This window comes from Paroedura picta, chromosome 16 (assembly GCF_049243985.1).
Source record: "Paroedura picta isolate Pp20150507F chromosome 16, Ppicta_v3.0, whole genome shotgun sequence".
NCBI lineage: Eukaryota > Metazoa > Chordata > Lepidosauria > Squamata > Gekkonidae > Paroedura > Paroedura picta.
In genome coordinates, this window is record NC_135384.1 from 14,447,209 (window position 1) to 14,518,461 (window position 71,253).

At 42.6% G+C, this 71,253-nt stretch overlaps 5 protein-coding genes across 5 annotated transcripts in view; all 5 read right to left on the reverse strand.

The window, feature by feature from the left end:
* Positions 1 to 14,374: 14,374 nt before the first annotated feature.
* LOC143825418 (vomeronasal type-2 receptor 26-like) lies at positions 14,375 to 22,479 on the reverse strand. Its single transcript, XM_077313449.1, has 7 exons — positions 22,313 to 22,479; positions 20,786 to 21,077; positions 20,000 to 20,697; positions 19,846 to 19,897; positions 19,400 to 19,627; positions 17,160 to 17,286; positions 14,375 to 15,460 (listed from the first exon to the last, which is right to left on the reverse strand). Exons 1-7 carry the CDS (start codon positions 22,477 to 22,479, stop codon positions 14,562 to 14,564), a joined length of 2,463 nt encoding a protein of 820 aa, XP_077169564.1. The 3' UTR covers positions 14,375 to 14,561.
* Positions 22,480 to 27,012: 4,533 nt separating this feature from the next.
* LOC143825419 (vomeronasal type-2 receptor 26-like) lies at positions 27,013 to 34,006 on the reverse strand. Its single transcript, XM_077313450.1, has 6 exons — positions 33,867 to 34,006; positions 33,292 to 33,583; positions 32,787 to 33,140; positions 31,915 to 32,142; positions 29,945 to 30,071; positions 27,013 to 27,902 (listed from the first exon to the last, which is right to left on the reverse strand). The coding sequence occupies exons 1-6, from the start codon at positions 34,004 to 34,006 to the stop codon at positions 27,013 to 27,015; spliced, it is 2,031 nt and encodes a 676-aa protein (XP_077169565.1).
* Positions 34,007 to 39,902: 5,896 nt separating this feature from the next.
* Positions 39,903 to 49,076, reverse strand: LOC143825420 (vomeronasal type-2 receptor 26-like). The gene is made up of 7 exons (XM_077313451.1): positions 49,067 to 49,076; positions 48,873 to 48,960; positions 46,604 to 46,895; positions 45,929 to 46,498; positions 45,227 to 45,454; positions 42,433 to 42,559; positions 39,903 to 40,801 (listed from the first exon to the last, which is right to left on the reverse strand). The coding sequence occupies exons 1-7, from the start codon at positions 49,074 to 49,076 to the stop codon at positions 39,903 to 39,905; spliced, it is 2,214 nt and encodes a 737-aa protein (XP_077169566.1).
* A 7,206-nt stretch (positions 49,077 to 56,282) lies between these two features.
* LOC143825421 (vomeronasal type-2 receptor 26-like) lies at positions 56,283 to 61,608 on the reverse strand. The gene is made up of 6 exons (XM_077313452.1): positions 61,538 to 61,608; positions 61,106 to 61,397; positions 60,147 to 60,998; positions 59,729 to 59,956; positions 58,080 to 58,206; positions 56,283 to 57,181 (listed from the first exon to the last, which is right to left on the reverse strand). The coding sequence occupies exons 1-6, from the start codon at positions 61,606 to 61,608 to the stop codon at positions 56,283 to 56,285; spliced, it is 2,469 nt and encodes an 822-aa protein (XP_077169567.1).
* A 4,823-nt stretch (positions 61,609 to 66,431) lies between these two features.
* The window catches only part of LOC143825422 (vomeronasal type-2 receptor 26-like), an 8,727-nt gene continuing 3,905 nt past the window's right edge, over positions 66,432 to 71,253 (reverse strand). The window contains exons 4-6 of the mRNA XM_077313453.1: positions 70,769 to 70,996; positions 68,836 to 68,962; positions 66,432 to 67,330 (exon numbers count right to left, since the gene is read on the reverse strand). Coding sequence (XP_077169568.1) covers positions 66,432 to 67,330; positions 68,836 to 68,962; positions 70,769 to 70,996 — 1,254 coding nt within the window. The remainder of the gene's footprint in view (positions 67,331 to 68,835; positions 68,963 to 70,768; positions 70,997 to 71,253) is intronic.

A 71,253-nucleotide genomic window follows, 5' to 3' on the forward strand; every position in this document is an offset into this window, starting at 1 on the left:
GATCTTCTGAAATCTCCCCGCCATGACTGCTGATGGGAGAATGTTAAACCTAGCAAGCATAAAAGCCCTGCGTTGTTGGGGAATAACAAGATGGGAAAAATAGAATGCTAATTTATCAGGTGCTGGAGAGATACCCAAGAAAAGTGGGGAGCACGTTTTTCTAGCTGCTTCATTCAGTGTTTGAAATTCGACATCTAATATTCTGCGTTTTATAGTTTTATATATTGATGTTGCAGGTGCTAGGGCCAGTGAATCCAAAGAGATGCCAAGCATTTGGATTTTCCGCTCAATATAATTAAACTACATGATTAGAAAGATACAAGTAAGCTACAGAAAGATAACATTAAGTAGCCAAAATAGTATACTGGTAAATATCCTAGAAATCCTAATTTGAATTTTCATTGTACCCTGAAAGCTTTATATGTAATGTTGGATACCTTGTCAGCATAGCCTCCCACACAGTTTTTTGGATAAAAAGGAAGAGAGAACAGCAATGCAAGCCACTTTGGGTATCCATTGGGGAGAAAGGGGGTGTCTCAGAAGTAAATAAAATGAAAATTCATTCTATGATTGCTTAACTACTGACTAAACAGAGTGATCAGATTAAGTCAAAGAAAAAAAAATCCAAATCCTTACCCAGGATCATCAACCAGCATACTTGCCGGGTGTTCTAGGAAAGATGGAGGGTTATTGTCGTGGTTCGGTCCTTGGTGGCTTGGGAACCGGACCGAACCCCGCCATCAGAGGCGCCCGCGATCACGGAGGTAGGGCATGGTGATCATAGGCAAGCCGGCAGCTGGGCGCCCCACCCGATCGTTGAGGTGGCAATGGCCGCTAAAGAACCTCAATGTCCCCCTCCACCTTTTGACAAGGGCCCGGAGATGGCCCTTTGTTCCAGGAAAATGGGCCATCAGGAACCCCGGAAAACCTCGCATATGTGCATGAGTCATGATTGTATCAGCATGTTCCCTCCGCAAGTACTGGGTGGGGCAATACAGCCTAAGGAGGTGGGTTTTGTATAAAAGGGAGCTTCCACCTGGAGTTCGGTGGAAGCTCTTACTCCATACCAGCGGACTCCACGTTGCTGAAATAAAGCTTGTTCCTGTTGTATCGTTCACCAGGCCTGGCGTGACGTTTTCTTCAAAAGGGGCACCCTGTTTTTTCAGTTAGCAAGCGGGTCCCCGACATCGTAAGAGCTTCCCACCGAACTCCAGGGTCGGCATCGCATCCGAGCGCTTATCGGGACGGATCCAGAGATGGCGTTTTCAAGCAACGGGGCGGTCTCGACCCCCACGAACCCCGGGAACATGAGTTTAATGTCCCCGGGAGATTTCCTCCGAAAATCGGGGGGCCAGGAGCAGCTGTCCGGGACCCCGAGACCCTCGGCAGCGGCGGCCAAGGGAAGGCGCCGGGCCATGGGGTTCCCAAGCACGGCGGGGAGCGCGCCGAGGTCTGGGGGGTTGGCCCCAACCTGGGACACCCAGCTGAGGCAGGCGCTTCGCCCGGTAGGACCTGAGGAATCCCTAGAGGACCTGCGGCGGGCCATGGCGGACTTGGCCAGGCGCTTGCAGGCAGCTGAAGCCCGTGAGCAAGCTCGGGCCGGGCCCGGAGGGACTGGTAATACAACGGCGGAGGGGATCGCGTCGAGTGAGGACGTCTCCAGCGACGAGGACGAGCCCGGCACTGGTGAGCGGGCCCCGGACCCCGACCCGGAGCAGTTTTCAGTCCCGAGTAGGCGAGACGGCCAGCGGAGAGGCGAGACAGCAGAGGATCTCGGGGGAGCGGGTGAGCCGACGGGGCGGCGAGAGCCGGACCAACGCAGGAGCGACGTGCAAGGCAGGGAGCGGCACGGCGTCGTTGGGCAAGTTGGTAGCCGGTGGAGCGGAGCAGGACGAGACGGCGGACGCCGAGAATCCCGGATCCGGAGGGGGTCGGACTACTCTCCAAAACGTTCCCCCCCCAGAGCTTAAGGCGCGTTTCGACGGGACGCCGGACGACCTCCCGCAGTTCCTCCTCCACGCGCTGACGCATGCCCGGAGGTATGGAGACCGGTATGAGGACTCCGAGGACTTGGTCTGGGGGGTGGCCTCGTGTCTCCAGGGCAAGGCGGGACAGTGGTACCTAGGGTTGGCCGAGCGCGGCGACCCGGCAACTCGGGACCTGCAGGACTTCGTGGTCGCGCTCCGCCGACGATTCCAGGACCCCCAGGCTGAGGACAAGGCAAAGAGTCGGATCAAGGGACTTCGACAGGGTACTAGGGGGGTTATGGACTATATAGACATTTTCCGGAGGGAAGCAGGCAAGGTGTTCTCCTGGAACGAGGAGACCCAAATCGAGTACTTCCGGGAGGGCCTTAACCCGAAGCTCAGGGAATGGGCCGTGATCAAGGGGACGGAAGAAGATCTGTCTACACTGGAGGGGTGGTGTTTTGTGGTCGCCAAGCTGGAAGCCAGCCTGGGTTGGGCCGCCGCACCCCCCCGGGAGGCCAAAGGCGGGTCAGCCGAGGCGCCGAGACCGGGCCCCGACAACTCTCGCCCCAAACGACCCCCGAACCCCGAGCGGGAAAGGAGACGCCGGGAAGGTCTGTGCCTGAAATGCGGGGGGTCAGGACATTTCGCAGCAGCGTGCCAACGGCAAGGGGGGGAGGACCGCGGGCTCTCCCAGGGGGGAGGTGCGACACGCCCCCAGCAGGCACGCCGGGCGGAGGACCTCCGCAACGAACCGGGAAGCGCCCAGGCGACGGGAAACGGCCAGGACCTGCTGTAGACGGCGCCGGGCAGCAGGTCCCGCGGTGCGAGGGAAAACCCCTACAGCATGAGGCGCGACCTCCGAACGTGGTAATTTTAGAGCTCCGGAACCCGGAGAACGGACTAAGTTGGGTGGGGGAGGCTCTTTTGGACTCTGGATGCGACCACAGCATGGTCCACCCCCAGATAGCCCGGGCTTTGGGGCTACCGAAGCGCATTCGGAAGGTTCCCCTGGTTTTCGTCCAGATGGACGGCAGCCCGATTCAGGGGGGACCTTTCGGGGAGGAGGTGGGTCCTATCGCCATCCACATAGGGGACCACCAAGAGCTGCGGTGGCTGATCCAGGTCCCCGTAGCGGGATATCGGGCGGTGTTGGGCCTGGATTGGCTGAAGGAACACAACCCCGTGGTGGACTGGCGGGCGGGGACCCTGAAGTTCGACTTGACGGTGGGTGCACGGCATCGGGTCCCCCACGAGAATTCCAGCCACAAGAGGACGGCGGCGCGTCCCAGGGGAGCGGCGGCGGCGCAGCAGGAGATACCAGAGCCCGAGGTCCCGCCAGAGTACCGAGACCTCGCAGCCGTTTTCAGCGAGCGGGAAGCGGACGAGCTACCCCCACACCGCCGCACGGACTGCGCTATCAACATCCCAGAGGGGGCGGTACTACCCAAAGGGCGCATCTACAAGATGAGTGAGGGTGAGCTCAAGGACCTCCGGGAGTTTTTGGGTAAAAATCTGGCCCGAGGTTTCATCCGGCCCGCTTCCAGTCCCATGGGAGCTCCAGTCTTGTTCGTCCGGAAAAAGGATGGGTCCCGACGGCTGTGCCAGGACTACCGGGGCCTCAACGCCATCGCAGCGGGGAACGCTTACCCCCTCCCGCTGATCCCGGATTTGCTGGCCCGGCTGGGCAAAGGGACTCTGTTCACTAAGCTGGACCTAAGGGAGGCGTACTACCGGGTACGCATCCGGGAGGGGGATGAGTGGAAAACAGCGTTTAACTGTCAATTGGGACAATTCGAATTTAAAGTGATGCCGTTCGGTTTAAGCGGGGCACCTGGGGTTTTCATGAGTCTAATTAATGAGGTGTTGCAGGACCTTCTGTTTCAGGGGGTGGTTGTTTATTTGGATGACGTCCTGATCTACAGCCAAGATCCCCAAGAGCACGTGACCCTGGTGAGGGAGGTGTTAAAGCGCCTGCTGGCAAACCACCTATACGTGAAGCTGGCTAAGTGCGAATTCCACCGTCCCTCCCTGGACTATTTGGGCTACCGCATCTCAGCCCAGGGCATAGCTATGGACCCCGAGAAGGTGCAGGCGGTGCTGGCCTGGGAAAGGCCCCGCACCCGGAAACAGCTACAAAGCTTCCTGGGGTTTGCTAACTTTTTTAGAGGCTTCATCCCCAGATACTCCTCCGTAGTGGCTCCCCTCACGGACTTGCTAGGTACCAAGGGGAGAGGTCCTCGCGCCACGCGGCCCAGCGCAGCGCTCGGCTGGAATGAGAAATCGGAGGCAGCGTTCCTGGCCCTCAAGCAAGCTTTCGCGTCTGAGCCCACGCTACTGCACGTCGACCCAACCCAGCCGATGGTGGTACAAGTCGACGCCAGCGACGCAGCAGCCGGGGCGGTTCTCCTGCAGCGAGACAAGGCGGGACAGCTGAGGCCGGCGGCCTACCTCTCACGAAAATTCGCCGAAACGGAGCGGAACTGGTCTACCTGGGAGAAGGAGGCGTTTGCGATTAAGTTCGCCCTCACCGAATGGCGGCATTGGCTGGAGGAAACAGAGGAGCCGTTCGAGGTCTGGACAGATCACAAGAATCTGGAGGCGCTCCGGCAACCGCGATCCCTGAACGCCAAGCAGATGAGGTGGGCGGAGTTCTTTTCGCGGTACAATTTCAAGCTTGGTCACATCCCCGGCAAAGAGAATTTCCTCGCGGACGCCCTCTCCCGTCTGCCGCATTATGGGGAGGGGTACGCTCCCTGCACCAGGTCCGTGTTTGGTGAGGAGCAGCTGGGACGGGGGGTCGTCACTAGGCGTCGGGCCAGGGAGGAATGGGAGCCCGACCCGGCGACCGCCCCGCTCCGAGACCGCCTAGTGGCAGCCTACGGGACAGACGAGGAGCTGGCTGAGCTCCGGGACTCTTTGATTTTGGACTCCGGTCTCTGGCGGAGGGGGGAGGCTGTCTACGTCCCGGAAGGGCTACGACGGGAAGCCCTCAGCCTCTGCCACGATGCTAAGACCGCCGGGCACTTCGGTTTCGTAAAATCCTGGAAGTTGGCCCGGCGGCGGTTTTGGTGGCCCAGTCTGCGGCGGGACACAAAAGCTTACGTCAGTGGTTGTCCTGTCTGCCTGACCTGCAAGCCGGGGGTTGGCAAGCCGAAAGGTCTGCTGCACCCGCTCGAGGTCCCGACCCGGCCGTGGTCAGTGATCTCCATGGACTTTATAACAGACTTGCCTCCCAGCAAGGGGAAAACGGTGATCTGGGTGGTGGTAGATCTATTTTCCAAACAGGCCCATTTCATTCCTTGCGCCAGTGTCCCCAGTGCTTCACAGTTGGCTCGGATGTTCCTGGATCACGTGTTCCGACTGCACGGGCTGCCGGACAAGGTGATTTCCGATCGGGGCTCACAATTCGTGTCCCGGTTCTGGCAAGCTTTCCTGCGCCTGTTAGACATCGAGCAAGGGCTGAGCTCCGCTTACCACCCCCAGACGGACGGGCAGACCGAGCGGGTTAATCAAGTACTGGAGCAGTACTTGCGGTGTTTCGGTTCCTATCATCAAGACACCTGGGTGCCCCTGCTCCCCCTGGCCGAGTTCGCGTACAACAACGCAGACCACAGCAGCACGGAGATGTCGCCTTTTGCCGTCGTCTACGGGACAGACCTGAGACACTTCCCGGAGCTTGGAGAGGTCCCCGCCCGGGAATCGGCCGACCTTCGCGAGTGGGGGAAGCGTGCCGGGAGCTGCTGGAAGTCGCTGCAGGAGCAGCTCCACAAAGTCAAGGCAGCGCAGAAAGAGGACGCCGACCGGAAGAGACGACCAGCTGAGGAGATCCGACCGGGGGATCGAGTTTACCTTTCCACCCGGAACCTACGGTTGAATTTGCCCAGCAAGAAGCTAGGCCCTCGGTTTTTGGGGCCTTTCGAGGTCTTGGCCCCGATCAACGAAGTTTCGGTCAAGCTCAAGCTCCCCAAGAACCTCCGGCACATCCATCCCGTCTTTCACGTGAGCCTTCTAAAAAAAACTCCGGACGGTGACGTTTGGCACCCCGTGTTTTCCCCGCCAGCGCCCGAGGTCCTGCCGGGGGGGGAGCACCACGAGGTGGCGGATATCCTGGACTCTAGACTCCACAGGGGGAAGTTGCAGTACCTCGTGGAATGGAAGGACTTCGCTTTGGGGGACCGGGAATGGGTCTGGGCAGCGGACGTCCTTGCGCCCCGACTCACTGAACGTTTCCACAAGCGGTATCCTGGCCGTCCCGGGGGGTTGGAGAATGGACCTTTGGGGGGGCAGAATGTCGTGGTTCGGTCCTTGGTGGCTTGGGAACCGGACCGAACCCCGCCATCAGAGGCGCCCGCGATCACGGAGGTAGGGCATGGTGATCATAGGCAAGCCGGCAGCTGGGCGCCCCACCCGATCGTTGAGGTGGCAATGGCCGCTAAAGAACCTCAATGTCCCCCTCCACCTTTTGACAAGGGCCCGGAGATGGCCCTTTGTTCCAGGAAAATGGGCCATCAGGAACCCCGGAAAACCTCGCATATGTGCATGAGTCATGATTGTATCAGCATGTTCCCTCCGCAAGTACTGGGTGGGTCAATACAGCCTAAGGAGGTGGGTTTTGTATAAAAGGGAGCTTCCACCTGGAGTTCGGTGGAAGCTCTTACTCCATACCAGCGGACTCCACGTTGCTGAAATAAAGCTTGTTCCTGTTGTATCGTTCACCAGGCCTGGCGTGACGTTTTCTTCAAAAGGGGCACCCTGTTTTTTCAGTTAGCAAGCGGGTCCCCGACAGTTATTTAAGAAAGCAACTTGAGCAGAAATCCCGCCTATAAGAAGGTCCCCTGGCTGATAAAAGTTGTGAGGGATTGGGAAGGGGTCATCATATATGGAGCAATTAATGGAAGACGTCCTGCACACTATACAACATGGCATCACCAGCAGCACCAATATTAGTAGCAGCAGAATCTCAATAACAAAACCTCCCTTCTGGCTGTATGATATCACTTTTCCATCCATCATATTTTATCACATCAGTTTTGCTGCATCATTCCTCAGGTTTCTAATCAATGTTTTGGTTCACCCGTTAAAATCCAAATGACCCCCCCAAGAAGATTAAAGGAATGCCTCTCTATAAAATATCATTTCCCAGTTGTGAAAAATAGATCAATATATGATAACACATATAAAGAGGTTTCGTTCATTTTATCATTTGAAATAAAAATGGAGTATTCTATCTTATAAAAGGAGACTATATAATAGTTTCATTTAATTTAAAAGCAGCATTATTATTCCACTAAATGTGGGTCTTTGCAAACAAATTTTTCCATTGTGAGATTTTTTCTGATTTTTTTTTAAACCCAGATCTAATGATGCGCTTGTTTGAAGAGGAAGAATAGGATACAATATGTTAGATAAAAGTGATTTTTAAATCAACGAGGAACAATATCTGAGGGAAGGAGATGAAGGAAACCTACATGAAACAGAAGGGAAAAGGGGAATACAATAGATCACCTGAGCCCTGTTTCTATCTAGATGCAGTTCTAATGGAAAAGTCTTGATTTTGTACTACTTAAATGAAGGTCGTATTATTTGCTTGTGCCTTCAGGAAATCCACTTCAAACAAGGAAGACACCAGTTGTTTTGACACTTTGGCTGGAGATAATTGCCCCCCACTGAGGACTGCTTCAGGGCCCCACACCAGCTGCACTGTGAACTAGACATGTAGGCAGAAGGTTTTGTTGTTTCCAAAGTTTCCATACAGGCCAGCTGATTCCTTTGTGGTTCGGAAATCATCAATAAGTGTCTGTGCAATAAAGATTTTTAGAAGGTGGGGGCCTAAGTGACTGATTTCTTCCACCTACAAAACTGTCAATTATTTTACCTTTCCTGTGGCCTTTGCTTTGCTTTGTGATGTAGTGTGTGCAAGGGCATCCGAATGACAATTGACTGCTGTGAGCAACCACATCCTCTTCAGCTGGTGGTAAACCAACACAGTTCCCTTCTCCTAAAGTACCAGGGCTAAGATGTATCAGATGAAACCAATGCCTAAAATGTATCAGCTGACACCAATATCTTACATGCTGCTGCAGTTAAACCCTGTTTCAATCTTGTCACAGGAGAGCATGTGCATGGTGCATGTCAGAGTTCCCTGATAGTTTTCAGCCTGCAGCTGCATTTAGAAGAAGATTTGCTCTTTATATGCCACTTTTACCTATCAGAAGGAGTCACAAAGCAGTTTACAATCACCTTCCCTTTCCTCTCTCCACAAGAGACACCCTATGAGGCAGGTGAGGCTGAGAGTGCCCAGATATCATTGCTCAGTCAGAACAGCTTCATCAGTGCTATTGTGAGCTGGCTGCATGTGGTGTAACTTGGAATCAAACCCAGCTTGCAAGTTTAGAAGTCTGCAGTCCTAACCTTTACACCTAGCTGGCTCTCTGGTATTTAGAATATTGGCTCAGGATGGTGGACCTAAATACAAATGTGCTGCCACAGGTGGAGGATCCAACTATGCAATGTCAGGGAGTAGGGTTATGCGTAATGCTGAAAGTAGGTCTTGGGCAGTTAGGCAGAGCCTCTATGTGACTAGATCCTATAAATATCTACCCTAACTTTGTAGATATCTATCGAACTTCTGCAGAAAGGAAATGACAGTGTTAACACCTTATGACTGGGAAGGTCCAATGAATTTCCAAATAATTGCATTTCCAGTTAATTGTATATTATTTCTTATAAATATTAGTAGATAACTTGTTGAACTGGCCAAAGGCTGTCACAATGAAGTAAAACATGAATAAAAGAAAAAAGAAAGTATATAAAAGATGCTTTAGGATGCTTGAGGCTGGTCTTAGGATACTTCTCCCCCCCCCCCCATTGTTCTTTATGGCTCTAATATTCCTGGCTGCAAGAGCATAAAGAGCCATTCTACTGGATATATATGTATCAATTTCAGATAATAAACTTTGTCATGCTCAGACATTGCTGGAGCATCCAGAATTAACCTTAAAATGATGTTCCTTGGCTCATCATGGAGTGGGCATATTAAGATGTTTCCAGATATAGGCCCATTATGCATGGCCGCTGAAACGGCGATTTCGGGTCACATAGAAAACGTGGAGGGAGAGGAAGCGAAACAAACCGCTCATGCACGGGATGGTACGCAATGGGGGCAAAACCCAGAGTAACCGATTATGCACATGGCGACCCCAGCACTGCTTCTGGTTGCACCCCGGTCACCCGGAAGCTGTGCTTTCTTCTGCGTTTCGCTAACATGGCTTTTTCGGCGGCATGCACCGAATCTGTGGCAGGTTGCATGTTATCGTGCGTTATCGGTGATTTTAGTCGCCACCATTCCACCCCAAATGCGCGCTATCCCCCCGTGCATAATGGGCCATATAGAGACATTGAGACCTTGGGGCACTTGAGAATTGGCTATATCACGGGGTCTAAGCATAGCTTGGAATCTTATGTAAGTAAAAGCCATCTGTAATGGCATGGGAGTAATGTTAGCCTAATAAGGTGTTCTTTTTTGGTCTTTCTAAAAGGCTTTAAATCATTGTACTGTCTCTGACTGGGATATTTTAAAGCTCTCAATTGCAGCAGACACATTATAAATCCAGTCACAGAGACAGTGTCCAGTCCTTCATCTCTCAAGAGCCATCTGATACTGAATATCATAAATGAATAATATTGATCTAAATCCCTCCAGGTCGATCAGTGGAAAGAGGCCCTCCTGGCTATTGGAGTCAGTATTCATAGTTATATTTTGTCTTGTATTATTTAGCTTTCTCAATTTTTTATTACTGCAACACAGAGTTCTTGGGTATAAAAAAGGCCTCAGTTTTATTATCATCCCGTGAGTGGTTTGACAGAGCATGGGAGAAGGAGCCTGAACCCCATAGGGAGGCCCTGAACCCCAGGAAGTCCAATCACCCTCCAGACTCCCTGACAACAAGCTCAATCTAATGTGAAACTCGCAGCTGTAACGAAATATTAACCATCTAGCATCCACCTCAGATGTAGTCATACAGCTGTTTACATATCACATAGGGCAGGGGGGAGGGAAGCTGCTCTGCAGCATGTTGAGTGAAGAGGATGGGAACCACATGCATGGCACCCTTATACACACATTGAGTCCCACCTGCATGTACTATGCTGTGGGGGGCGGGAGCTGGTGATTCTCGGTGTATTGGGCAAAAATATATGGAAATAAGCTAATTCTAACATAGATATTTCCCCCACAAACCAGAGGGCTGTCCAACCAAATCCCCTGAGAGCCATGTCTCTTCTGAGTGAGCTCAGCACATTGCATTTATGTTTAGATTTTACGCTCCCTATTTCCAATAAATTCACCCGAACCCTCTGGCTGTCTGTGGCTGTTAGAGTTAGTGTTAAAAATGAGGTAAGGATAAAAAGGAAGATTAAAGAGCAAGCCACTTAGGGTTCCCATTGGGGGATGTCCCAGAAACAAATAATGTGGAATAGAATGAAAACACAATTTATGGTTACTTACTCACTGACTGAACACAGTGAGCAGATTTAGTGAGAGAGAAAAATCCAAACCCTTACCCAGGTTCATCAACCACCATCCGTGCCGGGTGTTCTAGGAAAGATGGTGGGTTACTTAAGAAAACAACCTGAGCGGCGATCCCACCAATAAGAAGGTCCCCTGGCTGATAAAAGTTATGAGAAATTGGAAAGGGGTCATCGTATATGAAGCAATTAATGGAACACGTCCTAAGCACAATACAGCATGGCACCATCACCACCAGGATCAGTAACAGCAGCATCTCGATGACAAGACTTCCCTTCCAGCTGCTGAATATCACTTTGTCATACTGCATTTTTATCATATCAGTTTTGCTGCATCATTGCTCATGTTTACAATGAATTTTTTGGTTTGCTGCTTAAAATCCGAATGACACCAACCCCGAACATTAAAGGAATGCCTCTCCATAAAAAGCATTTTCCAGACGTGCAAGATAGATCTAAATATGATAAAACATCTAAATAGGTTTTGTTCATTCCATGATTTGAGAATCAAAATGATATATCCTATCTTCTATGAAGGAAAATTCATAATTTTTTAAATTCTAAAAGCAGCATCTGGATGGCACTGAGTGTGGATCTTAGCAAACAGATTTCTCATTTGGGAGATTTTCTACAGATTTGTTTTAAGCCAGAAATATTGAAGGGCTTGGATGAAGTGAAATAATAAAATACAATATTACGTAGGATAGAAGTGATATTAAAATTAATGAGAAACAAAATCCGGGGGAAGGTCACAAAATAAACCTACATGAAACAGAACGGGAAAGGGGAATACAATGGATCACCTGAGACCTGTTTCTATCTAGATGCAGCTTTGATGAAAAAGCCTTGATTTTGTACGACTTAAAGGAATGTCTTTTTGTTTCCTCATGCCTTTAGGAAGTCCACTGCAAACAACCAAGGCACCAGTTGTTTTGACACTTTGGCTGGAGATAATTGCCCCCCACTGAGGACTGCTTCAGGGCCCCACACCAGCTGCACTGTAAACTAGACATGTAGGTAGAAGGTTTTGTTGTCTCCAAAGTTCTTACAGGCCAGCTGATACCTTTGTGGTTTGGAAATCGTCAATAAGTCTCTGGGCAATACAGATTTAGAAAAGGCGGTGGCCTAAGTGACTGAAGTCTTCCACCTAGAAGACTTATAGGTGGTTTATGTTACCATTGGCTTTTACTTTTCTTTGTGAATGATAATGACTTGATATGAGCAACCACATCTTCTTCAGCTGGTAGTAACCCAACATAGTTGCATTCTTCTAAGTATCAGGCCTAAGATGTATGAGCTGAAACCAATGCCTAAAATATATCACCTGACACCAGCTACTGCAGTTAATCCCTGTTTCAATCTTGTCACAGCAGAGCCTGTATGTCAAGCATGTCAGCAGTCCCTGAAATTTTTCAGCTTGCAGATACATTTAGAAGAAGAATTGTTTCTTATATGCCATATTTCTCTACCAGAAGGAGTCACAAAGCAGCTTACAATCACCTTCCCTTTCTTCTCCCCACAACACACAACCTATAAGGTAGGTGAGGCAGAGGGAACCCAGGTATGCTGCCATGGGGGGAGGAGTCAGCTATATAATGTCAGGCAGTAGGGTTATTCGTAATACTGAAAGCTATTCAGGCAGAGCCTTTTTAAGATTAGATCCTATCAATATCTGCCTTAATTTTGTAGACGTCTAACAAAATTTTAGAGAATGAGGTGGCTGGATGGAATCACTGAAGCAATAGGTGCAAACTTAAATGGACTCCGGGGAATGGTAGAGGAGAGGAAGGCCTGGAGGATCATTGTCCATGGGGTTGCGATGGGTCGGACACGACGTCGCACCGAACAACAACAACAACAAAATTTTGCCAAAAGAAAGGACGAAAAACCCGGAAGATGCTCAGAAGTTAATGTATTGTTATTATTATTAACTTCCAGTTTTAACACTTTATGACTCAGAAGATCTGATTAACTGAGTAGAATTTTCAGGTAATTGCATATCCCGTTAATTGTATATTATTCCTAATATATAGTAGTAGATAACTTCCAAACGCCCTCACAATGAAGTACAAATGTATAAAAAGAAATATATATATATATAATTCAACTAAAAAGATCTTAACAGATAAAATTCCATTAAAAGTTTAAGTACAGTAATTAGGTTATAACAGACTTAGGATACAATTCTCCTCTCTCCCCTATTGCACCTTAGGTAAAGGTAAAAGGTATCCCTGTGCAAGCACCGAGTCATGTCTGACCTTTGGGGTGATGCCCTCCAGCGTTTTCATGGCAGACTCAATACAGGGTGGTTTGCCAGTGCCTTCCCCAGTCATTACCGTTTACCCCCCAGCAAGCTGGGTACTCATTTTACCGACCTCAGGAAGGATGGAAGGCTGAGTCAACCTTGAGTCGGCTGCTGGGATCGAACTCCCAACCTCATGGGCAGACAGCTCCAGACAGCATATCGCTGCCTTACCACTCTGCGCCACAAGAGGCTTTTCCTGGATGCAAAGGCATAAAGAGCCATTCTACTGGAAACATATGTATCAATTTCATAAGATATATCACTTTGTTATGCTCAGTCAGTCTCTGGGTTATACAGATTTAGGGGGCCTTAAATGACTGATTTCTTCCATATAAAAAAATGTCAAACAGTTTACCTTTCCTGTGCCCATCTTGTGAGAGCCCCTGGTCTCCCAACCATGCAAGCCATGCTCATTTATATGCCACATATGGAGGCCAGAAACCCCAGGGAGTCCAATCACCCACCAGACTCCCTGCCAACAGGCTCAATCCCATGCAATATGAAACCTCAGACACAGTCACAAAGCTGTTAAACATCACATAGGGCGGGTGGGTGGGAAGCTGCTCTATGAAATACTGAGCGAAAAGGATGGGACCCACTTGTACTGCACCCTTATATAAACCGTGGGGTCCCGCCTGCCTCTTCTATGCTGAGCTCCATGTGTAAGCCCAGCATGCAAACTGCAAGAGCCAATGTGGCTCTCACGTCTACCGGCTGCATCAACGGTCGCTCTGCTTATTCCTTGCCACACCTGAAAATTGGGAAACTGATGACTCGGCATAGATTTGTCAAAAAACACCTTAAGCAATTAAAAGGAACCTCTTGTGGCGCAGAGTGGTAAGGCAGCAGACATGCAGTCTGAAGCTCTGCCCATGAGGCTGGGAGTTCAATCCCAGCAGCCGGCTTAAGGTTGACTCAGCCTTCCATCCTTCCAAGGTCAGTAAAATGAGAATCCAGCTTGCATGCTGGGGGGTAAAACAGTAATGACTGAGGAAGGCACTGGCAAACTACCCTGTACTGAGTCTGCCATGAAAATGCTAGAGGGTGTCACCCCAAGGGTCAGACATGACCCGGTGCTTGCACAGGGGATATCTTTAACTTTAAGCAATTAAAATGTGTAGCCCAGTAGAGTTCAGTGAGAATTATCAAGTCTCATGGTCTTATCTGAATAGAAATTTACTGTCTGTACAAGTTTATTTACTGAATTACTTTGAAGAGCAATTGGTTAGAGTGAATGCGGAGAGAGCATTTAGCCAGAGTGTAGAAAAAAACTATTTGAATGAAAGATCCAGAAAGAGTAAGAAAATGTGTAATTTTTCTTGTTGTTGTTTAGAGTTCATCGTTCCACTCAATACAACACAGAGCTGGAGGACTCTTTTGCTGTGAGAACATATCTTTTCACAGAAACAAAATTATATGAAGTAGAACTTCTCTGCTGTGTTGAGTTAGGTTATTCATCATACTGACCGTTTATGCACTGGAGGATTCATGCTGGGCTACAGGCTGGAGTTTTAGTCATGGCAGGTTGCCCCACCTCTTCCTGCACCCACATGGGCGAGTATTTGGCCCAGTGCACTTCATCTGCCCCCGATCTGTGCTCCTGCATGGGAGCTGGTGCAGTAAAGTTCCCAGTGCATAAACGGTCACTGAGATACCTCATGACATTAGATTACTTTCCCCCCATAAGAGTCCTGTTTTATTCTTCAATTCCATTTCCACTGATACCAGATTTGGTATAAAGAAATCTATTGCTGATATCCTCACATGATTCTAATTATTTGTTCCCGAATATTCATTTCTGGCCTCAGCAAAAGGATGTAGCATTTTGGGGAAAAGATGCAAACCAGTAAGCCAGCAGCAGAGGACAAGATAGAGAAGATCTCCACAGCCACCATGGATTTCCCTTTAGAGCTCAAGTAAGATGGAATAAAGGAAAACCAAACACTGCAAAACACCAACATACTGAAAGTGATGAATTTGGCTTCATTGAAACTGCCAGGTAACTTCCTGGCAAGAAAAGCCACTGTGAAGCTGACACTGGCCAGAAAGCCCAGATAGCCAAGGACAGAGTAAAACATCATAGCAGAGCCCTCATTACATTCCAGGATGATTTCCCTGGGTTGTGCATGAATATTCATTTGTGGGAAGGGAGGGGAAATACAAACCCAAACAACACAAATCACTGCATGAATTAAGGAGCCAGAAAGGACAATGGAATAGGCCAGTTTTTTACCCACCCATCTCCTCATGTGGGTCCCTGGTTTGGTGGCCATGAAGGCCAGGATCACAGTGATAGTTTTGGCTAAGACACTGGAAAGAGCCACACAGAAGATGAGGCTGAAAGTTATTTGGCGCAGAAGGCAGGTCACCTTCCCTGGCTTTCCAATGAACATCAAGGAGCTGAGGAAACAAAGCAGGAGGGAGAGGAGGAGAATGTAGGTTAGGCTTCGATTGTTGGCTTTCACAATGGGAGTGTTCTTGTATTTCATGAAAGTCCCAAGGACTAATGATGTGACCAGAGAGAAAGATACAGCCAAGATGACAAAAATGATCCCTATAGTCTCTTTGTATGAAAGGTAGCTTGGGACCTTGAGAAGGCATTCCTGATGGCTTTCACTGGGAAATTGATGATCTGGACATTTGACACAGGCATCCATATCTGAAGGAATCAAAAGAGCGGTTTCAGTATTTCAAGGTTGTGTGTGGTATTTAAGAGACACTAATAAAAATGTGGTATAAATTAATGTCCCTCCCTTCCTTTTCCCCTTCCGCTCCCCCTTTCTACATACACGTCAATATTTTGGGACAATGGTATAGGTTTTGGTGACTAACCAAGTATGCAGCCTGTTGGACAATCAACATTTAAATTGGTCTCTCTTGTTCTTTTCTGCTTCTCCTGAGGTCTACATTTTGAAAACGGATATAGATCCTGCCATACCAAAATATAGAGAAATATAGAGAATAGAGTGTCAAAGCCCATTGTATCCAGGAATACAATGGGCGCTAGAGCTTGTCAGTGGGAAGAGGAAGGGGAGGAGTTGTCTAGACCAGTGATCCCCAACCTTTCTGAGGGTGGGGACCGGCAGGGCATCGGTCCGCGCCCGTGCGGCCACGCCCACGCATCGGGCAGTGCCCGCACATCGGGCCGCATGGGCGCGGCCCGGCCCTGATTCCCTCTCCCCGCCCTCCCGCAGTAAGAAGCTTCCTGGGCCGTTTTTTACTGCGGGGGGAGGGGAGAGGGAGCCGCGGGTTCCGCAGGTTGGGGACCACTGGTCTAGACTGTAAGTTGTCCAGTCTTTATCTCACACCTACAGATTGGGACTTACCCGCCTGGCTAGAACTCTTGTCTGTCCTGGTGAGAGCCCAACCGGAAGGCGCTAGTGCCTTCTGATTGGACCCCCCCCCCGGGACTGGACCCACCAACTCTTGCCCAATTAGCACTTAACCAAATATGTATACTGCTCTTTGAGTGGTTTAAAGATTGTCTGAAATGCCTGCATTATAAGTTTATCATTTTGAAGATGCAATGATTCAGAAAGGAACATCAAGGTCTAAGGGAAAATAGGATTGTTATTAGTGACTAAATGATAATTGTCCACATAAGCTAGACAACGATTCCACCTTCTTCTGCATCCTGCTTATTTATATATGGGTGACCAGTTGGACAGCTTAACAAAAATCTAATGTATAGTCTCCAAGTGTCCACCTTTCTCCATGGCTCCCTTTACACTTCATAAGAGCATTAATCAAAGGTTATATTATTGCACTAGGTCATAGGACATGGCAGGTTCAGACAACAATAAAGTTGTTCAATATTAGCTTATCTTACTGCACTATAACATTATCTGGGAAAGATGGAGAGAGGCAATTTCTTGTGGTACTCAAGTTTCCAGTGACACCTTACAGACTTTTCCTGATTGCACTAATTGACAACTATTCACAAGTCATACCAAGTGCTTTAATCCAATCTCCAATATACTTTTCCCTTTGCTACTTTTGGACTTGGGCTCTAACAAGCCCATCCTGGTAAATAAGCCTCCGTTCTCTCTATATATATTTGTGGAAATCTGTTTCAATGTATCTGAATAAGTGTGCATGCAGAGAAAATAGCTTATACCCAATATCAAACTTGTTGATCTTAAAGGTGCAACTAGGGTGGTGACTTTTGGGTTACGATATATACACAACTAGAAAAAAGTTGTCACATCTTTATTAGCTACATTTGAATAGCAGAAGTGTTGATGTTTCATCCTATGTCATGGAAAGCTGCATGTCCTTATTTCCAAATGATAGAGTAACTTAACATCTTCTGTTATTTCTGTCCGTTCAACAAAAATGTTTTACAACATGTCTCTTACCCTTTTTCTCAGAGATCATCCCTTCTGGACAGGGAGTACAATCATAGCAGCAAAATTTCTCTCCCTCCTTCTTTGACTTGCTGAAGCCAGGCTGGCAGGGGTCATTGCACACAGAAATAGGAAGCACCTGTCCATAAACAGAAAGGGAGGGAAGCCTTGAATCATTGTCTTTTGACAATGGATGGCTTGACATTTTTTTTCTGGGTAAGTACATATGATGTCAGAGGAAACAAATGAGCACTTGGTATTAAGCTGCAGCCTTCCTGTTAGGTCTCCCAATTTTTTTGTAAACCATGAGGTACCTGAAGACAATTTTTTGTCAACCATGAGGTACCTGAATTTCCACAGAGGTGGAAATTAAGAGAACGCTCAACTTCTATCACAACAAAGAATTTGGAATATTGAAATGAATGATTCAGTTGTTGAACCTCTGATGGATATCATATAATTTACAGTTCATTTTTCTTAGAACTTATATGAGCATCTGCTTGTTACACCAACCAATACACTGTTTTGCAGCTGAGACACTGCTTAATGCAGTGATATGGTCAAGGTGAACTTCACCAGGGTATTTTCTCACGGTAGCTTGGTTGGTTCCAGTAAACAACTAAGAGGAATGGGAAGGCGACTGCAAGCCGCTTTGAGCCTCCTTCGGGTAGGGAAAAGCGGCATATAAGAACCAACTCTTCTTCTTCTTGTTCTTCAAATATATAAAATGTTGTTAAAACATGAGACAGAAATGCAGGTTAAATCAAGCATGATTAAATAGATGCAAAATATTGAGGTGAATTTGATACTTGAACAATGGGAGTATATATTGTCCAGAATCCCTAAGTTAACTAACAGCCAAATTCTTAGAGAAAACTGGTACATAATGTAACATAATTTTATTGGTGGTGTGTAACACCGAAAGTGATTGCCAGAATTGCAAAAAATTGTAATAACAAATGCTGGAAATGTTTAGATAAAATGGGTACTTTTTATCATATGTGGTGGAAATGTGATAGAGTACATAAAGACTGGACTAAAGTCCATACTATCATGCAGAAAATATGAGTCTTAATTTTGCAATGAAACCAGAGTATATGTTATTAAGTCTACAACCACAGTGTGACGATGGCAAACAGATTAGTCATGGCTAGAAAATGGAAACTACAAGAATTAACATTGATAGAAGATGGGTTGACCAAGTTGGCAGATATGGCCAAGATGGCAAAATTGACATTGATGGTCAACAGGTAAACTGACAAAGTCTTTCAAGAACAATAGGGACCCTATTTAAAAAGATAACAAAAGCTGAACTAGAAGGAGGTTACTTTTAATACATTGTCAGTACACAATGTATAACAATTCTATTTCCTTCTTTTAATTTTTGAAAAAAAAATTTTGATGAATAAAAAAGGAATGGATTTCAAACTCACATATATTATAAGGCATTTACTAAATGTGAGAATTCTGCTAACCCATCTATGCTCTTCATAGCACTATTACCTTCTACATAACACTGAACAAGAAGGACAAAAACAACTATTAAAAACATAGTAATGAAAAGTGGTAGGATGATCTTTACCAAATATTTAGACAAAGATTTTGAAAAATTCTATTTTCATTACCTATATTGTAAGAGCCTTATGAGCCTCTTGTGGCGCAGAGTGGTAAGGCAGCAGACATGCAGTCTGAAGCTCTGCCCATGGGGCTGGGAGTTCGATACCAGCAGCCAGCTCAAGGTTGACTCAGCCTCCCATCTTTCCGAGTTCGGTCAAATGAGTACCCAGCTTGTTGGGGGGTAAAACGGTCATGACGGGGGAGGGGAATGGCAAACCACCCTGTATTGAGTCTGCCATGAAAACGCTAGAGGGCATCACCCCAAGGGTCAGACATGACTTGGTGCTTGCACAGGGGATACCTTTACCTTTACCTTTATATTGTAAGAATATCTTCTATATACATTTTATATTTATCTTCAATATGAGCCTTGTACTATGGCAGCTGACAGGTATCGTAATTCTTGGGGAAATGGAAACAGTATGTGTTCAATAGATTTGGCAGAATGTAGTAGGAGAATGCTTCAAGAGGAATTTAAACTGGAATGATTAATGTAACCTTCCAGAAAATAATGGGAAGAGGCACATGAAGAAAATGCGGTTGAGTTAATCTCCCTCCCCCCAACATTTCATCACTGTTTTAAAAGTATTTTTCTTGATTGCAAAAGAAGGAATTGAGTGGAGGAAATCAGACACCTGGTTAAAGCTTCTATGCCACACAATTTGATCATCTTCAAGAGTCAGCTCATTCTCTGATGGGGCCTGAGGATTCAATTGTCCAAGTTTCAACCTTGCAAATGACCCATTTGAGAAGATAATCCAATTGGTAAAATCAAAAACTGTAACTAATTCTCCATCTTGATCAAACTGTATGTGTTCTCCGACTGAATTGTTGAACAAAGTTTTCCTTAAAAACTTGTGTAACTAGAATGAAAAAGAAACCAAACAAGAAAGCTAGTTACACTACTGAAAACATTGAAGCCAAGTATTAAAAAAGTCAAACTACACACAAACAAATCAAACACACAAACATAATTATATTTGAATCATTAAGTTGGTGGGAGAATTGAACATGCAAAGTGGAAGTAGAAAGAGAAGTCTTCCATTAATGATACATAGACCGGTATGAATAATTTCAGTACCTGCCATGGCTCTATATTATGAAAATCCATCCTCCCACCTTCTGAACGTTTTCTGCGTTTGGATTCATGTATGTGGATATTGTGTAAAGCATGGGCCACAGCATAGACAGCATTGTAGACATTATAGCTATGGCCAGTCATCTGCATTTCAAACAAAGGTCCAGGAACGCTCTCCAGTTTCTCCTCTCCACTGCAGATTTTCTTCATATCCCCTTGCTTGTATTTCAGTGCACAGCTAAATGCTTGTTCCCAAAAGATCTGAATGAAACCATCTCCTCCAGCCGACAATGGTCTTATGGTCCGCTGAAATTCTTGAAACCCTGGAGGCTGATTGGAATGGACTGCAAAGGACAGGGCACCATTGAGGGGGTCTGTATCAAAAATTCTTTGGATAGCATATGACTCAAAGTCCGAGTGTGATGTAACTATCCACACCTTATCCAGGTGGGATAATGAAATGAAAGGGAAAAAATACAGTGTGATTCTTAAGGTCAACATGGCAAAAAGTTCTCCATAAAAATAAAAAGCATTGACTTTTTTGTCTGTTAATATCGAGAAGTGTTCAGCTTGGTTTAGCATAAAGTCTGACATGTCCTTTATGTAATTCAGCTTTGTTATTTTGTATATGAATGCAAAACAAACGCTATTCTCAGAGAGGAGAGGTATTATTCTCCGCAAAAACTGGTTTCCCATGTCATCATCCATAGCCAGGAGCCCAATCCAAGTCCATTGAAAATGATGAAGTAACTTTACAACTCCCCTGTACTGATAGGTGTCATCAGGCACCATCTGATATATGGAAGGGAATTGTTTTTTGTCATCCTTTGCAAGGGAAAATGACCCATAGGTCAGCTGAAAGAAAACACATTGTCATTTTAATGAATGAATTCAGCATCCTCAATCATATGCTGGAATTGTTAAGTCTATGTTTATAGCTTACCTGAGGAGTATTGTAGATATTCAAAATGGATCCAATCTGAGCAGAGGTTTCAGACAAACGCCCTCCAATTACAGCTATGAATTTCTGCCGGTTATCACAGCTGAAGTTAGGGACCAGCCTCTGCTGCGCAGAAAGTACACTGAGAGTGGCCTTAAAAGTCATCCTGCCAAGGCCGTAGCTATTGAGGATGTAGAGCCCCAAGCTGATGTTTGGTAAGAAGTTGGGATTCTCATTCAGCTCTTTTACAGCAAACGCCAAGGCCAAAATGTTCTGGTAGTTTTTTGTTATGGACCTACAAAAAATATATGTAGGAAAGCAACCATACTGCATTTACAGCGTTCTTCTTCTCACCTGAGCATCCAGTTTATGAACTGGTTTCTTTAGCAGTGCCCTTAGCTAACTCCTCGTATCCAATATATTCACATTTCGTAAAGTATAATAATGGATATCGTGCCCATTGAGGTGCAACAGACTTATACGGTATTACAAGGTCTTTGCCAACCCATTTTGTTATAAGTTTGGTTTCACATGATATCATTGTCATCTCTTTTGTTCCCTATCCTTTTTCATGTGACATCAAACTTCTTACATTTTTCAAATGACAGCTGTTTATACCCCTAGGTCATTCAAAGACTGTCCAAAACCTGCTGAAATGCATCCTATATATTTTTCATGTTTTTGGTTCTTCTTATCACTCTCTGCTCACCTAGGAAAGCCAGATAAACTGGTATAGTTGGCAGTTCGTCAACTGATATTCAGATGTCCTCTCTAGAATTAACTCCTTCAACAGGCAACAAGTTGGAAGTAGGTGCAATATGCCTATGACATCAACTAGAGACCTAAGCAATTTGGAGAAATGGGGGGCCGCTGGAAATTCTTGGGGGTACTGGGCATATATCTATAGAAAGAAGCTAATACTATCATAGATGTTCCCCCCATAAACCAGAGGGCTGTCAATCCCTGGAGTGTCTAAGTCACTTTCGAGTGACCTAGGCACATTGCATTTATTTTCAGCTTTTATGCTCCCTGCTTCCAATAATATCACCCCATCCCCTGCCAGCTGGTCTGGAAGACCTGGCAACATTCTGGCCACCTTTGGTTGTTAGAGTCAGCATTAACAAATGACAATCCCAAACCTTGTTGGAATGCAACTTATCCCATTGAAAAGAAGATCTATTGTTATTTATACACTGCATGATTAGAAAGATCCAAGAAAACTGCAAAAAGATAACATTAAATAGCCAAAATTGTATACTGGTAAATGTCCTAGGAATCCTAGTTTGAATTTTTGTTGTATGCAGAAAGCTTTCTATGTGATATTTGATACATTGTCAGCCTAGTCTCCCACACAGTGTTGATTTATGGATAAAAAGGAAGAGAGAAGAACAATACAAGCCACTTTGGGGACCCATTGGAGAGAAAGGGGGTGTCCCAAAAGTAAATAAAATGAAATGAAAACTCATATTGTGATTGCTTAACAACTGAGTGATCAGATTAAGTCAAAGAAAAAAACATCCAAATCCTTACACAGGTTCTTCAACCACAATGCTTGCCGGGTGTTCTAAGAAAGATGGAGGGTTATTTAAGAAAGCAACCTGAGCAGTGATCCCGCCTATAAGAAGAACCCCTGGCTGATAAAAGTTGTGAGGAATCGGAAAGGGGTCATCGTATATGGAGCAATTAATGGAAGACATCCTGCACACTATACAACTTGGCAGCACCAGCATCAGTAACAGCAGAATCTCAATAACAAGACTTCCCTTCTGGCTGTAGAATATCACTTTTCCGCCCATCATATTTTATCATATCAGTTTTTCTGCATAATTCCTCATGTTTCTAATTAATTTTTTGGGTTCGCTTAACATCCAAAAGATTAATGGAATGCTTCTCCATAAAATATGATTTCCCTGTTCTGAAAAAATAGATCAATATGTGATAAAATACATAAAGAGGTTTTGTTTGTTTTATGATTTGAAAAGGAAATTAAATATTCTATCTTTTAAAAAACCACTACACCAAACTGAGAGCCAGTTTGGTGTAGTGGTTAGGAGCGTGGACTTCTAATCTGGCATGCTAGGTTTGATTCTGCGCTCCGCCACATGCAGCCAGCTGGGTGACCTTGGGCTCGCCATGGCACTGATAAAACTGTTCTGACCGAGCAGTGATATCAGGGCTCTCTCAGCCTCACCCATCCCACAGGGTGTCTGTTGTGGGGAGAGGAATGGGAAGGCGACTGTAAGCCACTTTGAGCCTCCTTCGGGTAGGGAAAAGCGGCATATAAGAACCAACTCTTCTTCTTCTAAAAGGAGACTTCATAATTATTTAATTTCTAAAAGCAGCATTTGTATTGCACTGAGAGTGGGTCGTTGCAAGCAATTTTTTCCTTTGTGAGATTTTTTTCTAAACCCAGATCTAATGATGGGTTTGCTTGAACAGGAATAATAAGATACAATATGATAGATAGAAGTGATTTTTAAATAAATGAGAAACAATATCTGAGATAAGGAGTTGAAGGAAACCTACAAGAAACAGAATGGGAAAGGGAAATACAATGGATCAACCGTGACCTGTTTCTATCTAGATGCAGTTCTGATGAAAAAGTCTTGATTTTCTGTGACTTAAATGAAGGTCTTATTATTTCCTTCTACCTTCATGAAATCCACTGCAAAGAAGGATGACACCCGTTGTTTTGACAGTCTGGCGGGAGATAATTGCCTCCACTGAGGATTGCTTCAGGGCCCCACATCTGCTGCACTGTAAACTAGACATGTAGGCAGAATGTTTTGTTGTCTCCAAAGTTTCCATACAGGCCATCTGATTCCTTTGTGGTTCGGAAATCATCAATAAGAGCTTGGGCAATAAAGATTTTTAAAAGTTGGGGGCCACCTACAAAACTGTTGATTATTTTACCTTTCCTGTAGCCTTTGCTTTGCTTCGTGATGTAGTGTGTGCAAGAGATTGGATTAAAGCACTTGGTAAAACCTGTGAATAGCCCACTGCCGCGCATCTGCCACCCCTCTCCCTTTCTGCCCACTTGGGGGGAGGCACTGCGCTGCCAGCCTACATGCCCACTTCTACAGAGCCCTGCCGGCACCCACGCAAACCCTGCTAGAGCCCATTGTATTTTCGGTACAATGGGCTTTATTCCTAGTTGTAAATATCTTAGAAACCCCAGTTTGAATTTTCACTGTACCCTGAAAGGATTGAAGTAAATATAAAAAGATAAAAAGAAGAGCAAAGCAAGCCACTTTGGGTTGACATTCGCGACAAAGGGGGTGTTCCAGAAGCAAATAAAATGATATGAAAACTCAGTCCAAGAAAGATGGAAGGTGATTGAAGAAAGCAACATTAGCGGTGATCCCAACAATAAGAAGGTCCCCCTGGCTGAGGAAAGTTATGAGGAATTGAGAAGGGGCCATCATATATGGAGCAATTAATGGAACACGTCCTGCACCCTATACAACATGGCAGCACCAGCAGCAGTAGCAGCAGAATCTCAATAACAACACTTCCCTTCTGTCTGTAGAATATCACTTTGCCGTCCAGCATATTTTATCATATCAGTTTTGCTGAATCATTCCTCATGTTTCTAATCAATGTTTTGCTTCACTGCTTAAAATCCAAATGACCCCTCCTCCAAGATTAAAGGAATGCTTCTCCATAAAAAATCATTTTCCAGTCATGAAAAATAGACCAATATATGATAAAATGTATAACTAAGTTTTGTTCATTTTATGATTTGAGAATAAAAATGAAATATTCTATCTTATTGAAGGAGACTTGATAATTATTTAATTTCAGAAAGCAGTATCTGGATGTCACTGAATGTGGCTCTTAGACCGTTTATGCACTGGAGGTTTCATGCCATGCTGCAGGCTGGAGTTTTAGTCGTAGCAGGTTGCCCCACCTCTTCCTGTACCCACAAGGGGGAGCATTTGGCCCAGTGTACTTCATTCGCCCCCATTTGTGCTCCTGTACAGGAGCTGGGGCAGTGAAGTTCCCAGTGCATAAATGGTCTTAGCAAACAGAATTTTCCTTTGGGAGATTTTCTTCAGATTTGTTTTAAGCCAGAAATAATGGTGGGATTGGTTGAAGAGAAGGAATAGGATACAATATGATAGATAGAAGGGATTTTTAAATAAATGAGGAACAATATCTGAGGGAAGGAGTTGAAGGAAACCTACATGATACAGAACAGGAAAGGGGATACAATGGATAACCTGAGACCTGTTTCTATCTAGGCGCAGTTCTAATGAAAAAGTCTTGATTTTCTATGACTTAAATGAAGGTCTTATTATTTGCTTGTGCCTTCAGGAAATTCACTGCAAACAAGGAAGACACCGGTTGTTTTGACACTTTGGCTGGAGATAATTGCCACCCACTGAGGACTGCTTCAGGGTCCCATACCAGCTGCACTGTAAACTGCTTCAAGGTCCCATACCAGCTGCACTGTAAACTGCTTCAGGGTCCCATACCAGCTGCATTTAGGCAGGAGGATTTGTTATCTACAAAGTCCGGTCAGCTGATTCCTTTGAAGTTTGGAAATTATCAATAAGTATCTGGGCAATAAAAGATTTTTAGAATATGGGTCCTAAGTGACTGATTTCTTTGACCTAGAAAACTGTCAAATAGTTTACGTTACCTTGGGCCTTTGCTTTGCTTTGTGATTTAGTGCATGCATGGGCATCCAAATGACAAATGAGTGATATGAACAACTACATCTTCTTCAGCTATTTGTAACCTAACACAGTTGCATTTTTCTAAAGTAACTGGCCTAAGGTGTATCTGCTGTAACCAATGACTAAAATGTATCAGCTGACACCAAGGTCTTACAAGCTACTGCAGTTAATCCCTGTTTCAATCTTGTCACAACAGACCCTGTAAGGTGACCAGATTGTTCCACTTTTGCAGGGGCATCTGTGGGCACCTGGCAAATTGTACTTACATTGAAATTAAAAAATATATATATTACAAAACTATTTTTGTGTTCTATGCATTCTATAATTTTTTTTGTTGCTCCATATAGACCAAATTTTAATCAAGACCACACACCCCCAAGGTCAATGGCGTCCCGCTTTACCAATGTTAAAATCTGGTCACCTTACTGTATGTCAAGCATGTCAGAGGTCCCTGATATTTTTCAGCCTGCAGATATATTTAGAAGAAGAAGAATTGTTTCTTATATGCCTCTTTTCTCTACCAGGAGTCACAAAGCAGCTTACAATCACCTTCCCTTTCCTCTCCCCACAACAGACACCCTGTGAGGTAGGTGAGGCTGAAGGAGCCCAGATATTACTGCTATGTGAGAACAACTTTATCAGTGCAGTGGCTAGTCCAAGGTCACCCATCCGGCTGCACATGGGGTATAGGGGAATAATAGCTATCTTGCAAGATTACAAGTCAAGAGTCAGAACCTGTATACCAAGCCAGCTCTCCAGTATTTAGAATATTGCCTCAGGATGGTGAACGTAAATACAAATCTGCTGCCACGGGGGGAGGAGTCTACTATGCAATGTAAGGGAGTAAGGTTATGTGTAATGATGAAAGCAGGTCTTCAGCTATTCAGGCAGATATTCAGGAGTTTTAGTCATGGCAAGTTGCCCCACCTCTTCCTGTACCCACATGGGGGAGCATTTGGCCTGGTGCACCTCATCCACCCCCTATCTGTCCTCCTGATAGGTGGGTAGGGCAGAGAAGTTCCCAGTGCATAAACGGTCTATGACAAGATCCTATCAATCTGTCTTAATCTTTTAGACATATAACAAAATGTTGCCAAAAGGAATGACAAAAAACCCAAAGATACTTTCCATGGTCTTATCTGAATATATGTTTACTGCCTTCACAGGTTTATTTACTGAATAAAGAGCAGCTGGTTGGAGGGAATGGGGAGACATTATTTAGCCAATGTGTAGGAAAAAATCTATTTGAATAAAGGATCCAGAAAGGGTAAGACAATGTGTCATTTTTTAAATTTAGAGTTCCTTGTCCAACTCTGTACAACACAGAGAAGCAAGAGGACTCTTTTGCTGTGAGAAGAATTATTTTCACAGGAACAACATTATCTGAAGAAGATTATGGAACTTCTATGCTGTGTTGAGTTAGGTTAATCATTATACTTAGATGCTTCATGACATTAGGTTACTTTCTCCCATGACTCCTATTCTATTCATCACAGTCATTTACATTCATCCCAGACTTTGGTATCAAGAAAACTATGGCTGATATCCTCACATGATCTGCTGCCGAATATTCATTTCTGGCCTCAGCAAAAGGATGTAGCATTTTGGAGAAAAGATGCAAACCAGTAAGCCAGCAGCAGAGGACAAGATAGAGAAGATCTCCACAGCCACCATGGATTTTTCTTTAGAACTTAAGTAAGTTGGAATAAAGGAAAACCAAACACTGCAAAAGACCAACATGCTGAAAGTGATGAACTTGGCTTCATTGAAACTGCCAGGTAACTTCCTGGCAAGAAAAGCCACTGTGAAGCTGATACTGGCCAGAAAGCCCAGATAGCCAAGGACAGAGTAAAACATCATAGCAGAGCCCTCATTACATTCTAGGATGATTTCCCTGGGTTGTGCATGCATATTCATTTGTGGGAAGGGAGGGGAAATACAAACCCAAAGAATACAAATCACTGTATGAATTAAGGAGCCAGAAAGGACAATGGAATAGGCCAGTTTTTTACCCACCCATCGCCTCATATGGGACCCTGGTTTGGTGGCCATGAAGGCCAGGACCACAGTGATAGTTTTGGCTAAGACACTGGAAATAGCCACACAGAAGATGAGACTGAATGTAGTTTGGCGCAGAAGGCAGGTCACCTTCCCTGGCTTTCCAATAAACATCAAGGAGCTGAGGAAACAAAGCAGGAGGGAGGTGAGAAGAATGTAGCTGAGGCTTCGGTTGTTGGCTTTCACAATGGGAGTATTCTTGTATTTCAGGAAGGTCCCAAGGACTAATGATGCAACCAGAGAGAAAGATACCACCAAGATGACAAAGATGATCCCTAAAGTCTCTCTGTATGAAAGATAGCTTAGGACTTTGAGAAGGCATTCCTGATGGCTTACGCTGGGAAATCGATTATCTGGACATTTGACACAGGCATCCATATCTGAAGGAATCAAAAGAGCTGTTTCAGTATTTCAAGGGTTTTAGTAGTATCTAAGAGGCAATCATATACATAAGGTAGAAATTAATGCCCCTCCTTTCTTTCTATTTTGTCAGTGGTTTGGGATGATGTTATAGGTAATAGGTTTTGTTGACTGACCAGGTATGCAGCTTTTTGGACAATCAACCTATAGGAATGGGCTCTCTCATTTCCTTCTGCTTGTCCTGAGATTTAAATTTTGAAATGAGATCTAGATCCTGCCATATCAAAATATTATCTGAATATTTTCTGATTATCTGAAAATCTGCAGAAGTGTATAATGTTATAGATTATTTGATTCAGAAAGACCGTTTATGCACTGGGAACTTCACTGCCCCAGCTCCCGTGCAGGAGCACAGATCGGGGGCGGATGAGGTACACCTGCCCAAATGCTCCCCCATGTGAGTACAGGAAGAGGTGGGGCAACCTGCCATGACTAAAACTCCAGCCTGCAGCATGGCATGAAATCTCCAGTGCATAAACGGTCAAAGAAACAGTAATGATCTGAAGATTTTCTTCAGATATAAAAGTCTAAAAAAAAGGAATGTTATTAGTGATAAGATGATAACTGTCCACTTGAGCTAGAGATTAATGGAGAGAAGCAGTTTCTTCTTTTATTCAAAGAGTGACTGGCTGCGTCGGTCTTTTCCTTTCTTCCCAGGTCAACCCCTTGTGAGCCACTCTAACTGCAGTAGCAGTATTATGAAAGGTACTGGGAAGAAAGGAAAAGAATGACCCTTCAGGATTATAGGTCTAGGAGATTAACTCTTAGAAACCTCAACAATATGACATTCCCTTCAAACAAGATTCATGTCCTAATAACAGTTGAGAGAGGTTCCATGCCTGTAATTTTTCTTGGTGTGATTTGGACTTCTAATCTGGTCAGCCGGGTTTGATTCCCCGCTTCCCCACATATAGCCAGCTGGGTGACCTTGGGCTCAACACAACACTGATAAAGGTGTTCTGACCAAGCAGTTATATCAGGGCTCTCTCAGCCTCATCTGTCTTACAGGATGTATGCTGAGGGGAGAGGAAAATGTATGCAATTGTAAGGCACTTTGAGAGTCCTCTGGTAGAGAAAAGTGGCATATAAGAAGCAACCCTTCTTCTTCTAAATTTTCTAATGAACAAATTTTGAGTTCAGTGGCACTTTTAGAAAACCCAAGTTTAATTCTTGGTATGTTACTTTACTGCTATCCACAAGTCTTACCAACTGCTTTAATATAATTTTATCTATACTTGCACTGTGATTATAACTAGTCCTTCAGTGACTTTAAAATATTTGTCCACATAAGCTAGAGAACAATTCCACCTCCTTCAGTATCCTCCTTATTTACATATTGGTGGCCAGTTGGACAACTTAACAAAAATCCAATTTATAGTCTGCACGTGTCTACCTTTCTCCATGGCTCCTGTTACAATTCGTAGGAACTTTACATCTAATGTCATATTAGCTTATCTGAGTCTACTATAACATTTTCTGAGCGCACTAATTGACTGCTATTCATAGGTTGTAACAACTGCTTTAAACCAATCCGTACTATAATTTCACAATGCTACATTTGCATCCAGGCTCTAACCAGCCTATCTTGGTAAATAACCCTCCACCCACTCCTTTTATATGTAAAGCTTGTGAAAGTCTGTTTTAATGTAAATGAAGAAGTGTGCATGAACATAAAAAAGCTTATATCCAGCATCAAATTTCTTGGTCTTAAATGTGCCACTTTACTTAAACCTTGATCTTTTGTTTCAGAGGAGCTTCCCACCAGAATCTAAACTTTTAATTGTTTTCTTTTTCTGAAGGGCGATGGCTTTAAAGCTATGATATGTACAGAAACAGAAAGAAGTTGCCACAACTTTATTAACTATATTTGAGATGCAGATGTGTCGATATTTAATTCTATGTCATAGAAAGCTGCATGTCCTAATCTCCCAATAGTAGAGTAACTGAACTTTTCCCATTATTTCTCTCTGTTCTAAAATAATATTTGAAACATGTCTCTTACCCTTATTCTCAGAGACCATCCCTTCTGGACAGGGAGTACAATCATAGCAGCAAAATTTCTCTCCCTCCTTCTTTGACTTGCTGAAGCCAGGCTGGCAGGGGTCATTGCACACAGAAATGGGAAGCACCTGTCCATAAACAGAAAGGGAGGATAGCATTGAATAATTGTCTTTTGACAATGGGTGGCCTGACAAGTTTTGTTTTGGTGGGGAAGTAAATATGATGTCAGAGAAAGCAAATTAGCCTTTTGTATTGAGCAGTAGCTTTCCTGTGATGTCATGAATTATTTGTCAACCATGAGATGACCAAAATCCAAAACACAGAGGTGAAAATTAACAAAATGTTGAACTTCCATCACAGCATAGCATTGTAAATATTTAAATGAAAATGAGAATGAAAGATTAATCACCTCTGATATTGCTTAGTAAAATGTTGCCTTTGATTGCACAGGATTAGCTGGGGTTCGAAGCAAATTCAACCTAGTAACTTTAATGTTTCAGTTGTTAAAGCTCTGATCGATATCATATAATTTACAGTTAATTTTTTCTTAGAACTCGTATAAGCATCTGCAAGTTGATATAACCAATATACTGCTTTAGGAGGCTGAGAAACTGCTTAGTGCAGTGATATGGTCAAGGTAGCTGGGTTGGTTCCAGTAAATAACCAAGATTTGAGTCCTGTAGAACTTCTAATGACCAACATGATTTTGGTGGATGAGTTTTCAGTAGTCAAAGCTCCAAGAGAAGGTGCTTTGACTCTCCACAGTTCTGAAAATGTTGTTGATCTCTATGGTACTATTGGACTTGAATCTAGCTGCTTAGCTGGATATAGTTACATGACCTGACCAAGAATGTTCTTTGCTGTATATTAAATGACATTTGAATAAAAAATTATGTTGCTATTTCAGTCTGATATGATCTTAGAAGCTAGGTAGGGTTGGTCATGCTGACTCCTTGGATGGGAAAACACCAGGGAAGTACAGGGATGCTAGAGAGAGGCTGCCAATGCCAAAGCACATTTGTTTTCTTTCCCTGAAAACAATAAAGGGGTTTCCTGATTTGGGATGTGATTTGAATGGAATCTAATCATCTAATCTTCCTCAAAATCGTATTCAGGACAGAGTTCCCAGTGCACATAAATTCATCAATTCAAAACTGTACAAGAAGTGAAACAAAGTGTTTCCAAACTCACATATATTATAAGATATCTATAAAATTAGAGAATTCTGCTAATCTCTTCTGCTTTCTTCATTGCAGTATTACTTTTTATCAAACACTGAGAGCCAGTTTGGTGTAGTGTTTAGGAGTGCGGACTTCTAATCTGGCATGCCAGGTTAAATTCTGCACTCCCCCACATGCAGCCAGCTGGGTGACCTTGGGCTCGCCACAGCACTGATAAAGCTGTTCTGACCGAGCAGTGATATCAGGGCTCTCTCAGCCTCACCCACCTCACAGGGTGTCTGTTGTGGGGAGAGGAAAGGGAAGGCAACTGTAAGCTGCTTTGAGATTCCTTCGGGTAGGGAAAAGCGGCATATAAGAACCAACTCTTCTTCTTCTTCTTCTACTGAACATGAAGGACCATGAAAACAATAACAAAACCATAGTGAAAAGTGGTAGAAAGGTCTTCAGCAAAATTTTAGACCAAGATTTTGACAAATTCTATGTCTAACTCCTATATTGTAAGAATGTCTTCTATATATCTTCTATATTTATCTTCTATATAAGCCTTGCAGTATGGCAGTTGATTGGTATCTTAACTCTTAGGGGAAAGGTAAAGGTATGTATTCTATAATTTTGGCAGAAAGGAAGATGCTTCAAGATAAATCTAATCAATACTGTAACCTTTAAAAAAATAGGAAAAGGCACATGAAGAAAATGAGGGGGGATTAACCTCACCCCCCACATACACTACTTCATCATTGCTGAAAAAATTGCTTGCAAAAGAAGGAATTGAGGGGAAGAAATCAGACACCTGGTTAAAGCTTTTATGCCACACAATTTGATCATCCTCTAGAGTGAGCTCATTCTCTGAAGAGGCTTGAGGATCCAGTCGTCCAACTTTCACCCTAGTAAATGACCCATTTAAGAAGGTAACCCAATTGGTGACATCAAAAACTGTAACTAATTCTCCATCTTGATCAAACTGTATGCTTTCTCCAACTGTATTGTTGAACAAGGTTTTCCTTAAAAATTTGTGTAACTGGAATTAATGAAAAAAAATAGTTACAATACTAAAAATTTTACAGCCAGGTAAAAAAAAAAATCAAATTATACATGAACACATCAAGGACACAAACAAAAAGGTTTTTTTAATCATTATGTTAGTGGGAGAACTGAACACAGAAATTGGAAGTAGAAAGAGAAGAATTCCATTTATGATATGTAAACCGATTTGAATAATTTCAGTACCTGCCATGGCTCTACATTCTCAACATCCATCTTTCCACCTTCCAAATGTTTTTTTCTGTTATATTCATGTGTGTGGATATTGTATAAAGCATGGGCAACAGCATATACAGCGTTGTAGACATTATAACTATGGCCAGTCATCTGCATTTCAAACAAAGGGCCAGGAAGGCTCTCCAATTTCTCCTCCCCACTGCAGATTTTCTTCATATCCCCTTGCTCATATTTCAATTCACAGCTAAATGCTTGCTCCCAAAAGATCTGAATGAAACCATCTCCTCCATCCCAGGAAGGTCTTATGGTCCGGAGGAATTCTTGAAATCCTGGAGGCTGATTGGAATGGACTGCAAAGGATAGGGCACCATGGAGGGAGTCAGTATCAAAAATTCTTTGGATAGCATATGACTCAAAGTCCCAGTGTGATGTAACTATCCATACCTTATCCAGAACGGGTAATAAAATGAAAGGAAAGAAATACAGTATGATTCTTAAAATCAACATGGCTGAAAGATCTCCATAAACACAAAATATATTGACTTTTTTGTCCATTAATACTGGGAAGTTTTCAGCTTGGTTTATAACAAAGTCTGACATGTCCTTTATGTAAGTCACCTTTGGTAATTTGTATATGAATGCAAAGCAAATGCTATTCTCAGAGAGGAGAGGTACTATTCTCTGCAAAAACTTATTTCCCATGTCATCATCCATAGCCAGGAGCCCAATCCAAGTCCACTGAAAATGATGAAGTAACTTTACAACTCCCCTGTACTGATAGGTGTCATCAGGCACCATCTGATAAATGGAAGAAAATTGTTTTTTGTCACCCTTTGCAAGGGAAAATGACCCAAAAGTTAGCTGAAAGAAAACACACTGTCATTTTCATGAATGAAATCAGCATACTTAATCATATGCCGGAGTGGTTAAGTCTAAATTTATATCTTACCTGAGGAGTCTTGTAGATGTTCAGAATGGAGGCCATCTGAGCAGAGGTTTCAAACAAACGCCCTCCAATGACAGCTATGAATTTCTGTTGGTTATCACAGCTGAAGTTAGGGACCAGCCTCTGCTGTGCAGAAAGTACGCTGAGTGTGGCCTTAAAAGTCATCCTGCCAAGGCCGTAGCTATTGAGGATGTAGAGCCCCAAGGTGGTGTTTGGTAAGAAGTTAGGATTCTCATTCAGCTCTTTTACAGCAAAAGCCAACGCCAAAATATACTGATAGTTTTTTGTTATGGACCTACAGAGAAGATATGTAGGAAAGCAACCAAACTGCATTTACAGTGTTCTTCCTCTCAGCTGAACGTCCTGTTAATGAACTGGTTTCTTTACCAGTGCCTTTAACTAACTCCTCATTTTCAATACATAAACATTTTACACAGCATTGCAAAGCAAATCATGCCCATACAGTTGTAATGGACTTTTATGGTCCGTCTTTGCCAACCTATTTTCATATCGGTTTGCTTTAACATGGTAAGATTGATTAGCAGTGTGGCAGTTCTGCCAATGAAGACCCAACTTACTTTTTGGCACAAATATGGCTGCAGCTGTTTATTATATTGCCAGTCTCCAAAGGGTTGGCCCCGTATGGTATGAAGCCTGACTCCTCAGCCTTCTGGCTGCTTAACCTGAGGTTTCTTGGATGCCTTGGTACCCACTCCATCCCAGCCAGGACAGCAGGTCCCTTGAGTCTGGAATTTCTAACTGGGAAGTGACCCTATCAGGGTGCACCATGCATTCACATCACCATAGGTCACTTGGCTATAAGCCCATGGTCTCCCAGCCATAAAGGACACACTAATATATTTGCTGGACTTATTAAGGAGACCCCCAACCTCCAGGGAGTCTAGTGCACAAATTGTACTCCCTGCCAACAGGCTGATATCATGCCTGAACCGAAGAAGAAGAAGAAGGGTTGGTTCTTATATGCCGCTTTTCCCTACCCGAAGGAGGCTCAAAGCGGCTCATAGTGGCCTTCCCATTCCTCTCCCCACAACAAACACCCTGTGGAGTGGGTGAGGCTGAGAGAGCCCTGATATCACTGCTCGGTCAGAACAGCTTTATCATGCCGTGGCGAGCCCAAGGTCACCCAGCTGGTTGCATGTGGGGGAGCATAGAATTGAACCCGGCATGCCAGATTAGAAGTCTGCACTCCTAACCCCTACACCAAACTGGCTCTCCATGAATAAACAAAAATCAACAGGAACTTGTAAAACATAACCAAAAGCATAGGGAACAGGGAAGGGAAGCCATTTGGCCACACAGCAGTGAGCATCCCCACACCTTGCAATCATCTTGGGTTTCCTGCCACTACCTGCTTCATCAATGGTAGCCATGGGTGAGTCATGTCCGCTAATTGTTAAAGGAGTCAGAGAAGGCAGCTCAAGTGAGGAGGAAGAAATAGGGTAGATGTACAAACAAATAAGATGAACAATGCTGCACATGCTGGAATGCCATTTTTCCCATTGAAAATTTTTATGCATTGCATAACTAGAATGATCCAAGCAAATTGTAGAAAGATAACATTAAAGGAGCCTCTTGTGGCAATGAGCCTCTTGTGGCGCAGAGTGGTAAGGGAGCAGACATGCTGTCTGAAGCTCTGCCCATGAGTCTGGGAGTTCAATCCCAGCAGCCAGCTCAAGGTTGACTCAGCCTTCCATCCTTCCCAGGTTGGTAAAATGAGTACCCAGCTTCCTGGGGGGTAAACGGTAATGACTGGGGAAGGCACTGGCAAACCACCCCGTATTGAGTCTGCCATGAAAACGCTAGAGGGCGTCACCCCAAGGGTCAGGCATGACCCTGTGCTTGCATTGGGGATACCTTTACCTTTACCTTTAACATTAAATAGGCAACATGTTACAGTGGTAAAAGTCCTAGAAACACCAATTTGCATTTTCATTGTACCCTGAAAACTTTATGTATAATGTTCAGTCAATGATGCCTTGTCAGCCTAGTCTCCCAAACAGGGTTGAGGTAAGGATAATTAAATGAAAATGTAATCTGTGGTTACATAGTCACTAAATGAATACAGTGATCAAGATTTAGTCAAAGAAAAAAATATTTACACAGGTTCTTCAACCACCATCCGTGCCGGGTGTTCTAGGAAAGATGGAGGGTTATTGAAGAAAGTGACTTGAGCGGCGATCCCACCAATAAGAAGGTCCCCTGGCTGATAAAATTGGTGAGGAATTGGAAAGGGATCATCGTATATGGAGCAATTAATGGTACACGTCCTAGACACTATACAACATGGCAGCACCAGCAGCACCAGGATCCGTGGCAGCAGCATCTCAATGGCAAGACTTCCCTTCCGGATGCAGAATATCACTTTGCCATCCATTATATTTCATCACATCAGTTTTGTTGCGTCATTATTCGTGTTTCTAATGAATTTTTGGTTCACTGCTTAAAATCCAAATGACACGCAACCCCAACATTAAAGGAATGCTTCTCCATAAAACATCATCTCCCAGATGTACAACAGATCAATATATGATAAAAAGTATAAAGAGGTTTTGTTCATTTTATGATTTGAGAATAAAAATTAAATATTCTATCTTAATTTCTAAAAGCAGCATCTAAGAGTGTGGCCCTTAGCAAGCAGATCTTTCATTTGTGAGATTTTATCAGATTTATTTCTAAACCCAGGAATAATGTTGGGATTGGTTGAAGAAAAAGAATAAGATACCATATTATGTGTGGAAGTGATATTTAAATAAATGAGAAACAATATCTGAGGGAAGGAGTTTAAAGAAACCTAAATGAAAGAGAACAGGAAAGGGGAATACAACGGATCACCTGAGACCTGTTTCTATCTAGATGCAGTTCTGATGAAAAAGTCTTGATTTTGTACTATTTAAATTAAGGTCTTATTATTTGTGTGTGCTTTCAAGATATCCATTGCAAACAAGGAAGACACCTGTTGTTTTGGCAATTTGGCTGGAGCTAATTGCCCACCATTGAGGATTGCTTCAGGGCCCCACACCAGCTGCACTGTAAACTAGACATGCAGGCAGAAGGATTTGTTGTCTCCAAAGTTCTTACAGGCCAGCTGATACATTTGTGGGTTGGAAACTGTCAATAAGTCTCTGGGCAATACAGATTTAGAAAAGGTGTGCATGGGCATCCAAATGACGATTGATGTGAGCAACCGCATCCTCTTCACCTGGTAGTAAGCAAACATAGTTACCTTCTCAATACAATACAATACAAAACAATATAAAAACCTTTAATGGCATCGAAGATATATAACAACATCAACAATTAATTAGATGGCACAGATCTATAAAACAATTATAAAGTGCAGATGACCAGTAGATACAATAGTGTCAAAACCAGTACCCTTTTACTCTTTTAGCCTGTGAACCATAACCAGAGATACAAACTTAGCTACCAGTTCAGTGGTCTCTAAGCATTTATCAGCTAGCAGCAAATTAAGAGACCTTGCATTTGCAACATTAGGGAAAATTAAAAGTGGTTTAATCATATCATCACATTGATGGTTATACACATTACATCGCAAAATAATATGGCAAATTGAGTCCAGTTCTATACAACAATATCTGCAAGTTGTCCTATAACTGCCTTCAAGCACTGCAGAGGGAAATCATTTAGTCTAGCTTACATAAAAGCTCTGTGCAATGATGGCTTTATTAGGCTGGGAAAATAATGTGCCATAGAATTTGGGATATAGGATAAACCAAGTGATCTTGGAGAACACGACCCCCCCTGCACCAGCATAAATTACCTGGAGGTCAATATCCCAGATTCTTCTTTGGATGGTTTGGAATATATGCTCCTCTCCAGATTTGGCGAAGGAATCAATGACAGTACCTATAGATTTTATTTTAGAGGCTATGGACTGAGACTATTTCCAACTATAATTGTCAGATGGTAGAAGCACTAAAAAATAAACGGAGCCAATATTTAATGGATAAAGTCAAAGCACGAGATTCAATAGTATGGAGGCCCAGCTCAGCACATAACGTAAAATAGGTTACAGAATTACGTAATGCTCATATTCTGTGGAAGAAGGCTGCAGTCAGCTTCTTTATTAAAATACTGGATCTTTAAAGGGATTCCATAGAGAAGTTGAGGTATCATGGAGGCTTAAAAAACTTGCTACCTTCTCCCAAAGTATTAGGCCTATGATGTATCTGCTGAAACCAGTGCTTTAAATGTTGTTGTCGTTGTTAGGTGCGAAGTCGTGTCCCACCCATTGCAATCCCATGGACAATGATCCTCCAGGCCTTCCTGTCCTCTACCATTCCCCAGAGTTCATTTAAGTTTGCACCTACTGCTTCAGTGACTCCATCCAGCCACCTCATTCTCTGTCGTCCCCTTCTTCTTTTGCCCTCGATGGCTCCCAGCATTAGGCTCTTCTCCAGGGAGACCTTCCTTCTCATGAGGTAGCCAAAGTATTTGAGTTTCATCTTCAGGATCCGGCCTTCTAAGGAGCAGTCAGAGCTGATCTCCTCTAGGACTAACCGGTTTGTTCGCCTTGCAGTCCAAGGGACTCTCAAGAGTCTTCTCCAGCATCAGAGTCCAAAAGCCTCAATTCTTTGATGCTTGGCCTTCCTTATGATCCAACTTTCGCAGCCATACATTGCAACTGGGAAGACCATAGCCTTGACTAAACACACTTTTGTTGGCAGGGTGATGTCTCTGCTTTTTAGGATGCTTTAAATGCTACCACAGTAAATAACTGGCTTCATCTTCTTGTATTTGCCACTCCCTTGCCTTTTGTAACTTCCCTCACAATTTTTTAGACTTTTATTACAGAACCGATTGTATATTTTATATTGTGAATGCCATTAAAGGTTTTGTATTGTATTGTAAATCCCTATGTTGCATCAGTAATTCACATATCAGCATAAGTCTTGGTGTCTTTCCAAGACACTTGTACAGAAGATAATACTGCACTTGCCTGAAATAGGAGATGGGGCAAGTGAATAATATGATACCTTCAGCTAACTGAAAAATGCTTATTATTAATTGGCTGATTATGACGAAATTGGGGGTATGTTATACTAACTGTGTAAAAATCTGTGCCTGGGGCAGCTGGACACACTGGATTTTGGAAATGAAACAGAGTGTCACTCTTTAATTGCTGCAGCTATTTAAATGATAACTTGGATGAATTCTCTGGCCTGATGCAGATAATTTGGAACCCTGTCCCATAACTGGTTCCTAATACAGCATAAATATCACAGAGATTTCTTAATTTAGCAAATGAAGACACTTCATTTGAAAAAATACGTTCCCTGTATTTATTATTATTATTATTATTATTATTATTATTATTATTATTATTAGTAGTAGTAGTAGTAGTATTAGTAGTATTAGTAGTATTAGTAGTATTAGTAGTATTAGTAGTATTATTATTTATATCCTGCCTCCCCCGGAGGCTTGAGGCACGTCATATAAAACCAATCCCCTAAAACAATAAAGACACAACTAAACTATGACCACAATAAGACTATGACCACTGAAACAGGCAATTCCTTTCTTTAATTTCCATTGCTATCAAGTAACTGAAGTATGATTCCAAATGAGGCAGTAATAAAGAAATAACTTCTTTCTTTCTTTCTTTCTTTCTTTCTTTCTTTCTTTCTTTCTTTCTTTCTTTCTTTCTTTCTTTCTTTCTTTCTTTCTTTACCACCCTCCTTACACAGGCTCAGAGAATTACATAACAGTAAAAACAGTCACATAGTTAATATTAAATATAAACATTAAATATTTAAAAACCTTTAAAATCACATTTTCCATTTAAAAATTCAGCGATGTCATCAGTACAGTCCTATTATTTTGGAAGTAGAAACATTTGTGAAGTTTCATAGAGGTTTTCTGTGGGGTGGGCAATAGATGCTGTTATCAGTGGCCCCAACCAAAAGCCTGGTGGAAGAGATCTGACTTGAAGGACCTGTGGAATTATGCTAGTTCCAACAGGGCCTTGAACTCCTCTGCGAGCACTTTCTAACAGATAGGAGCAAGGACTGAAAATATCCTGGTTGAGGCCAGATGTACTTTCCTGTGGCCAAAGACTACTATCCATTTGGTATTGGCTGACAGTGATGCTTTTGAGAGGATATAGGCAGAGGTGCAGTCCTTTAGGTACACTAGGCCCAGGCGATTAATGGCCTTACAGTTGAGAACCAATACCTTAAACATGAACCAAAGTACAGCTGGAAGAGCGAGCAGCTGCTAAATAATGGGTCAAATGTGGACCCTCTAAGGCAGGGGTAATCAACCTGTGGTCTTCCAGTTGTTCATGGACTACAATACCCATGAGCTCCTGCCAGCAAATGCTGGCATGGGCTCATGGGAATTGTAGTCCATGGACATCTGGAGGATCACTGGTTGACTACCCCTGCTCTACCCCTGTGAGGACCTGGGGAGTTGCATTCTGGACAAGCTGCAATTTTTGAATCAAGGATAAGGGTAGGCCTGAATAAAATGAGTTACAGAAGTCAAGCCTAATGGTGACCATCACCTGGATCACTGAGGCTACATGCTGTGGGGTTTCAAACCAAATTTCAAGAAAAAAATGACTGAGATCTTCACACTTTCCTAATTATCTGCTCCCGAATGTTCATATCTGGCCTCAGCAAAATGATGTAGCATTTTGGGAAAAATATGCAACCTAATAAGCCAGCACCAGAGGACAAGATAGAGAAGATCTCCACAGCCACCATGGATTTTCCCTTTGAACTCAAGTAAGATGGAATAAAGGAAAACCAAACACTGCAAAAGACCAACATACTGAAAGTGATGAACTTGGCTTCATTGAAACTGCCAGGTAACTTCCTGGCAAGGAAAGCCACTGTGAAGCTGACACTGGCCAGAAAGCTCAGATAGCCAAGGACCGAGTAAAACATGGTTGCAGAACCCTCATTACATTCCAGGATGATACTCTTGGGTTGTGAATGCATATTCATTTGTGGGAAGGGAGGGGAAATACAGACCCAAAGAGTACAAATCACTGCTTGAATTAAGGATCCAGAAAGAACAATGGTATGGGCCATTTTTTTACCCACCCATCTCCTCATGTGGGACCCTGGTTTCGTGGCCATGAAGGCCAGGACCACAGTGATGGTTTTAGCTAACACACTAGAAAGAGCCACACAGAAGATGAGTCCAAAAATAATTTGACGTAGAAGGCAGGTCACCTTCCCAGGCTCTCCAATGAACAGCAAGGAACTTAGGAAGCAAAGAAGGAGGGAGAAGAGGAGTATGTACGTGATGCTACGGTTGTTGGCTTTAACAATAGGAGTGTTCTTGTATTTCATGAATGTCTGAAGCACCAAGAATGTGAGGAGAGAGAGACATACAGCCAACATAACAAAGATGATCCCTAAGGTCTCTTTATATGAAAGGTATGTTGGAATCTTGGGAATGCATTTATTATGGTCTTCGCTGGGATAGTGATCATCTGGACATTTGACACAGGCATCCATATCTGAAAGAATCCAAAGAGCTGTTTCAGTATTTGAAGGCTCTGACTAGAATCTATGTGATAATCCTACGTATGAGGTCCACATTAATACCACCCTTTATCTTCCTTCAGCTCCCTTTCACAACATGTCAATGTTGTGGGATACTGGTATAGCCAATTGTTGTAGTGACTGGCCAGGTATGGGGCTTGTCAGACACTCAATGTACCAGAAAAATATATTTGACTCCATTGTTCCTCTTATTTAAATGTCTAAATTTTCAAAAGCAATCTAGACCCTCCTACATCATGCTCCCCCCCCCCCCTCCAATTCAGCAGAGACTATCTACACTGCATGAGAAGGGCAGATAGTGAGTGCCACCACAGCTGACAATGACAAGTTCCTCAACAAAGTTCAGGAGGGATTTAAAGGGAGATGGCATGCCTGTCATTATCAGACGTTTAAAGAAAACACAAGAATAGGTACAATGTGAAGAAAAACTTTGATCAGTTGCTTAGAAAGCACAAAAAAATATAAAAAAATACTACAAAGATATTTACAAGATTTTGGTATGGTACCAGAAATTCAAAATCCAAACGTGGATCTGGTAAATTCCGCATTTTGCTCATTAATGTTTCTTTGCTGGAACCCAACAAAAACTTTACTGCCCAAGTGCCTAGATGCCTCTAGATAACATTCATATCCTAATGTAAATCTTCATAGCTTAACTGCAGAATGACTACTCTTCAAATTTTTTGTTGTGGTCTACTGGGGAAGCAGGACTGACCCGATCCTTGTTTGCATTTTGGAATTATCCGCGACATCCCTGCAGCTTGGTAATACCTTTGCAGTATTTCTTTGTATTGTTTATGCTATCAAAACATTTGATAAAAGCTTTTCTTCATGTTGTATATATTCTTGTTGTGTTGTTTTTACACAGTGGATTTGGTTCTTTGGTATCCTTGTCATATCCCAATTTTCATTTTGTGGTTACTGGCATGCAGCTCTCACTTTAAATGCTTTCCCCAAACTTTCCAAGCAAAGCTTCTTGCAAAGTTTGTGAAAGGTTTGCCTGTGATGGTTGAGTTTTTTTTAAGTGAGAGCACTGCATCAAACATCTAATGACAGGCATACCACCTGCTCCCTTTAAATTCCTCCCCAGCTTACAGATGGATTTAAAGTTGAGTTGATAGGGGCTTCCGAGTCTTTAATCAGATTTGCTAAATTTTAATTACACAAAGTTTGAATTCAGTGGCATTTTCTAGACAAATAATGTATAGTTCTTGGTATGCTAATTTATGTCTATTCACAGGCCTTACCAAATGCTTTAATAAAATATTAGCTATACTGTTTGCTCAATTAATTATGCATCTTGACTCAAACTAGCCTTTTATGGCAAATAATTTTTCAATTGTATATATCCTGTGGGGTGATGACTTTAAAGCTATGGTTGATATCCAAGTAGAAAGAAGATGTCAAATATTTATTGGCTATTTTTCAGGTTTTTATGCCCTGCCAATATTCCCCGAGTCGAGAAGTGATGGTATTAATTTATATGCCATGGAAACCTGCATTTCTGTGAATCAACAAATGACAGAATAACAGTGCTTCCCAATTATTCCAATTCTACAAGAACGTTTCCCAAAATGCTTCTTACCCTTCTGCTCAGAGATCATCCCTTCTGGACAAGGAGTACAATCATAGCAGCAGAATTTCTTTCCCTCCATCTTTGTCTTGCTGTAGCCAGACTGGCATGGGTCATTGCAGACTGAAATGGGAATCACCTGTTCATGATCACAAAGTTAGGTTAGCATCAACTAACTAATGATCTGTGATTTTTCAACAGTGAAGACACAACTGGATTTATGGTGATGACTCAATGGAAGACTGACATTTTTGTTTTGATGGAAGAGCAACACTTGCCTACATTAATATCTGGAATGAGTTTACCTGCATATTTTATTTTCCTAGACCAAGGGGAATTTACCTGCATATTTTATTTCCTTAGACCAATGACAAACGTTGTCATTGTCCATGTATACTCCTAATGGCTTCCCCTTCTTCCTATATTGTGGAAAGCAAAGGTTTTTCAATGATATTGTTGTTGGAGGTCTAAATGCAGGAGATGGTTGTTATTCATGTTGTGGGTCATGCCTGCAATTTTTCAAGCTTGTCAAACCTCATTTCCCAACTACTTGTTGTATAATTAAGTTAATGGGTCGGTGAAGATTTTAGATTTGATGGAAACAAGATTCCAATTGTAAAAAGTGTTTCTACTATAAATGAACAATATAAACAATTTATTTACAAAGCGGCCGATTAGCTTGCGGCCTGGCAAGATTCTTTTTGCGGGAAGGGGGGAGAGGGAAGCATGGCCACCGGCACAAACGTTCATGTGCGGCAGGTTTGCACATGTGCGTTTGCGCCATGTGCAGCCGCTAACGCACATGTGCAGCAGTTTCACGCATGAATGTTTGTGGCTGCACATGGCGCAAACACGCATGCGCAGACCTGCCGCCGGATCACCCTCCCCCACCCACCGGTCCGCAGCCTAAAAAAGGTTGCGGACCACTGGCTTAGAGAACACATCTTTATTCAGGGCTGTTTTACAATGATATTATTAACAGACAGGCGGACATTCCTGGATTCAAGAAAGACACTGATCCTTTGATTTAGTGGCATAACCTGGCCATTCCTTTATTTAGTGAACCTAGGAGTGTTTGGTCTGGCATAGGAAGGAGACCTGTGACAATGGTCAGCTCACCATGCCACCCCCTTTTAATGATCCTGGCAGCTCCCAAAGGAATCCTTTCTTGTCTCCCAGCTGGGAGCCCAAGTTTATTTTATTTATTTATTGTATTTATATACCACCCTTTCCTCAGGGCAATTTACATAGAAGGTAAAAGGTAAAAGTAAAGGTATCCCCCGTGCAAGCACCAAGTCATGTCTGACCCTTGGGGTGACGCCTCCAGTGTTTTCATGGCAGATTCAATACGGGGTGGTTTGCCAGTGCCTTCCCTAGTCATTACCGTTTACCCCCCAGCAAGCTGGGTACTCATTTTACCGACCTCGGAAGGATGGAAGGCTGAGTCAACCTTGAGCCGGCTGCTGGGATTGAACTCCCAGCCTCATGGTCAGAGCTTTCAGATGGCTGCCTTACCACTCTGTGCCACAAGATGCTCTACATAGAAGGTAGAACAGTACAAAGAACTTAGATGTTCCATAATGTATAGATAACCACAACAATAATTAATATTAATAACTGTAACAGAGTTATAACAGTGCAAACAGGTCCAGGGGCAGAATGAATGAGTGGGTTTCTGGGAGGTAGGGAGCAGGGGCTCTGTAGATGTTGTTGGTTCCACTCAGCCTCAACCAAATGCCTGGAAGAAAAACTCTCTTTTGCATGCCCTGTGGAACTCTTTTAGCTCCTTCAGGACCCTGATCTCCTCTGGGAGCTCATTCCACCAGGTGGGGCCAGGACAGAGAAGGCTCTGGCCCTGGTTGAGGCCCGATGGGCTTCTTTAGAGCCAGGGATCATTAGCCAGTTGGTGGTGGTGGAGTGTAAAGCTCTTTGAGGTGCATAGGCAGGGAGGCAGTCCCTCAGGTACACTGGGCCCTGTCCGAATATGGCGTTAACGGTAATTACCAGGACCTTTAGCCTGATCTGGAATTCAACTGGTGACCACTGTAGTTGATGGAAAATGGGCCAAATGTGAGACCTCCATGGTGTTGCTGGGAGGACCCCGGTCACTGTGTTTTGGACCAGCTGTAGTATCCAGGTCAAGGCTAAGGGCAGGCCTACATAGAGTGAATTACGGAAGTACAGTCTAGAGGTGACCATCACATGGATCATTGTGGCTAGGGGTTCCGGGGCTAGGTAGGGTGCTAGTAACTTGGCTTGGCAGAGATAGTCAAATGCCAGCCATGCTACCTTTGTGACCTGGGCTTCCATAATGAGGGAAATTACTTATGCCACCACCCATCAATGGAACGCCTCTGGTAAGTCAGGCCACTTATTATAAACAAAGATCCCCAGTGGTGATCATAAAATCTTCACCTGCTTGATTATAGCTGATTTGTTAAAGGAAACCTGTTTTCAGTAAATTTATTGTCAGATATGGTAAAAGTATCTGTAAGCTGCACCAACCTATAAGCTGCTATGCAGCCGGAAAAAAGCTTGGTGCAGATATATGGCCAAGTAGAACTATTTGGTTAGGTAAACCCAATAGAATTATTTGGTTAGGCAAACCCAAATTAGATCCATAAGAAAAAGTCAAATAAGAATAAATATTGAAACCATCCAGAACACGGTAGGTAGAGGCATCTCAAAAAAACAAGTTTGATTTCAATTTTTTTCCCCATTAATCATTTTCAAATGAAGGATTTTGGTTACTCGCAAAAGAAGGCATTGAGTTGAGAAAAATCAAACACTACTCTCCTTGTCTCACCTGGTTAAAGCTTCGATGCCACGAAATTTCATCATCTATCAGAGTCAGTTCTTTGCCTGAAGGGGCCTGAGGATCCAGTTGTCCCACTTTAACTCTAGCAAAGGACCCATTTGAAAAGGTAACCCAATTGGTGACATCAAAAATAGAGACTAATTCTCTATCTTGATCAAACTGTAGGGTTTCTCCGACACTATTGTTGAACAAGGTTCTCCTTAAAAACGTGTGTAGCTAGATTTAAAAAAGAATATAAGACAGAAAGAAGATCTAATTTCACAAAATATGCAGTTGGGCTAAAAAATATTCAGACACAAACACACACATAAATAAAGAGAAATTATGTTGGTGGCAGGACAGAATGTGCAAAGTGAAAGGAGAAAGCGAATTCCAGTCATCTGTGATGACCAGTTTGATTAATTGCTGTACCTGCCATGGCTGTATCTTCTGAACATTCAGCCTCCCATCATCTACCAGTACTCTACGCATGGATCCATGTGTGTTGAAATTGTGCAAAGCATGAGCCACAGCATAGACAGCATTGTAGACATTATAGCTGTGACCAGTCATCTGCATTTCAAACAAAGGGCCAGGGAGGCTCTCCAGTTTCTCCTCACCAGTGCAGATTTTCTTCATATCCTCTTGCTCATATGTGAATGAACAGCTGAATGCTTGCTCCCAAAAGATTTGAATGAAACCATCTCCTACAGCCCAGGAAGGTCTTATGGTCTGAAGGAATTCCTGAAATCCAGGAGGTTGATTGGAATGAACCGTAAAGGACAGGGCACCATGGAGAGAGTCTGAATCTAAAATCCTTTGGATAGAAAATGACTCAAAGTCCCAGTGTGATGTAACTATCCACACTTTACCAGGAGGAAATACAACCAAATCAGCTAGATAAAGAAATAGCCTTACAGCCAATAAGGTTGGAGGTTCTCCATAAACAACAAATACGTTGATTTCTCTGTCCATAAGAACTCTGTACTGTTCAAATTGTTTTATAATCAACTCTAACAGCTGTTTTATATAGGTCAACTTTGGTAACTTGTGTGTGAATGCAAGACAAATGCTATTTTCAGAGAGAATAGGTACTATTCTGTGTACAAACTGGTTTCCATTATCATCATCCATAGCCAGGAGCCCAATCCATGTCCATTGAAAATGTTGAAGTAACTTTACAACTCCCCTGTACTGATAGCTGTCATCAGGGACCATCTGATATATGGAAGAAAATTGTTGTTTGTCATCCTTTGCAAGGGAAAATGACCCATGAGTGAGCTGAAAGAAAACATATTGTCATTTTTTTTTCTATTAATGAAATTAGAATTTTCAATGATATTCTAGATTTCTGAAGTCTATGTACCTCCCATTCTAATAGCATACCTGAGGTGTCTTGTAGATGTTCAGAAGGGAGGCCATATGAGCAGAGGTTTCAGACAATAGCCCTCCAATGATGGCTATACATTTCTGCCGGTTATCACAGCTGAAATTAGGGACCAGCTTCTGATGTGTGGAAAGTAAGCTGAGGGTAGCCTTAAAAGTCATCCTTCCAAGGCTGTAGCTGTTGAGTATGTAGAGACCCAGACTTATATTTGGTAAGAGTTTCAGATTCTCATTCAGTTCTTTTACAGCAAAAGCCATGGTCAAAATATGCTGGTAATTCTTTGTGAATGACCTGCAAATATGGGGAAAGGAACCAAAACTGCATTTATAGCGTTCACTCTCCCAGCTGAACTCCAAGTTTATGGATTGTTTTCATGAGCTATGCCTTTAGTAACCATTTGGTTGTCTAAATGCACATCTTATACTGTGTTTCATACCGTAGACGTGTAAAGGATTTTGAATGGTACACAGAAGTCTGGATTTTTTTTGTTTGCTTTCTTCTTTTGCCTTCCTGTAGATGCCATTTTTACATTTGTTTGATTTCACATGGTCTTAGCAACACTAAGAGTATAATAGTTCATATTTGCAGAAAGGAAACTGAGCATATGTCAATCATCGAAGCAATTGCCTATGTTGTGATACGTGATGGGGCTATAAAACCCCAATGCAATGAGGAGCAACTCCAATTGTCAACTGATATGAGAAGTTTCCAGTCAAGATATTCAGGCTGGTTTTAATCTAATTTACAAGCTCCAGTAATCCCTGACTCAGTTCAGTCACAGATGGACAAACTCCATGATCAAATTTTTGAGAACATTACTAGATGTTACTACAGAGCCAGTTTGGTGTAGTGGTTAGGAGTGCGGACTTCTAATCTGGCATGCCAGGTTCGATTCTGCACTCCTCCACATGCAACCAGCTGGGTGACCTTGGGCTCGCCACGGCACTGATAAAATTGTTCTGACCGAGCAGTGATATCAGGGCTCTCTCAGCCTCACCCACCTCACAGGGTGTCTGTTGTGGGGAGAGGAATGGGAAGGTGACTGTAAGCCACTTTGAGCCTCCTTTGGGTAGGGGAAAGCGGCATATAAGAACCAACTCTTCTTCTTCTTCTTCTTCTAGATCCAACCATTGTCAAAGCAGTCAGAGAGCTGCCAATTCAACAGTGGCAGAAAATACAGGTTGAGATACTAGAAAACACAAGTACCTATCTGCTGCTTCGAGATTGAGAACAAATGCAGGAACACATTTTAGGGGGTTGAAAACAGTGAACAGAGGACAGATATTTGCACGGTTTCCGTATTGGAACCAACGGCTTTGATCCACATAAGAACCCTCTGCTGGAACTGGGCTGCAATTGATTTCTTTTATTTATTTATATTTAGATTATTCTACCATCACTCATGACAGGCCGTCTCGTGGCAGTTTACAATATGAAACCAATAAAAATCACAATACGAAAATTGTAAAATCCTAAACAATACAAATATAAATAGATGGCGGCATCATAATTCCTTAAACTTCTTAAGAGCCAATAACTGTCCTACCCTAGGGCTTGAGTCAATGACCCTATTAATTGTTACCTGAAAGTCCTGTAAAGAGATGACTATTTCTGATTCACAAGTAGTGTTGCACAATGCATACAGTTTGAGAGGAAAAATTAGGAATGATGGACCAAGATGATGGACGAATGATTGCTTTACAGATGGAAATATGACATTACCTGGCTTTTCTTATTTCTTTCTCCTCACCTCTGGTTGTTCAAATCAACCAAAACAAATGGCAATCCCAAAGCTCTTGGAATGTCAATTTCCCTTTGAAGAGAAAAACCTATTGTTCCTTAGCACTGCATGACTAGAACAGTTTGAGTAAATTGTAGAAAGACACCTCAGTTTCGGCCTTTGGTCACTCATATGGTCTCAGCCTAATCTACCTCTCACCATGGCGATAAGGACAAAAAGGAAGAGAGAAGAGCAATGCAAGGCACTTTGGATTCCCATTGAGGAGAAAGGGGGGGGGTGTCCCTGAAGCAAATAACATGGAATGAAAACTCGATCTGTGGTTATTTACTCACTGCCTGACTACAATTATCAGATTAAGTTAAAGAAATAGAAACGATCCTTACGCAGGTTCATCAACCACCATCCGTGCCGGGTGTTCTAAAAAAGATGGAGGGTAATTTAAGAAAGCCACTTGACTCCAGTATGAATTCTCATGAAAGCTCTCCATGCACCTTTGGGTCACTCATATATTCTCAGCCTAATCTTACCTCTCAAAGTTGTGGTAAGAAGGAAAAGGTACAGAAAAAAGCAATGGAAGACACTTGGGCTTCCCATTGGGCAGAAACATGGGCACACCTGAAGCAAATACATGGAATGAAAAGTCAACCTGTGGTAACTTACTCACTGACTGAACACAGTGACCAGATTAATTTTTTTAAAAAAAGGAAATTAAAATACTTACCCAGGTTCATCGAGCACCATATGTGCCGGGTGTTCCAGGAAAGATGGAGGGTTATTGAAATAAATGACTTGAGCAGCGATCCCACCAATAAGAAGGTCCCCTGGCTGATAAAAGTTGTGAGGAATAGGAAAGGGGTCATCATATATGGAGCAATTAATGGAAGACATCTGACCCACTACATGACAGGGCGGCACCAGCAGCAGCAACAGTATCAGCAACATCTTGAGGAAAAGGTTCTCTTCCAGCGGCAGACTACTACTCTCATGTCCACCGTACTATATCACATCAGTTTTGCCACTTCAGTCCTCATGTGCCTGATGACTTTTTTGGTTGTTTGGTTTAAAAACTGGCATAGAAGGAAATCTCTTCTTGCTGCCCCTGAATTAGAATTCATAATTGTTATTCACGTCATAAAGTGCCAAATAGACCAATGTATGAAAAAGAATCTAAAGGGATTTAAACATTTCTGCTCAATTTATAACTTGAGAGGAAAATAAATTCTATCAAATCAGAGGAGATTTGATAAGGGCCCTTATGAAATCTATTGCATAATTTAATAACAACGAGGCAGCATATATATTGCACCAAGTATGGCTGTTTGCTAACAGGTTTTTCATTTGTAACTTTTTCTTCAGATTAAAAAACCTACAAAAATAATGATGCAATTAATTGAATCATAGAATCATAGAATCATAGAGTTGGAAGGGGCCATGCAGGCCATCTAGTCCAACCCCCTGCTCAACGCAGGATTAGCCCTAAGCATCCTAAAGCATCCAAGAAAAGTGTGTATCCAACCTTTGCTTGAAGACTTCCAGTGAGGGGGAGCTCACCACCTCCTTAGGCAATTGAAGAGAAGGAATAAGGTACAAAAGTATACCTAAAAGTGATTTAAAAAACAACAGTTGCAGGAAACCTACCATAAAATAGACTGAGAAAGAAGAATACAGTCATTCTTCTGAGACTTCTTTCATTCTAGATGCAGTTCTGATTAATAAGTCATCATTTTGTACAACTTAAATGAATCTGTTACCTCTCTAGTGCCTTCAGGAAGTCCATTGCAAACCAGGAGGAAAACAGTCATTTTGACAGTTTGGCTGAAGATAATTGCACCCCATAAGAACTGCTTTGGGGCTCCACACCTGCTACTTTGTAAACGAAATGTGCAGACAGAAGAATTGGTTGTCACAAAAGTTCTAACAGGCCAGCTGATTCCTTTGTTTTGCTGAGCAGTAAGGAACTCCCTGGGCCAGGCAGTTTCTGACAAAATGGAGGCCTACATAACTGATAGTTTAACTTTCCTGTAGCCTCTGCTTTTTTTTTTTTCTTTGATTTTGTATGTGTATGATGAACAAGAATTAATTGATGTGATAAACCACATCCTTTACAACTAGTTGTACCCAAACAGTTACCTTGTCTTAAAATAATACACCTAACATGTAGGAGCAGAAACTAATTTTAATGCTACCACAAATTAATCTCTATGTAAATAATGTCATATCATAGCATGTATGCCATGCATTTCAGAGGTCTCTGACCTTTGTCAGCCTGCATGTCCCTGTAGAATATTGGCTCAGGATGCTGTGCTCAAGTACAGGCTGCTGTGTGTGGTGGAGCTAACCACAAAATAGCAAGGAGTGGGTCATGCACAACTCTGAAATTAGGTCTTCAACATTTCAGGCAGAACCTCTGTATAACTGGATCCTTATCTGTCTGTATCTATTCTAATTCTGTAGACATTTAACAAACTTATGACAAGAATAATAAGAAAAACAAGTACTTCTTCTAGCAGTCCCTCTACATGTTCTTCTTACAGGACTTGTACAGCACAGAAGTGATCCTGACTGGCTTTTGTTAGAAGCAATTGAATAGAAGCAATTTTTTGAAATTGATCAGAAGTTAATATAGTGATGTTATTATTAACTTCCAGTTTCAATACATGACTTGTATACAATTACTACTTAATTGCATTGAGCAATTTAGCTGTACAGCCCAACTGTGTATAGGCAGTACCAAGTCACACTGTCTTTATAGCAAATCAATCTTCTATTTGCACATGTACATTCCATAAGTCCATTGTCATTCTATAAGGCCGTTGTCAACATGATATCATGAATACTAAAGACTTTCTAAAAATATATGCCAGGCACCAGGAAATGTGTCACTTGGCAGCATTGTGCCAATGGGTGACATGATTACAAATGCTGACAGTAATTAGTAATAATATTCATTATGATGATCCAATGCATATTCTTTATTTATCTTTCACTAGAGGGGTATCTGAACAATAGTCCTTAAAAATTTGTGATCTCTTTAGCTCCCTGGAATTCAGGGTGTTATGAAACTGGGGGAAATTCTTTTTGCATAAGCGCACCTGAGGCTCAGCGAGGGGGCCTTTTGCTGCTGCGGGGGAAAGACACAGCAAAGAAAACGCTGCCAGGGGCTGGGACTACATTTCCCAGCTTCCCCCGGGTGGTGTGACGGCAACGGAGGAGGAGGGAGGGGCTAGGAGTGGCTCCGTGAAAAGGAACCGCGGGAAGAGCCCTGGCCTCTTTTCCCTTCAGTGCCTGAAGCAGCAACCACCCACCCTTCCTTGTTGTTATTGTTAAAAATTGTAGTTTGGGAGTGTTGGAGGTTGCTATTGAAAATAAACCTGTCACAGCTGGCAAGTGGTATGCTGGAAGCTGAAGTTTGTGGATGGGGCCAAGCTTGCGCGCTGGCCTATATGTTGGATGGGGGCTCTCATAAGGGGCCGTATGGATGCTGAGCCGGTTTAAAGGCTTTCCGGGTGGCAGGCATACCCACTAGAGGCAAAACGCCTAGCAGGTTTTGCATGAGGAGGCCACCTCCCATATGTTAGCAGGAATTCCGGGCAGGATTGCAGACAAAATCACCCATTGAGGGACCTCCTAACAATTGGGGCTGCCTTGTGGTCGGCTGACCACAAGAAGGCAATAGCCGCTTCCATGCGTGGCCACCTTCTCTTGATAATAAACGGCTGTGGCCATTTTCATGCCAAAGAAATAAGGTGGCAGCGTTATTATTGGGTGCATCAATTTCCCTCTGCGAGGCAAAACCAAGAAATGATATAGGCAAATAAAAGACTGTCCTGAGAGTGTAGCCTCTTTTCCCTTCTAACGTCTTCTACCCCAATAACAGTGGTTGTGTTTGTGCAGAATCTTTAAGTCCATCAATTGAATTATGTTGAAAAGTGACTACCAATTTGGAATTCAGCTCCCCGAGACTCAAGTTTACATCTGGTATCCTGGAACATCTCTGGATGGGGGAGGAAATCCAACCATCCTGAGTTAATGAAGTACTGATGTACATTTGGTACCATGCTCTGCCAGGAAACTTGGACTATGAGGGACTTTATAATATCTGGATTCTCTCCATATACTCTACCTGCCTTCAAAACTAATTTCAAAGGCCACCCTAAGGTGGGTTTGTGTTGTCATGTGAACCTGGCATCTTAAAACAATGCATTTAATGGCAAATCTTCCTTTTGCATGAACAATTCTGCTTAAATATACAATGGGACAGTTGCCTTTGATAAATGTATATATTCCTCCTTTGCCTACAATCTACTATCTTCTGTTTGGTCAGCACTGAGAAACTACAGAATCCTTTATGGTTAACCACCCGTTGGCTTCCATTATTTTGGTAGGAGATGTAAATGCAAGATTAGGTGCTAACATTGATAACCTTGGGGCCCATATGCACTGAGACGGTGATGAGCTGTTCTCATCCTCAGTATGCTGGCCTAGTGGCTGGAGGTGCCTGGGCAGCAGAGCCTAGCTGAAATCCACACCAGAGCAAAGTCCAGTACAAGTTGTTAGGGATCAAAGCAAGCAGAGTTAAGGGTGAGGCAAAGAGTAGTTGAGGGAAAGCCAAGGTCAGAGTCCAGATAAGCAATATTCAACAAAGCCAGTCCAATTACCAGGTGTGTAGTCAAAAGCCGTTTGCCAGGAGTCAGGGAAGCCAATGGTAGTCAGAAGTTCGCGGACCGAGGAATCCAAGCCAGACAGGAGGGTTTCTGCATAGATTTCACCCATGCCAAAGAACTGCTGTTGTCTCTCAGCTCAGCTAATTGGCTGCACCTGGGGGAGGACTTACTCATCCTCCCCAGGAGCTATCCCAGCTGGGCCCCATCTGACAGTGTGCCTGCAGTCGCTGGCTCCTTTAGCATTCAGCAAACACCACCCTTCTGCTTCATCTACGTCGTTCAGGCAAGCTGTCAGGGCTGGAATGCATCTGCGGCTGCACCAAAGATGCCTCTTGGGAAGAGCCTGGCTGACTTGTGCTGCTTTCCCCTGCTGCACATTCAGAAGCCCCTCTCTCTTCTGCCAGAGCTGGCTCAGCAGCAGGCCCCGGTTGCTGTGGCAACTCCTGGGAGACGGGAGGTGGCAGCGGGGCATGACACTCAATTTAATTTCATAGGGCCTCCAAAGATCTAGTAATTAACCAAGCAGATCCTTATTTGGCAAATATTTATTCCAGAAATAATCTTAGGATATTAAATGGATCTACCTCAGAAGATACATTAGGAGGCATTACGTTTATTACTCCTTGAGGAGTGAGTGTGGAAGACTTTATTTTAGTCTCACCCAATTTACTTCCCCAGGTAATTCATTTTAAGATGGATATTCGATCTGAAAGTGAGCATTTTCCCATCAAGATGACGCTATCTTTAAGAACATCTGAAGATCTCAGACCAAAGGCATCCACTGATCATATTTGATTCATGGGAGATTGAAATGGTCCAATGACCTTTGGGTCCAGTTCAGTCAATGGATGGGCTCAGCCAAGGTACAGTCTTTAAAACAAGTTATGTCCCAGGATGAGTCACTGGTTGTTATAGTGGCATGCCAAGAGGTCATTAGTTCTATTGTGGATTTAGCAAAAATAACACAATACGTTAATAATTTTAAAGGAACCTCTTCTAGGTTAAATTCTGAATGTTGGGTCCATTAAAAAAATTTGCAACAACTTACCAACGATTATGTGCCAAGTTCTCTTCTAAGCTAGCCACTAGTTACTTTGAGACATTTGTTCAATATTACCCATCACTATGAGCAAGTCATACCGCAGTGGGTTGCAGCATAAAAATCCCCACAAGATGAAAACATTAAAACCATAATGTAGTCAAATGGCAAGAATAAATTAATAAGTTAAAAGTTCAACCTCCTACTTCCTCCCTCCCGCCAGTGACTCAGGGACAGATTCCCAGGCTTGCAAATGTTCTTAAATATATTCACAGGTATAGAGTGGCCCCTAGATCTTCTGCACCCTGGCCTTATCCAAAGACTTGGTAGAAGAGCTCTGTCTTACAGGGCATGCAGAACTGCGAAAAATCCTGCAGGGGCCTCAGCTCTTCCAGGAGCTCATTCCACACACTTGGGACCAGGACTGAAAAGGTCCTGGCCCTTGTTGAGGCCAGGAAACTTCCTGTGGGCTGGGGACAGTCAATAGATTTGTACCTAAAGAATGCAAGGGCCTACAGGGAGCATATGTTGATAGGTGATCCCTCAGATAAGTGTGTCTCAGACTGGAAAGGGCCTTAAAGGCTGATACCAGCTGGCAACCAATGCAGCTGTCTCAGCTTGCGGCCTCCAACTTGCATTTTACAGCACATACAATTTCCAGGTCAAGGACAAGGGCAGACCCATGTAGAATGAATTACAGAAGTCAATCCTGAAAGTGATTGTTGCATGGGTCACTGTTGTCAGGTGTTCCAGGGACAGGTAGGGCACTAGTAGATTTGTCTGGTGAAGATGGAAAAAATGTCAGCTGTACTACTCTTGTGACCTACAATTCCATGATAAGGGAAGCATCAGGGATTATTCTGAGGCTGTCCCATGAATCCCATGAATCCTGGCAAGGCAGTGGGCAAAGAGCTCAGAATCAAGCACATTAAATGCAGCCAACAGGTCTAACATGAGAATGGTCAAGCCATCCCTATCCTGCTGATGCCAGAGATCATCCATCAAGGCAACCAGCACTGTCTCCATTCTATGGCCAGGACGGAAGTTTGACTAGTATGCACCGAGGACTGAAGCTTCCACCAAGAAAGCTAGGAGCTTATCCACAGTGGCCTTATGCAGAAATTCAAGATGGAAGACTGGGCCATAGCTGGTCATGTCCTGCAAATCAAGTGGTGGTTTTTTGAGCAAGGGACAGACCTCTAACTCTTCATGGCCTCAGGGAACACCTCAGTAGATAGGAAGAAATGGATAATATCCCTGAGTTGGCTTCCTATCCACTGATAATTCCCATTGAGCAGCCAAGATGGACAGGGATCAAGAAGGAAGGTGGTCACTCTTACTGAGCCTAGCAACTTGTCCACTTTGGTTGATGAGAGCTGGCTGAAAACAAGAAAGCCAACAGGCCTCCAGTTCCTCCTGTGTATCAACAATGGAAGGCAGGTCTTAGCAGAACGACAAGAATTTATCTGCAAAAAAGCTCGCTATTGCCTTACAGCCAATATCCAATTGATTATGATTCTGGTTCCCTTCCTAAAGGGTGGTGAGAGACTGACCTACCCCAAATAATTGATCTGGGCAAGAGCACACAGATGCAATGCCAGTGGCATAAAACTGTGTGTGTGTGTTTTTTTTTGTGACCTTCACTGCGATCTCATACACCCTCGTAAGTGTGTGACAGGATGCTTTTTCCACTTTCCACAAGTCTTCCTCCACATTCAAGCTGTCTCAATTCCCTCTTCCTCTCCTGAAGCTCCCCAGTGTATGATGGAGCTTATATGAGGTGAGGGCAAAGAGGGCATCTAGGGGTGATCTTGTCAATGGCAGCAGAAAAGTGGGATTGCCAGTCCTCCACTAATGCAATCAGCAAGTTGCCTGCAGGCATCGGGTACCTCAGAGCATTCAGGAATACATTTGGATCTATAAGTCTCCATGGGTAAACTAAAATACATCCATCACCCAAAAGGGGTGGGTATGGTATCTATGGGTATGCCTGCAGGGCATAGTGATCTCACTATGGGACAACATATGTTGCCATCAGCTTCACTTCTACCCCAGCACCAAAGATCTGATCTAACATGTGGCCAGCCTGATGGGTAGAACCAAAAATGAAGAGTAAAGTCAATCTACTTAATCCCTTGTTAATAACTTTTTTATTTATTTAAATTTGTAAAGCCAAAACAGTTCCCAGACTAATAATATCACATTTTCTGAAAAGTGTTCCATCACAGAGATTTTCACATTTTCCTAATAATCTGCTCCCGAAGGTTCATCTCTGGTCTCAGCAAAATGATGTAGCATTTTGGAAAAAAGATGCAACCCAGTAAGCCAACACCAGAGGACAAGATAGAGAAGATCTCCACAGCCACCGTGGACTTTCCTTTAGAGCTCAAGTAAGTTGGAATAAAGGAAAACCAAACACTGCAAAAGACCAACATACTGAAAGTGATGAACTTGGCTTCATTAAAACTACTAGGTAACTTCCTGGCAAGAAAGGCCACTGTGAAGCTGACACTGGCCAGAAAGCCCAGATAGCCAAGGACAAAGTAAAACATCATAGCAGAGCCCTCATTACATTCTAGGATGATTCTTTTGGGTTGGGAATGCATATTCATTTGTGGGAAGGGAGGGGAAGTACAAACCCAAAGAATACAAATCAGTGCTTGAATTAAGGAGCCAGAAAGGACAATGGAATGAGCCAGTTTTTTACCCACCCATCTCCTCCAGTGGGACCCTGGTTTGGTGGCCATGAAGGCCAGGACTACAGTGATGGTTTTAGCTAACACACTGGAAAGAGCTACAGAGAAGATGAGTCCAAAAGTAATTTGACGTAGAAGGCAGGTCACCTTCCCTGGTTCTCCAATGAACAGCAAGGAGCTGAGGAAGCAAAGAAGGAGGGAAAAGAGGAGAATGTAGGTGAGGCTTTGATTGTTGGCTTTAACAATGGGAGTGTTCCTGTATTTCACGAAAGCTCCAAGAACCCAAGCTGTGACCAGAGAAAAAGCTACAGACAAGATAAGAAAGATGATCCCTAAAGTCTCTTTATATGAAAGATAGGTTGGGACCTTGGGAATGCATTCATCATGGCCTTCACTGGGGTAGTGATCATCTGGACATTTGACACAGGCATCCATATCTGAAAGAATCCAAAGTGTTGTTTCAGTATTTCAAGGCTATGACTAGTATCTATGAGACAATCATATATATGATGTAGAAATTAATACTTCTCCTTCCCTTTCACCTCCTTCAGCTCCCCTTCATAATGCACGTGTCAAAAGTGTGGGATAATGATATAGCTAATGGTTTGGACAAGTTTGGACTCTGTCAGAAACTCGGTGCCTAAAGATCTAAATTTTGAAAAGCAGTTTAGACCCTCCTGTATCACAATTATGCATTGGCATAAAAAAGAGTTTTTACCATTTCTGATCCTGCCAAAAATTATTCAGGCCTAATCTGGAATGGATGAATACCCCTTCACCTTTTCAGATTTGGACAAATTGGATCTACTGAATTCCAAAAGTTTCAGAGAGCATTCACACTGCTGGAGAAGGTCAGGAAGAGAGTGCCTGCAAAACAACTGATCATGACAACTGTGCCTCCTGTTACCTTTAAATTCTCCCCCAAACTTGGGGAAGGATTTAAAGGGAGATGGTGGCATACTTGTCATTATCAGCTGGTTGGTATGTTACTCTAACTTTAAATGCTTCCCCAGGAGGAAATGGGCAAGAAGCAAGGATTCTCACCCCTTATGTGGATGTTCCACATAAGGGTCGAGAATCATTATCAGTTGATTTTTCTGTGGGGTGTTGATTTAAGGCTATGATTGATATCCAAGTAAAAAGAAGTTGCAAATTCTTTATTGGGTATTTTTGTGGTGTTTTATGCCCTGCTAATATTCCCAGAATTGCAGAAGAGATTGTGTTTAATTCTATGCCATGGAAACCTGAATTTTCGTATCTCCAAGTGACAGAAAAACAGAGCTTCCAAATTATTACTTCCAGTTCTACAAGAAGGTTCCCCAACATGCCTCTTACCCTTCTGCTCAGAGATCATCCCTTCTGGACAGGGAGTACAATCATAGCAGCAAAATTTATTTCCCTCCTTCTTAGTCTTACTGTAGCCAGGCTGGCATAGGTCATTACAGACAGAAATGGGAAGCACCTGTCCATGAATACAATGTTAGGAACATGATGATAAATAAAGATACAGACTGCTTGACAGAAGTTCCATTGCTATAACAACTTTCTTAGCAAGAGGAAGGTAAACAATGAACTGCTGAACTGAAAAACTGGCTCAATTGAGAAATTTGAAAAATCAGATTTTGTATTTTCTTCCTTTACTTTATGGCTTTGATATTGGGATTACAATTGATGATCACAGATACAAAAAAGATCCCCAGTGGTGATCAGAAAAACTTCATCTGCTCAAAAAAAACCCTGATTACTGCTGACTTATTTTTAAAAATAAAGCTGTTATCAGTAAATTTATTCTTTGATATGGTAGAAGTACCTGCAAGTTACACCAACCACTAAGCTGCTCTTGGTGGTTGGTATAACTTGCAAGTACTTGGCAAATAGATATGGCTAAGGTGAATCTCACCCGAATAGCTTTTAAGGGAAGATTTGTTTCTTGTTTTATGTTTCAACTAAAGATGTGAACAAATTGATTCACATTCATAATGAATTTGGCTGTCAACCCAGGTTAACAAGAGATGACCAACGGATATTAACCAGTGGTTGAGCTTGGGTCTGAAACTTTCAACCCTAGAAACAGAGCAGGGTAGTCTGCCCTCATAATTTAGTTCTGAATACCTCTGAGGTAAGAGCATTTTGTGGTGCAGGGTGGTAAGGCAGCCAGCATGCTGTCTGAAGGTCTGACCATGAGGCTGGGAGTTCAATCCCAGCAGCCGGCTCAAGGTTGACTCGGCCTTCAGTCCTTCCGAAGTTGGTAAAATGAGTACCCAGCTTGCTGGGGTGTAAAATGGTAATGACTGGGAAAGCGAATGGCAAACCACCCTGTATTGAGTCTGCCAAGAACACGCTAGAGGGCGTCACCCCAAGGGTCAGACATGACTCGGTGCTTACAAAGGGGATACTTAAAAAACAAACAAACATTTGGCTCTTCCCTTTTCAAGACAGGGAGAAGAACCATCTGCCAAAAAGCCATTTCAGGATGTCAGCAGGTGGGAGTGTATGCCAGCCTTTAAGAATGAAATGCCTGTACACCATTTCAGGGATTGATTTTATATTGCCTGTGTTCAGTTATTTGGCAAGGGAATCCCAAACCAGATCCATACAGGAATTTTCTAGTTCATGCCCATCTCTTGTAACTAAAAATATAATCTAAAATAACAAAATAATTATAACCCTAGCTATCAACTGCAAGAGAGAACTGCAATTTATATTTATATATCACTAATAGGGATAGCAATAAAAATGAACTTGAAGAATTTCTTCAAACATTCCAAAAAAACCCCGGACTTGTATTGGCAGAATGTTTCAAGATAAATTCAAAGTGGAATAAATATAGTAACTTTTAAAGAGCACAGTGGTGAGAATCACATAGATAAAAGAAGTCTGATTGCAACTCCCCCCCCCCCCATCATTTTCAAAAGAAGGAATCTGGTTTCTCACAAAAGAAGAAATTGAGTTGAGAAAATCTAACACCAGTCTCTTTTTCTCACCTGGTTAAAGCTTCGATGCCAAACAATGTTGTCCTCTACCAGAGTCAGCTCTTTTCCTGAAGGGATGTGAGGATCCAGTTGTCCTACTTTCACTCTAGCAAAGGACCCATTTGAGAAGGTAACCCAATTGGTAAGATCAAAAATGGTAACTAATTCTCCATCTTGATTAAACTTCAGGGTTTCTCCGACACTGTTGTTGAACAAGATTCTCCTTAAAAAGTTGTGTAACTAGATTACAGAAGAAAATAAATCAGAAAGCAGTTCAAATTTTGGAATGTTTGCAGCCTGGTTATAAAAGATTCACACCACACAAACACAAAGAGAAATCATGTTGGTGGCATGATAGACTATGTAAAGTAGAAGGAGAAAGAAAATAATTCCATCTATCTGCAATGACCGGATTGATTAATTGCTGTACCTGCCATGGCTGTATATGCTCAACATCCAGCCTCCCATCTTTTACCAGTCCTCTGCATATGGATTTATGTCTGTGAGCATACTGCAAAGCATGGGCCACAGCATAGACAGCATTGTACACATTGTAGCTTTGGCCAGTCATCTGCATTTCAAACAAAGGGCCAGGAAGGTGCTCCAGTTTCTCCTTCCCACTGCAGGTTTTCTTCATATCATCTTGTTCATGTGTCAATGAACAGCTGAATGCTTGCTCCCAAAAGTTCTGAAAGAAACCATCTCCTGCATACCAGGAAGGTCCTATGGTCTGAAGGAATTCCTGGAATCCCGGGGGCTGATTGGAATGGACTGTAAAGGACAGGGCACCATCGAGGGAATCTGTATCTAAAATCCTTTGGATAGAATATGACTCAAAGTCCCAGTGTGATGTAATTATCCACACTTTACACAAAGGAGGCAATAAAAAAACAGGAGCTAGATAAAGTATGAACCTTAGAACCATCATGGTGGGAGGTTCTCCATGCACAAAAAATACATTGGTTTTTCTGTCCATAAGAAATGGGTACTGTTCAACCTGTTTTAGTATCAACTCCACCATCTCTCTTATGTAAGCCACTTTGATTAATTTATGTGTGAATGCAAGACAAATTCTATTTTCAGAGAGAATAGGTAATATTCTTTGCACAAATTGGCTTCCATTTTCATCATCCATAGCCAGGAGCCCAATCCAAGTCCACCCAAAATGATTAAGTAACTGTACAACTCCCCTGTACTGATGGGTGTCATCAGGTACCATCTGATATAGGGAAGAAAATTGTTGTTTGTCCCCCTGTGCAAGGGAAAATGTCCCATGAGTGAGCTGAAAGAAAACATATTGAGAAACTTTCATAGTAATGAAATCAGAATTTTCAAAGATATGCTGGAATTCTTTTGTGCCAACCCCCACCCCCCATGCTTAGAGCTTACTTGAGGTGTCTTGTAGATGTTCAAGATTGAGGCCATATGAGCAGAGGTTTCAGACAAAAGCCCTCCTATGATAGCTATGACTTTTTGCCTATTATCACAGCTGAAATTAAGGACCAATTTCTGCTGCGGAGAAAGTAAGCTGAGGGTGGCTTTAAACGTCATCCTTCCAAGGCTGTAGCTGTTGAGGATGTAGATACCCAAACTGACATTTGGTAAGAAGTTCGGATTCTCATTCAGCTCTTGTACAGCAAAAGCCAAGGCCAAAATGTGCTGGTAGTTTTTGGTTACTGACCTATAAAGAGGATATTTAGGAAAGCAAACAAAACTGCATTTACAGTGTTCATCCTTACAGCTGATATCCCAATATATGAATTGGTTACTTTAGCTATGCCTTTACCAACCACTTTTTCCCCCTAAATGCACACTTTATACTGTATTTCATACTGTAGACAGGTAATGGATATTGACTGAACATTTTCTGTTTCTGTTGTCTTCTTTGCCATTGCTGAGGATGCCATTTTTATATTTGTTTGATTTTATATGGCATCATTGTCATCTGTTTTGGTCATTTTTTATATGACTTTGGTCTTTTTCAGTTTATTTACATGCCCGCCATGAGCACATCATTCACTAATTTATTTGAAGTGGTATGAAGCTGGCAGAGTTCAAACAATGTAAGAGAGATAAACGTTTAAAGCGTCAAGTGCTTTGAAATATATAAAAAGAAATTTCTACAAATTGGAATCAGTAAATTAAAATCTATGATGTCTACAAGCCAATTTGCATTTATAACTCAATGGAAATGGTGTCAGTACAGATTTTTGGATTTTTTTTTTGAGTTATTCAGATTGACAAAGTAGCAATGAGAGGATAATAGTTAATTTTCAAAGACAGGAGATTGAGCATGTCAAGCTGGTTGACTAAAGTGTGATAGGTGATGAGACTGTAAAACCCCAACCCAATGGGGAACAGTTTCAATTGTCAGCTGATATGAGAAGTGGTCATTGACAGAGAAACTTTCGTGGTGGAAACTTTCCTATAGAAACGCTGAGGGTCAGACACGACTGAACGGATGACATCATCATCATGAGAAGTGTCCAATCAAGATATTTAGGCTTGCCTTTAAACTAACTTACAAGCTCCAGTAAGCCTTGACTCAATTCAGTCAAAAATGGACAAGGCTCATAATCAAATTTTTGAGTGCATTACTAGATCCATCTGTTGTCACAGCAGTCAGAGAGCAGCCAATTGAAGAGTCATGGAAAATACAGGTAAATATACCAGAATATCCAAACACTTGTGATTATCTGCTGCTTCTAGATAGAGAACAGATGCATCTTGGTGGTCTAAAATTGTAAACAGAAGACATGGTTTCTATATTGGAACCAAAGGCTTTGATCAATATGACCGTTTATGCACTGGGAACTTCACTGCCCCAGCTTCCATGCAAGAACAAAAATCGGAGGTGGATGAGGTGCATTGGGCCAAATGCTCCCCCATGTGGGTGCAGGAAGAGGTGGGGTAATCTGCCACGACTAAAACTCCAGCCTGCAGTCCGGCATGAAACCTCCAGTGCATAAACGGTCTATAAGAACCTTCTATTGGAGTTGGGTTGCAATTGTTGCCGGAAGTCCTATAAAGAGAGGACTATTTGTGATTTGTGATTCACAAATAGAATTGAAAAATGTATAGAATTTGAGAGGAATAATTAGGAATAATGAACAAAGGTTTGTTACAAATACAAATATTAAATTTTCATATATGGAACCACCCAAAAAAATGTGAATGTGCAATTTGATCTGGAAACTTGCAAGTTTATGTCCCCTTCTTGAAATCTGCCACATCATTTGGTATATTCTCACACTTATTTATAACAACAGAAAAAAAGCAGAGGGAGGTTATTTTAGTAGGCTGAAGCACGTTCTTAATTCCAAATGATTATTTAAAACAATGTGAATAATATCCATGTTTCTGGCTTTTTAAACTTCTTTCTCCTATCATTTTGTTGTTCAAATCAACCACAATAAATGGAAATCAATAGCTCACTGGAATAATATTTTCCCATTTAAAAGAAAATCTATTGTTCCTTATGCATTGCATGAGTAGAACGGTTCGAGTACATTGCAGAAATATACCTCTGTATGTGTCTTTGGGTCACTCATATCATCTCAGCCTAATTAACCTCTCAGAGGGGCAGTAAGGATAAGAGGGAAGAGAGAAGAGCAATGCAAGCTAATTTAGGGAGAAAGGGGGGGTGGTCCCTGAAGCAAATAAAATCATAAAATCATAGAATCATAGAATCATAGAGTTGGAAGGGGCCACACAGGCCATCTAGTCCAACCCCCTGCTCAACACAAGATCAGCCCTAAGCATCCTAAAGCATCCAAGAAAAGTGTGTATCCAACCTTTGCTTGAAGACTGCCAGTGAATGGAATGAAAACTCAACCTGTGGTTTCTTACTCACTGCCTGACTACAATGATCAGATTCAGTTAAACAAAGTGAAACAATCCTTACATAGGTTCATCAACCAGCGTATGTACCGGGTGTTCTAGGAAAGATGGAGGGTTATTGAAATACATAACTTGAGTAGTGATCCCACCAATAAGAAGGTCCCCAGGCTGATGAAAGTTGTAAGGAATGGGAAATGGGTCATCATATGTGGAGCAAATAATGGAAGCCATCCAACATGCTATATGACAGGGCAGCACAAGCAGCATCAGTAACATAAGCATCTTGATGACAAGGTTCTCTTCCAGCCACAGGCTACTACCACTATCTTTTCCACCGTACTGTATCACATCAGTTTTGCCACTTCATTCCTCATGTGACTGATGACTTCTTTGGTTCCTTAGTTCAAAACCTGAAATAGAAGGAAGTCTCTTCTTGCTGTTCCTGTATTACAATTCATAATTGTTATTCATATCATATTATTGTATTGAAGTACCAAATATATGGAAAAGAATATAAATTTAAACATTTCTGCTCAGTTTATGAGTTGAGGGGGAAAAATCTATCAAATATATTATGAAATCTATTGTTTCCTTTTTTTAAGAAACAATATATGAGGGCAACAGTTGAAGGAAACCTATCAAAAATAGACTGGGAAAGGGGAATGCAGTCAATTATCTGAGCCCTCTTTAATTTGAGGCACAGAAGTCATCCTTTTTGTACAACTTAAATAAAGTTGTTATTACTTACCTTTCTAATGCCTTCAGGAAATCAATTGCAAATGAGGAAGAAACCAGTCATTTTGACAATTTGGCTGGAGATAATTGCATCTCACTGAGGACTGCTTCTGTGCCCCACACTTACTATCCGGTAAACTAGATGTGTAGACAGAAGGATTTGTTGTCTCCAAAGTTCTAACAGGACAGCTGATTTCTTTGTTTTGCTAAAATGGTGAAGAATGATCTGAGCCATGCAGATTCTGACAAAATGTGGGCCTTATTAATGGTAGTTTACCTTTCCTGCCGCTTCTGCTTTTTCTTTGTGATTTTGTGTGTATATAACAATCAATAATGTATTGATGTGATAAACTTGTAGTACCCAGACACAGTTACCTTGTCTTAAAATACTAGACCTCACATGTAAATAAATAAATTTAGGAGCAGAAGCCAATTACTTACAGGGGGTATACTGTACAGAAATGATCCTGGCCAGATTTTAAAAGGAGCAATAATTGTTTTTTGAAAAATGAACAGAAGATAACGTAGTGGTGCTATTATTATCTTCCTGTTTTATTCCATGATTTGTATAAAAGAAGAAGAGTTGGTTCTTATATGCCGCTTTTCTCTACCCAAAGGAGTCTCAAAGCGGCTTATAGTCGCCTTCCCTTTCCTTTCCCCACAACAGACACCCTGTGAGGTGGGTGAGGCTGAGAGAGCCCTGATATCACTGCTCGATTAGAATAGTTTTATCAGCGCCTTGGTGAGCCCAATGTCACCCAGCTGGCTGCATGTGCGGGAGTGCAAAAACGAACCTGGCATGCCAGATTAGAAGTCCGCACTCCTAACCACTACACCAAACTGGTTCTCCTACTTAATTGCATTAAACAGTTGTGTAGCCATCTGGGTTTAGTCAGTACAAAGGCATTTACTGAATTGATGGAGATTCACCTAGAATCAAGTTTATAATTTGCTGGCATCTCTGTCTACAACCCATACAACTAAATGAATGTATTATTCCTCTCCACCCCCCATTCCACCCCCCCCCACACACACACACACACTTGGGGAAGAAGGTGGTTCAAAACTGATTTAGCTATTTAAGATTTAATTATTATTTCTTAAGAAAATTAAAACCTAATAATTAGTGTGTTGGGAGTGCAGACTTCTAATCTGGCATGCCAGGTTCCTTTCTGCGCTCCCCCAGCTGGGTGACCTTGGGCTCGCCACAGCACTGATAAAACTGTTCTGACCGGGCACTGATATCAGGGCTCTCTCAGCCTCACCCACCCCACAGGGTGTCTGTTGTGGGGAGAGGAAAGGGAAGGTGAATGTAAGCCACCACACCCTCACCACCTCACCTCCACTCTCCTCTGGCCCATTTGACCCCCAGGAGCCATGCAGGTAGCTCCTGGGGCTCACCTGGGCTGACACTCTTCTCTCCAGTGGGGTGGGGGGCAGGGAATCCCTGTCCCAATGCAGCCGAGCCCTGGGAGCCCTGTATGTGAGTCCCTGCACCCTCCCCGCCTTGCCTCCACTCTCCACTACTGGCTGATGGCAATGCCACTCAGGAGCCACTGCCCACAGATGGCCCTGCAACAAGGATGTGTTGGAAAGATGGAAGAAGACAATGGCACGATACCTCCAGCTAACTGAACAATGCTTATTATTAATTGACTGATTATATTATGACCTTATTTGGTATATTTTATGATCATTGTATAAAAATCTATGCCTAGGGAAGCTGGAACGCTGGATTGTGGAAATGACGCACAGTACCAACTTATAATTGCTGCAGTCATTAAAATTATATATTGGAAGAATTCTCTGACCTGATTTGGATAATTTGGAACTCTAACCTGCAAATTGTGTAAATGAACCAGTTCCTAATAAAGCATAGATTTTAGGGAAGTGTTATCATATAGAATACAAAATCCCATAAACTATGCATCTGAGAAAAGACTTTCCTCATATTAAGATGATGACAACTGAAACAGGCAATTTTCCTCCTGTGTTTAATTTGCACTGCCACTATGTGATTGAAGTAGATTTCCAACGGGTGACATAAGAAAAGGAAGAAATAAATAAAAGTACCTTTATTCTTTATGGTCATCAACATTCAACACAAATTTTGGTTTCAAGAAAAAAATGACTGATATTTTCACATTTTCCTAATCATTTGCTCCCGAATGTTCATCTCTGGCCTCAGCAGAATGATGTAGCATTTTGGGAAAAATATGCAACCTAATAAGCCAGCACCAGAGGACAAGATAGAGAAGATCTCCACAGCTACCATGGATTTTCCTTTTGAACTCAAGTAAGTTGGAATAAAGGAAAACCAAACACTGCAAAAGACCAACATACTGAAAGTGATGAACTTGGCTTCATTGAAACTGCCAGGTAACTTCCTGGCAAGAAAAGCTACTGTGAAGCTGACACTGGCCAGAAAGCTCAGATAGCCAAAGACAGAGTAAAACATGGTAGCAGAACCCTCATTACATTCCAGGATGATACTCTTGGGTTGTGAATGCATATTCATTTGTGGGAAGGGAGGGGAAATACATACCCAAAGAATACAAATCACTGCTTGAATTAAGGATCCAGAAAGAACAATGGAATGAGCCAGTTTTTTACCCACCCATTTCCTCATGTTGGACCCTGGTTTGGTGGCCATGAAGGCCAGAACCACAGTGATGGTTTTTGCTAACACACTGGAAAGAGCTACAGAGAAGATGAGTCCAAAAGTAGTCTGACGCAGAAGGCAGGTCACCTTCTCTGGCACACCAATGAACAGCATAGAGCTGAGGAAGGAAAACAGGAGTGAGAGTAGGAGAATGTACGTGAGGCTTCGATTGTTGGCTTTAACAATGGGAGTGTTCTTGTATTTCATGAAGGCTCCAAGAACCAAAGCTGTGAGCAGAGAGAAAGATACAGCCAAGATAACTAAGATGGTCCCTAAAGTCTCTTTGTACGCAAGGTAAGTTGTGACCTTGGGAATGCATTTATCATGGCCTTCACTGGGGTAGTGATCATCTGGACATTTGACACAGGCATCCATATCTGAAAGAAAAAGAAGAATATTTTTCAGTATTTAAAAGCTGTGACTAGTAACTATGAGACAATCCTAAATATGAGGTGTACATTTATACCCCTCCCTTCTCTTACCTCCTTCAGCTCTTCTTTATAACAGATATGTCAATGTTTTGGGATAATGGTATTGCTAATGTTTTTGTGACTGGACATGAGTACCTGAGAGATTAGAGGGTGACACACCTGTCATTATCAGCTGCTTATCAGGTTCACTCTCCTCTGACGTTCTCAGGCACTTCCTTCCAAAGTGGAAGTTGGGATGTATTTAAATCAGGTGAATCATGGCTGAATCACTAGATCACCATTTGGACTATTTAAATGCAGAGGATTGGTGATTCGGCTTAGCTGGGGTTTAAAATTTCTTAATTAACATTGATTTGAGTACTTTTTGGCTTATCCAAACCAAATACCATGCCTAGTTACAACATGGGTAATCTCAACATTCTGTTTGGAGAACTTTATAATGTTGTGGATGCACGAGGTCATGTCTGACCTTTGGGGTGACGCCCTCTAACATTTTCATGGCAGACTCAATACGGGGTGGTTTGCCAGTGCCTTCCCCAGTCATTACCGTTTACCCCCCAGCAAGCTGGGTACTCATTTTATTGACCTTGGAAGGATGGAAGGCTGAGTCAATCTTGAGCCAGCTGCTGGGATTGAGCTCCCAGCCTCATGGGCAGAGCTTCAGACTGCATGTCTGCTGCCTTACAACTCTGCGCCACAAGAGGCTCTTACCTCAGATGTATTCAAAACTACATTCTGAGGGCAGACTGCCCTGCTCTGTCTAAAAAAGAAGAAGAAATGATTTCAATTTCTTGAAGATATTTTTCCACAGAAGCTACAGAACGATTCCATCTCCTTTTACTTTCTCCTCATATATTTGTATTTTAAGTGATATTGTATCAACCATTGGTGGTGGTGAGTCAGTCAGACATTTTACAAAAAAGCCAATCCATAGTCTGCAAAAAATATTGGCTACACTGATTGCTCAAGTAATTATGTATCTTGATTGTAACTAACCTTTGATGGCAACCAACCTTCTTCCCCAATTTCTAACTATATGTGAAGCTTTAGGGTGTTTGTTGGAATAAATCTGTAGAAATGAGCATGCACATGAAAGCTTATACACAGTTTATAATTTTGTTGGTCCTAAAGGTTCAACTAGATTGGGCTCAGACGATGTTCTATTGCATCTGAGCAATAAGGCCACCCATCTCAATCTAAATTTTCAACTGTATTTGTTATGTGGGGTGGTTAAATTTAAAGCTATGTTGATGTCCAAGTAGAAAGAAGTTGCCAGATCTTTATTGGCTATTTTTGAGGGTTTTGTGTTTTGTCAGTATTCCCAGAATTGAAGAAGTGATTGTGTTTAATTCTATGCCACCTAAACCTGCATTTTCTTATCTTGAAATGACAGAATAACAGAGCTTCTCCAATTATTACTTCCATTTCTATAAGAATGTTCTACAGCATACCCTTCTGCTCAGAGATCATCCCTTCTGGACAGGACGTACAATCATAGCAGCAAAATTTATTTCTCTCCTTCTTAGTCTTGCTGTAGCCAGGCTGGCATGGGTCATTGCAGACAGAAATAGGAAGCACCTGTCCATGATTACAGAGTTAGATTATGTTACGTATGGCAGGACATTGCCCTACAGTATGGCATACTGTCCCTAACAATCATTGGTACCCCTCAGTAGCCTAGGCTTCTGTCCAAGCCAGGCACTTTTAAAGTCTGCCAAGACCTTGCTGGGCCAGACTACATATTTTTCTTTACCACAGATTTAACATGACAGTTGCAGTGCAGCCTGAAACACATATTGCACTCCTCTCCCCACCCCCCAATTGTACTGCTGATTTAATGACCAGCAGTACTGTGTTTGCCTAGGGGCTCCTAGGCAATTTCTTGTTGGCTCATACCCATGACTCACCCGGAGCAAATCTGCCAGGAGAGATTGCTCCCCCATCATCTGAGCTAGACCCACTGTGACCTTTGTTTAAGCACATCAAGACCCATCTCCTCCCCCAGACAAGGCATTCTCACCTATAGAAAATTTCATCCTGTGCCTACCTAGTGCCCAGCACATACACCCTCTCCCAAAAATATATTTAGACACTGGCTATCTTCTGATCCATTCAGAACACCCTTCATAACGCTGGTTGGTTGTGTCACTCTCTGGTCTCTGATCCACAGGACTGGTAAATATACTGATTGCAATCCTTTTTCCCACTTTATTTTCCTACCTGCTCGAATGCTAGTGTGCTAGATATATTTTTGCCTATTCCTTTTTGTTATTTTCTTACTAATAAGGATTGTTATTATTTTACTATAACTATCTGTTGTCTGCCTAGAGTTCTAAAGGGTGTAATCACTCTGTAAACCTTGGCAAACAATACTTAATGCTACATTACCAAATATCTCACAAAGTAATTCCCCACTGCTCAATATACTTGTGTCTTGGGTCATGTGTGTGTGCATTTCTGGTAACAGCATCAAATAAATGCCTTTTAATAATGGGTGGTATGCCATGATTTTTTGGGGGGGAGGGTAGAAATTATGACATCAGAGAAATTATCACTTTGTATTAAGCAGGAGAGTTTTTTCTGACCTCATCGATGATCTGTGATTTTTTAATAATGAGGTCACAGCTGGGTTTCTTGTGACAACTAAATGGAAGGCTGAAACTTTCATTTTGATAGTAGAACTGTACTGAAAGAATTGCCGGCATATTTTATCTCCTTAAATCAAAGGGAGAGTGTTGACATTGTCGATGTATACACCGATGTGACAAATGTGCTGTAGGTACAAATTTACTGATTGTAACAGTGGACTTGATTGCTGAAAAAACCCTTTTTTGTATTTAGAAGTGTTATACAAAGATATTAAACAAAGACTACATAAAGACTGCTTCACAGAAGTCCCATTGCTATGACAACTTACTTAACAAGAGGAGTATAAACAGTTAAGGAACTGGCTCAATTGAGAGAACTGAAGAATCAAGATAGTGTTTTGGTATTTCTATTTTTTACTTTGACGTTGGGATTAGAACTGATGAGTGCATATACAAAAACATCCCCAGAGGTGATTAGAAAAACTTCACCTGCTTGATTACAGCTGATTTGCTAAAAGAAACCTGTTTCCAGTAAATTTATTCATAGATACAGTAGAAAGACCTGCAAGTTGCAGCAACCAATACACTGCTCTGCAAAACAAAACAAAACAAAAAAAAAACTTGGTGCAGAGAAGAAGAAGGGTTCATTCTTATATGCCGCTTTTCCTACCCGAGGGAGTCTCAAAGTGGTTTAATTTCACCTTCCCTTTCAATTCATAATTTTCAAAAGAAGGAATTAGGTAGCTAACAAAAGAAGGAATTGAGGTAAGAAAATCAAACACTGGTCTTCTCTCACCTGGTTAAAGCTTCTATGCCACACAATTTTGTCATCCGCTAGAGTCAGCTCTTTGCCTGAAGGGGCCTGAGGATCCAGTTGTCCCACTTTCACTCTAACAAAGGACCCATTTGTGAAGGTAACCCAATTGGTAACATCAAAAGCTGTAACTAATTCTCCATCTTGATCAAACTGCAGAGTTTCTCCAACACTATTGTTGAAGAAGATTCTCCTTAAAAAGTTGTGTAACTAGATTGGAAAAGAAAAGGAAAACAGCAAGAATGGTTCACATTTTGGATCACTTGCAGCTGAGTTTTAAAAGATTCTGACCAAACACACACATAAACAAACAAATTATGTTGGTGGCAGGACTGAATGTGCAAAGTGGAAGGAGAAAGAATTCCAGTCATCTGTAATGACCAGATTAAATAATTGCTGTACCTGCCATGGCTGTATATTCTGAACTTCCAGCCTCCCATCTTCTACCAGTACTCTATGCATGGATC

Coding starts and splice junctions, on each gene's coding strand:
- LOC143825421 (XM_077313452.1), bottom strand. CDS start 61,608: ATGGCAAAGAAGACAACAGAAACAGAAAATGTTCAGTCAATATCCATT. Junction 60,999..61,105: donor ACATCTACAAGACACCTCAA/GTAAGCTCTAAG, acceptor GTTTTCTTTCAG/CTCACTCATGGGACATTTTC. Junction 57,182..58,079: donor GATGATCTCTGAGCAGAAGG/GTAAGAGGCATG, acceptor GGATTCTTTCAG/ATATGGATGCCTGTGTCAAA.
- LOC143825419 (XM_077313450.1), bottom strand. CDS start 34,006: ATGGAGTGGGTACCAAGGCATCCAAGAAACCTCAGGTTAAGCAGCCAG. Junction 33,584..33,866: donor AGCCATATTTGTGCCAAAAA/GTAAGTTGGGTC, acceptor TCTTCTCTGTAG/GTCCATAACAAAAAACTATC. Junction 32,143..32,786: donor TATTACCCGTTCTGGATAAG/GTATGGATAGTT, acceptor CATTAATTCCAG/TTACACAAATTTTTAAGGAA.
- LOC143825418 (XM_077313449.1), bottom strand. CDS start 22,479: ATGTCTTCCATTAATTGCTCCATATACGATGACCCCTTTCCGATTCCT. Junction 21,078..22,312: donor ATTGTGGTTGAAGAACCTGT/GTAAGGATTTGG, acceptor TATTTTTTGTAG/GTCCATAACAAAAAACTACC. Junction 20,698..20,785: donor ATATCTACAATACTCCTCAG/GTAAGCTATAAA, acceptor GTTTTCTTTCAG/CTGACCTATGGGTCATTTTC.
- LOC143825420 (XM_077313451.1), bottom strand. Junction 46,499..46,603: donor ACATCTACAAGACACCTCAG/GTATGCTATTAG, acceptor GTTTTCTTTCAG/CTCACTCATGGGTCATTTTC. Junction 42,560..45,226: donor GGCATCGAAGCTTTAACCAG/GTGAGACAAGGA, acceptor GATCATGAACAG/GTGATTCCCATTTCAGTCTG.